Source organism: Lepus europaeus, chromosome 4 (assembly GCF_033115175.1).
Source record: "Lepus europaeus isolate LE1 chromosome 4, mLepTim1.pri, whole genome shotgun sequence".
Classification (NCBI taxonomy): Eukaryota; Metazoa; Chordata; class Mammalia; order Lagomorpha; family Leporidae; genus Lepus; species Lepus europaeus.
Window position 1 is genome coordinate 151301360 of NC_084830.1, and position 69063 is coordinate 151370422.

General features: G+C 44.8%; 1 protein-coding gene and 1 pseudogene across 2 annotated transcripts; one reads left to right on the forward strand and one right to left on the reverse strand.

Annotated features, from left to right (window-relative positions):
• Positions 1-5718: 5718 nt before the first annotated feature.
• LOC133758900 (U2 spliceosomal RNA) lies at positions 5719-5942 on the reverse strand (annotated as a pseudogene).
• A 31846-nt stretch (positions 5943-37788) lies between these two features.
• On the forward strand, positions 37789-59290 carry C4H5orf63 (chromosome 4 C5orf63 homolog). 2 transcript variants are annotated; one of them, XM_062189800.1, is made up of 5 exons: positions 37789-37815; positions 39479-39581; positions 53830-53950; positions 57824-57880; positions 58554-59288. In XM_062189800.1, the coding sequence occupies exons 3-5, from the start codon at positions 53837-53839 to the stop codon at positions 58728-58730; spliced, it is 348 nt and encodes a 115-aa protein (XP_062045784.1). In that variant the 5' UTR covers positions 37789-37815; positions 39479-39581; positions 53830-53836; the 3' UTR covers positions 58731-59288. The 2 variants fall into 2 exon arrangements, with proteins under 2 accessions (XP_062045784.1, XP_062045785.1); XM_062189801.1 differs by lacking the exon at positions 57824-57880 and having other exon boundaries at positions 58554-59290.
• The last annotated feature ends 9773 nt before the right edge of the window (positions 59291-69063 follow it).

The window sequence follows — 69063 nt, forward strand, 5'->3', positions numbered from 1 at the left end:
TGGCCCTGCAGGCACTGCAGGCAGAGGATTTACCCTGCACGCACTTCTTGAAAACCCCTTGTATTCATGGATTTCATTTTTTGAGCCAAAATTAATTTCTTTTAACTCTGCTTTCCATGGCCTTTTTGAAACGCTCTTGTGTATGGAGCAGTGTCCCTTGATCAGGATTTTCCTCGGTCACCAATCACACTGAACACTCAGGAATCCCTAACTTAATTCGCCTACAGATTTCTGGGTATGTGAAGTTGGACTCTTGGTGAATCTAAAAATAAATGACTAAATATTGGCTTTATTTTATTACTATGTGTTCCAGTGAAATCCAGCCTCTATTCTTGAGTTTTAACCCATCTCTCACTCTATCCTTTGCATCACAATGCACTGCTTGTGCACTTATTCCTTCAGTGGGCTTGGCAGATGGAGAGGGATGACAGTAGCTCACATCTGATGACGTGGTGCTCTTTTGAACACCATCCAGCTATCCTGGGAGTGAAAGCATTGCTATTGCAGTGATTTGTCTCCACTAGTTCTTTTCTTCAGCCCAACAGTCATTTTCACCTCCTTTGTCTGACATCATTCAATCCAATAGGACATGGAATTCTAGGGGAAATTTCACAATGGCTTGATATTTTTTCATTTCTTGTAAATTCAGTTTCTCTTAATAACTGTAAATGTTGTTTTTTTTTAAAAAAAAATCCTTAGGGCCAGTACTGTGGCATGGTAAGTTAAACCTCCATCTGTGGCTCTGGCATCCCATATGGGTACCAGTTCAAGTCCCAGTTGCTCCACTTCTGATCCAGCTCCCTGCTAATGGCCTGGGAAGACAGTAGAGGATGGCCCAAGTGCTTGGGCCCCTGCACCCACGTGGGAGACCCGAAAGAAGCTCCTGGCTCCTGGCTCCTGGCTTTGGATGGAACCAGCTCCAGCCATTGTGGCCATTGTGGGGAGTGAAACAGTGGATGGAAGACCCTTCTTTCTGTCTCTTCCTCTCTATGTCTGTAACTCTGCCTCTCAAATAAATAAATAAATCTTTAAAAAGAAAGAAAGAAATTTCTCTTAAAAATAGCACTACCCTAGAGGAATACTGCCTTTCAAAATGTCCTTCCCAGCAAACATATTATTTTCCACTTAGAGATAGAATTTTCATGTTTGTTTTCCTCTTCAGTGCACTACTTTCCAGAATTCCCTTTTCTCCTCCCCATAATTAGAGACAAAAACCACTGGAACTACATCATCAGAGAGGAAAAAAGCCAGAGGAGCACACGGCATGTTTTGTAGGAAAATATCCATAGTTTACATAATCAAATAAGAAGTTATATCTCACATTAAAAAAAAAAAACAGAAATAAAAATATTGGAAGGCTTGCTTCCTCAAAAGGCATTCATGGGGCCGGCCCTGTGGCACAGTGGGTAAAGCCACCGCCTGCAGTGCCGGCATCCCATATGGGCCTGGTTCATGTCCAGGCTGCTCCACTTCCAATCTAGCTCTCCGCTATGGCCTAGGAAAGCAGTAGAAGATGGCCCAAGTCCTTGGGCCCCTACTCCTGAGTGGGAGACCTGGAAGAAGCTCCTGGCTCCTGGCTTCGAATCAGCACAGCTCTGGCCATTGCAGCCATCTAGGGAATGAACCAGTGGATGGAAGACCTCTCTCTCTGCCTCTGCCTCCCTGTAATGCTGCCTTTCAAATAAATAAATTTTTTTTTAAAAAAAAGGCATTGTGTATTCAGCAGTCACTTAAAGAACAGCCACTCTATGCAGTATGTGGTCCCTGTGCAACATGAGATGATCCAGCACAAGCCCCACGCTGGAGGAACTTAGAGCAGAGGGAGGAGGGAGTAGGGCAGACCTTGCAAAGGTACGTGAAGTACAGAGTCGGGAGAGATTCTTGCCAAGCAGGAGCCTAAAGGACGGCAGAGGGAGGTGGCATCTGAATGGCTCTAGTTGGGGCCAGGAGAGGGATATAAAGGCTAAAGGAGAGAGGAAGGAATTCCCAGAGGAGGAGGTTGTATGAACATAGGATAGCATCAGATGGAAAATGAGTCAGGGCAGGCACCAAGGATTGATCACACAAGCTGCATGAAAGGGAATGGGAGAAGATAAAAAGGGGAAAGACAGGTAAGAGCCAGGAGGAAGAACAGGCAGAGAATCCCCTAGGGGATGTTTGGGCAGAAGAAAAGCAAGATGAAAGCATTGCTATACAGGATGGCGTGGAATGAGGCAATACTGGAAAAGGGAGGCCAGTTAGGGGACTTTTGCAATAATAGGATGGGCCTTGATGCAGTTGTAGGATGGAAGAGCAGTCGATTAGAGAGGGTGAGAACGATATCAAGTGTGTTTTGTAGGTAAAATGGATAGGATATGGAACTGGCTGACTGCAAAGTGCAGGGGAGGTAGGAGTCAGCATTAACCCTGAAAGAGTGAGACTGGCTGATTGGGGTGAGAAATGAGGATTACAGGAAGGAATATTTGGGGAGTGGGGGGTGGGGAAAGGCTGCAGAAGATGCCTGGTGACTGTGAAAAAAAAAATAGTCTTTTCAGAAAGAATTCAGAGCTGGAGGTACAGACAAGTATAGAAATGCACAGATGTGACAACCAAAGTCATGGCTTTGGATGAGATTTTCAATTGAGAAAGAGCCACAATTACTGTCCATACATCACAAAGTCAAGTAGTGTTTTGCTAATTATCCACTTAGTTTGATGAATGTAGACAGACAATATCAGATCATTACAACCTAGACACTTTGCACACTGAATGGCCCAGTTTTGCAGTCCACATCAATCAAACGAAACAAATCATTGTCACATCTGCGCTTAGCATTGTGTTGTGTCAATACAGCCAGTGGCTACCTGCACACATTGACGTGGAAAGCCTGATTCATGACCCTGAAGCACCAGGGCCAGATCTCTGTGTCTCCACGGATCTCAACTATCACGTGGGCACAGTACCTTACATCAGATTCTCCCTGTGCAGTTTCATAAATAGTATAGCCTTTCCTAGAGCCAAATACAAAGGGTAGGTTTATTTCTTTGTTATGGGTTCAGAAACCTAAGGATCAGAGAGGTTGCAAATTACCTTTAGTCTTTAGTTGTGTGGCTAATAGCAGGTGGAGGCAGAGCTATCAACTAAGGTTTCCAACTCTTTGTAAAGGGCAGACAAGTTTTGGTTTATTTTTCTGTCTTACTAAGCTACATTCTTTGACCTTTTTAAAAAGGGGGAGGAGTGTCATGCTCATTACTAATTAGCACAGTTGAATGCAGCAGCAGATTAGCTATACCCATGGTCCACTTATTTTCCCCAAATGCCATTTCTTTTGCTTTCTCTGTGTTTTTTCACTAGAATCAAATGGATACAATGCATGCACACTTGCACATACACACATGAACACACACACTTTCCTCATTAATCTCAAAATGGTAGGCCAACTTAGAAGGAAAGTCATATTTCAATTAACACTTACTGTCAAAACCCAGAGATGCTATGACTAAGCGTACTTTTCATGGTTCTTTGGCTGCAGACAACCAGTACCTGTGAGATAAATCTGAAATTTGATGCAACTTTCACATCCTTAAGAGTATAACTTCTAAACCAAGCATCATATTGAATTCTAGACTTCAATGTGAAGGCCAATGCATTGTAAAAGCACAGATCAATCCAAATGAGAACCAGGATATATTTTCCAGGTAGAATGGTGATAAGATCTAGTGAAAATCACTTTGCACCTTATTCTGTGATGACTAGGTTTACAGTTCTTTCTTCCAAGTCTGCTCCATCTGAAATACAAGGTTCATGATACCATTCTTAGACCAGATTCTAAAAATGAAATAGAGAAAATCCTGCTAATATACTTTCCCTCCAGCATATTCTGAAATTCCACCGACAGGGAAAAAGCAGTACCCATAGAACACTTCTCAACAGAAACAGGGAATCTTGGTAGGGCATGCACAAAGCCTCAGGTGCTTTTAGGAAGTAGATCATGAATAGCACATTTAAAACAAATGCTGTAGAAGTGAAATTGACACTTTGAGAAACAATGACTTTAAGAGCCCTCATCTTGACTGTCCAGAATCAGTTTTTTATTTTTATTTTTTTATTTTTTATTTCTTTTTATTTTCTTCATACTATATATTGAACTCTTTACTTAACATAGAGTTAATCATATGCATATGAAGTCAATTGAAAATAGATCTCAGTAAAAAATAAGAGGGGGAATACAAAAGGGAGGAGGAAGTTTATAACTGTAAATTTGTATAGTTCTGCATATAGTCCTACAGACTTACTTCTAAGGGTACAGTTTAAAAACTTGTCATGAGATTCCAAATCCCCATTAAGTTGGTGGTAAAAAATGCCATCTTAATCGTTAAAGTGACCATGTTAAGCATTAAAGTGAACAAATAGATAGAATTAAGTGTTAAAGAGATCATATAAATAGCATCAAGTGCCTGGTAATAATAATAGACAGAATTAAAAAGGAAGGAATGTCCAACATGGGAAGCAGTCCACACAGCAGACTCATAGAATGACAATTGCTTTAAGTAACACTCTGACCTCAGAATCAGTGCTTAAGGCATTTGGATGATGCTAAAAAGCCCATGAGAGCATTTTAGGCATGGAGAGCCAAGACACTAAGGCAAAAAATATCCTACACAAAGGATCTCTGTGAATGAGACCCCAGTGGAAAGAAGGGGCCATTGCAGAAGGGTGTACTTTTCTCTGAAGGGAAGAGAGAACTTCCACTTTGCTTATGGCCTTGTCTAAACACTGGCAGATTTTATGGTCACAAAAGGCTTCCATAGCCTTGGCAGTTCACGTCAAGAGCCTTGGGTGATCACTGACTTCATAATAAGAGTGTTAATTGTTAAATGAACAACAGAAGTCACTACGCACTTACTCCCCATGTAGGACCTCTGTCCTTAGTGAGTTGTACTATGGGAATTAACTACAAAATTTGTTCTCAAACAGTACTTTTTACATTGTGTGTGTGTGCAAACTGTTGAAATATTTACTTAGTATAGAGTTGATCTTCTGTATATAAAGTTAATTAAAAATGAATCTTAATGAAGGATGGGATGGGATGGGATGGGAGAAGGAGTAGGAGGTAGGATGGGAGTGGGGGTGGGAGGGTGGGTATGGGGGGAAGAACTACCATATTCCTAAAGCTGTACCTATGAAGCTTGCATTCATTAAATAAAAGCTTAAAAAAAAAAAACAAGAAAAAAAAAGTAGATCATGAACACGTCCTAAACCCCCCCACCCCCTTAACCACTGGTCTCCACTTACTGATGTCGGAATTGAAAGAGTTTCCTGAGAGGAAAAAAGATTTGCACCATCATGCTATTGGAATGCAGACATGACCACCATTCTGTTGAGTGGACAGTCCAAGTAGAAGTCAAATGGCAGAGAAAAGCAGTGGGGCTCCTGCAGGCACAGCTCAGCTAACATGTCATGTTGATAGAGGATATGGCTAATACATCATGTTGATAGACGCTGCAGTTAATATGTCATGTTGATAGATGTTGTAGTCCAAATGGCTTTATGTTCTCATGCAGAAATTTCAGAGTTGGTGGCCAGAACTGGCGAGACATCTTGGAATTTTCATTTATATGCAGTGTATAAAAATACCTGGATTCTGAGAACTTGAATAGAATTGTGCTATAGGACCCGTGCTTCCCCTATGTATGGTTTGGTGAGCAAGAGCTGCTCTTCATCTCAAGTCCGGTGATCAGGATTTCAACAGACTCGTGTTTAGTGAACACATGAGCTGGTGTCTAATACCCACTTAGAAATTAAAAGGAACTAATAAGTGTATATAAGAATATATGGCTACATAGGACAACCTATACTCTTGAGAGCTTGTCAAGGGAAAACATGAGTGAGTGTTACCTGTGAGTATAAGTGGGTCACATAAAGAATTACACTTGATCTTAGCCAAAAGGCTGAGAAGCAATAATAAGAATTAATATGTGTCATCTTCAATCCTGTCCAATGGGACTGCCTGAAGGAAAAAACAGGCTCTAGTGGGAAGAAACTTAGGATACTGGCAGATGTCTGGGGTGTTTGGCAGAAGACATAGTAGAGGTGCCTCTCCTGTGTCCATGGAGAGTCAAGTGAATGGCCCCCAGGGATGGTGTTCTCCAAAGAACCAACGATCTGATGAGAGCATCAGGTTTCCTTCTCAAGACAGAGCTTCACTGGGGGAGAGAAGCACTGCCAGGCCTCGTACCACAAACCCATCTTAAGACAGTTCCAGGCAAATGTGAACTTTCCTGATCCCACCTTTTTTTTTGACAGTGAGAGAGAGAGAGAGACAGAGAGAAAGGTCTTCCTTCTGTTGGTTCACCTCCCAAATGGCCGCTACGGCCGGAGCTACGCTGATCCTAAGCCTGGAGCCAGGTGCTTCTTCCTGGTCTCCCACACGGGTGCAGGGCCCAAGCACTTGGGCCATCCTCCACTGCCTTCCCGGACCACAGCAGAGAGCTGGATTGGAAAAGGAGCAGCCGGGTCTAGAACCCAGTGCCCATATGGGATGCCGGTGCCGCAGGCAGAGCATTAACCAAGTGAGCCACAGCGCTGGCCCCCTGTTCCCCTTCAAACTCTCCTTTTCCCTTGCCCCATTCCAACACTGCAGGAACTCAGAAACAGATTCCAGTAGGGGTGGAGTGGGAAACACTGACTCTGCACTGGGGTTTCCTGCTTGAGACAGAGCTTCACTGGGGGAGAGAAGACCTGACTCTCAATCAGGACAGGAATGTTGATACTAGAGGCTGGATCTGCTGAATAAATACTGTGTTTGGAAACCTATAATTTTTATCCACACATTGGGGGTGCAAAATAAAGTTGCTCTGTGATTGCACCCGCTGAGCCCCACTTGCCCACCACATCAGGGCCACACCTCTACCTCCCAACCATTCCTTTGCAGTAAGTGATTTACACGGGTCTGAAGTGCCTCTTTACAGGGGAAACAGCCAAGAAACACTGGGATTCAGACACATGCAGCTGTGTAGGGGTGAAAGTCAGTTTGCCAGGAGGTAGTTAGGTTGCCATCCGGATGTCAGCTGAAGTCACCTTGTCCTCTGAGGGTTCCTTAGAACTGGCTGGCATCCTTCCCATCAAATGGCTTATGGCGATCTAGTCTCCTCCTAAATATCTGCCCCAGTCCCCGAAGACCATGGCTCATCCTTTAGCCACTCTGTGTGCTCTGTATTCTCATGACTCTGATTTGGGACAGAGATTCTTTCCCCTGACGTACCCCCCACAAAAGCCTTGAACAAGACCTCAGTGCAGGCCATTACCTTTCAGCACAGGGCCACTGACTTAAAAAGGGAACACACACCTCCTGTCTTTGAACATCCACTGGCCATTCCCTAACTGGTGGTGGTCCTCCCAGTGTGTTTTAATCCCTTATTTTCCCTGCTTCTGTAACCAGGTATGAAACAACATAAGCAACATAACATAAACATACTTCACACTTTTTTCCAACTTTTCTTTAATAAATAAAAATTCTAAAGTACAACTTTTGGATTATAGCGGCTTTTCCCCCCATAACCTCCCTCCCACCTGCAACCATCCCATCTCCCACTCCATCTCCCATCCCATTCTTCATCAAGATTCATTTTCAATTATCTTTATATACAGAAGATCAACTCAGTATATACTAAGTAAAGATTTCAACAGACTGCACCCACACAGGCACACAAACTACAGAGTACTGTTTGAGTAGTAGCTTTACCGTTAATTCGCATAGTATAACACATTAAGGACAGAGATCCTACATGGGGAGTAGGTGCACAGTGACTCCTGTTGTTGACTTAACAATTGACACTCTTATTTATGATCAATAATCACCAGATTGTCATGAGCTGCCAAGGCTATGGAAGCCTCTTGAGTTTGCCAACTCTGATCTTATTTAGACAAGGCCATAGTCAAAGTGGAAGTTCTCTCCTCCCTTCAGAGAAAGGTACCTCCTTCTTTGATGGCCCATTCTTTCTGCTGGGATTTCACTCACAGAGATCTTTCATTTAGGTCATTTTTCTTGCCACAGTGTCTTGGCTTTCCATGCCTGCGAAACTCTCATGGGCTTTTTAGCCTAATCCAACTGCCTTAAGGGCTGATTCTGAGGCCAGAGTGCTGTTTAGAACATCTGCCATTCTATGAGTCTGCTGTGTATCCCACTTCCCATGTTGGATCGTTCTCTCCTTTTTAATTCTATCAGTTATTATTAGCAGACACTAGTCTTGTTTATGTGATCCCTTTGACACTTAATCCTATCATTATGATAAACTATTTTTTTTTTGACAGGCAGAGTGGACTGTGAGAGAGAGAGACAGAGAGAAAGGTCTTCCTTTTTGCCGTTGGTTCACCCTCCAATGGCCGCCGCGGTTGGCGCGCTGCAGCCGGCGCACCGTGCTGATCCGAAGCCAGGAGCCAGGTGCTTCTCCTGGTCTCCCATGGGGTACAGGGCCCAAGCACTTGGGCCATCCTCCACTGCACTCCCTGGCCACAGCAGAGAGCTGGCCTGGAAGAGGGGCAACCAGGACAGAATCCAGTGCCCCGACCGGGACTAGAACCCGGTGTGCTGGCGCCGCAAGGCGGAGGATTAGCCTAGTGAGCCGCAGCGCCGGCCTCATTATGATAAACTATTAACTTAAACTGATCACTTTGACTAGTAAGATGACATTGGTACATGCCACCTTGATGGGATTGAATTGGAATCCCCTGGCACATTTCTAGCTCTACCATTAAGGGTAAGTCCGAGAAACATACTTCACATTTAAGTAGCAGAGCTGAGACGATGACACTTTGGGGCTGAACTACTGGCTTCCCACTGATCCACATTCTAAGTTACAAATTGCCTTGTTCCTTATCTCAACTTCTTTTGCAGAGCAGGAGGACCAGGTCAGGCCAGATCTAATCACACTGTGTGGACCTCAAGGGCCACCAGGACAAAACAAGCCTTGGTACCTGATTCCAGGGACACGCAGCCTTCCATGATTTCACCATACCAGCACCCACTTTCTTGTAGCCCCTTTATAAGGCCCAAGACATCCTCACCCAGCAGAGCAGTAGTGTCTGCTATCCTCTCATCTGTCGACAGACTAAATGTGCTTTTCCTTTGCCCCCAAACCTTGTCGTTGTTATTTTCATTTGACACCAGTGACAGGGATGGAGCTTTTGGTAACACTTCCCTCCCTTTCCATCTCTGGTCTTTTCTGCACAAAACTCTTGTTTACTTTTTTATGGTGACTGGTTTAGCTACCACTGTTTAGAGCCTCCTCCTACATCACACTTCATCTGGAGGCCTCAGCTTTGCTAAATAAAAGGCTATTTACTCCAGAGAGAAATGAAGCTGCTTCCTCCCAGGCTCAAGCTGCAGATTTCACTTGTGGTTTCAATAGTAATTGCTTCATCTCCACCAGAAGACCCAGCAACATGGCCTGAATTTGGAGGGGAGAGGTAATTAGAATTCCAAGGTGGTGGCAGGTACCCAAACTCACCAGCACTACAGGAGACTGACAGTGCACGATTGTTTTGAACAGCAAGGGGTTCTCTGTGTTCACTGAAAAGATACCAAAAACCTGGAGCTCTTTGGGTTTTGGAACACTCTTGACTTCTCCTGCATCCCTCGTCCTCCACTGTGTCCTTGACAACATAAGCATGTGCACACACATCGACACACACACTCATGCCCAGAAGAGAGCGTTCTCTTCATTTGGCACCATCAGGTTCCCTGTCCTTGAGGCACAAAGTCATGCTCCTGGTTCATGGGGAGGGCAGTGGATTTCCAGCTTTCCCAGCCCTTCTGCACAAACAGCACAAGCAGTGGGAGAAGGCAGTACCATGGTGTCTCTAGGTATCATCAGGCCTGCCATGGTGGATTCCCGGCTCCGCCCCTTGCAGCCGAAAGCACTCTCCCAGCAACCCGTGGGGGGCTCAAGCAACCTTGCAAGAACTCTCCTTAGTGACTGCAAGAAAATTAAAAAATAACGCTGTTAAAGATCCTCATTCTCACAAAGCCAACAGCAAGGACCTTAGGCCTAGCTGCCATGGTTTTGCTCCACTTTTCTGGATAATAGCAGATGTGGGGATCTCCATCTGCATTAGCAGCTGCGGCACCAACTGCAGCACGTGGCGGGCTGGGACCAGCAACTCTGGGGAAGGGAAGGGAAAGAAAACTACAAATCTGGGCCCATCAGGCGGTGATGAGTACAAGTTGTGGACAGATGTGAGCACCCCTGGGAGGGGCTTTATAAAAGACTGGGCATGGCCGGCGCCATGGCTCAATAGGCTAATCCTCCACCTGCAGCACCGGCACCCCGGGTTCTAGTCCCAGGCGGGGTGCCAGATTCTTTCCCGGTTGCTCCTCTTCCAGTCCAGCTCTCTACTGTGGCCCGGGAAGGCAGTGGAGGATGGCCCAAGTGCTTGGGCCCTGCACCCGCATGGGAGACCAGGAGAAGCACCTGGCTCCTGGCTTCGGATCAGCGCGGTGCACCGGCTGCTGTGCGCAGGCCACAGTGGACATTGGGGAGTGAACCAACGGAAAAGGAAGACCTTTCTCTCTGTCTCTCTCTCTCACTGTCCACTCTGCCTGTCAAAAAAAATAATAATAATAAATTTAAAAGACTGGGCTAACGGAGTCAACAAACAGCCAGTCGAAGAGGGGTTTGCTCACTACCATGGACATCCGGGGTTTAATATGCTATGACTGCATTTGCAATCAGCTAAATCCTGAGACACTTGGATTACATGACTATAAACGGCTTTTGCCTTTAAGTCCCTGAAATTCACATTGAAACAAGGTTGGACTGCTGTAGACTTACTCAGTGACTTTAATAACTCATGCTACAGGCAATGTTTTCCAGAATGCTACTAGAGAAATTTCCATGCAAAGAAATACAAGAAGAACACGTAATAATAGCTGAAGACCAGCTGGACCTAAGATGCTCAGTGCTTTATCCAACTTATCTTGTTAAATCCCTGCTATTGCCCTCAGGAGTAGGCGTTATACAGCCCCATTTTTAGAGACGTGGAAAGAGGCTGAGATTTTACATAATTTAAGGTCAGACAATTAACTGCTGAACTTTGAAACTACTCACTGTAGATACAAATATATACACCAATCAGGACAACCACGTGATTCTGAAACATTTCTGATGGCCTTTCTGTTAAGCCAGGATTCCAAAAAGCAAAATCGGAGAGGAGGGTTCCTGGGGAAGTGATACGGAGTGAGGGAGGCAGAGAAGGCAGCAAGGTAAGGACCCATGGAGAGTGACTTCGCCTGTTTCCACAGGGGGGCCCTGGGTGTACGGCATACCTCAGAGCTGTCCAGCCAGAGGCACTCTTGCACCTGTTGGGCAGGGATTTTGCTCCAAGGAAACAAAGCCACAAGCACTCGGCACTGAAAGCAAAGGGCATCAAACCCAGTACCAAGGGACCTGCGGCTCTAGGCAGTGCCCAGCCACTACCCACTACACCCATTGAAAAGCTGGCTTGAACCCAGCTGCAAGCTTTAAGAGGCACACGAGTGAGAGCAGCATTTGTAGCGGCACTTGCAGAGTTTGGGCTCCGGGCCTGACTGGGTACATCCAGGAAGGACACAGGCTTAGGCCAGGTTTTTGGTTTGTTGAAACTGGTCTGTGATTTGGGAGCCCAGCATACGGAGTTTTCTAAGAGATGAATGAGTGTGTTGTCAAAGAGGCAGCTCGATACGGCACAGGGACTTCCGCCTTTTTCAACCCAAAGATGAGATGTGCTCCCCCAGACAACCGCCCTCTGCCAGCCTCTGTGACCTTGGGTGAACTCTGGTGAGCTTCAGGTTTCTAAGCAGGAAAAGAAAATTCTCTACCCTAGAGTTTGCTGGGATAAACCAAACATGAGGATGTCCACGAATGTGCTTTTCAACCGGTCAGTGTGATATAAATAGAAGTTATTCTTAGTGTTAGGCTGTGCTTGCCTCAAACGGAGACACTCATACTTCTGTTCCAGTGGTCTGCAGATGCATAGACAAGATCATCCATGCAAATTTCAGGAAATGGACTCTTGGCTCATTCCCCAAGAAGCCTGATGCTGCCTATGCTCTCACATCTCATTTAAGCCGTGGGCCAGCTGGGGAGTCTATGCATTTGTAAAGAGAGCAGCCTGGAGCTGCAGGAAATCCCAGCTCCCATGGATGCCAGGCAGCTCTGGAGGGGAAGCCCTGCCCTCTGGAGGGGCTTCCACCTCTCACTCTCAGCGTCCTGCAGCCCGGGCTCATCCCACACACCCTATGCAAAGTGCTTTGAACTCCCCAGCATCTCACGAGCATATGACATGATAAACACGTGAAGGCCAGCCAACCTAACAGAATAAACATTCCCACCACTGGGCGCAGCTGTAACACAGAGAAACAGTTCTAAGCATCTGGGAAAAGCTGGCTGCACGGTGTGGGGTGCAGATTTGGGCTCCTGGGGCAATAGTCTATTTGGGGTGAGATAAAGCTGTCATTGGTCATGGAAAGAACGTTCCTCTCAGAGCGAGTTTCAAGTGAAGGAGACAAAGGGCCTCAGTTGTCACAGGTATGTCTTCAATGATCTCATGTACAAGTGAATAGAGAAAGACAGACTGGGACCGTGACAACCTGAGTTTTCCTCCTGGCCTCCTTACTGGCTTTGTGACCCTGAACATTATTTGGATCTCAATGTTTGTGTCTGAGAAACGGAAATAGCAACCCCCCCACCAACAAACACACAATGAGGTTACTACAGAAATAATGTATAGTTCCTGCTGTGTAGCAGACATTGAACAAGTGTTTAAATAAAATTGGTAATAATAGCTAAAGGGACCGCACCAGTGCCTCTGCCTTAGTAAAATATTAGTTATTATTTTTATCAGGCTCTGCAGAGAGAATTTCAGTGGTTTGTACATCGTAAGCAGGCAGGAAATACTGGTCAAATGAATGCATGGACAGTTGTGGCCAACAAATTTCTTAGGCTACAGGAAAGAAAACATGACCCAACAGCTTTCCTAAAGAATCTCTCAAAACCTAAGCACCTTAGACCCGGACCCTACTTCTTGGCCTGGGTTACAGGTGCAAATATCATAGTTGCAGGTGCAGTAGAGGGGAGCGAAGCCACAGGGCAGCTGGTGACACACACACAGCCTTCCCAGGTGGACCCAAGGCCATCATTGTCAGCAGGGCTGTGACTCACCAAGTGCTTCGTTCTGGATCAGGGCAGAAAGTGTTGTCATCATGGGTTTGTCTCATACCTGGTTCCAAGGCTAATGTCAGAAAGGATTCCTGCTGTCATGGATATTTATGCTTATATCTGCGATGATGGCTGCTATGTGCAAAACCTGGGGCCACTGGATGTCTAAACACCTCTCCATACTAATGAGAAAAGTGCAGAAACACAGGATGCCACCATGCCACATGAAATAGCCACTCTTTCTTTACAGTCCTCAGCAGCAGCAACAGCAGCAGGCAATTCTTCCTTGGCAGATTTTGAAGGGTGCAAGAAGGTATATTTGTCTCTTCAGGCAGTTGATCTCTAAAAAGCCACTGTCTCCATGAGCCCAGTCAAAAAGAGGACAGAGGGGAGAATACGTGACAAGAACAACGGGGATCAGTGGGTGGGCATATGGTGCAGCACTCCACATCAGAGTCCCTGGATTTGAGTTCCAGCTCCACTTCCAAGTCAGCTTCCTACTAACACACACCCTGGGAAACAGCAGGTGATGGCTTGAGTACCTGGGGCCTTGCCATCCAATGCGGAGACCCAAACTGAGTCCCTATCTCCTGGGTTCAACAAAGACCCAGACCAGACCATTGCAGACATTTGGCATCCTATTTCTCTCTCTCTTTCTCTCTCTCTCTCTCTCTCTCTCTCTCTCTCTCCTTCCTCCCTTCCTCCCCCTGCCCCACTTTCCATCCTGTCAAATACAAAAGCAGAAGAATGGAGATGTTTGGAGAGAGGTGACTGGCGACTCTACAAAGAGGTCACACTGCATACCACATTCCGGGAAGCCCAGTTTCAAACAGACATCACCAGGAGGGTTGGTAAGGCTGAGGAACTGTGAGGAAGGGAGCTAACAGTTTCTGAAAACATTGATGACAACAAATAACCATCATACACTGAGGATGTATGTCAGGCTCTGTGCAAAGATTATCTCACTTAGCCACATAATAAGCCTTTAACAGGTCCTGTGCAAGTCTGCCAGGTTGCTGTAGCAAAATGCCACAAACTGAGAGGTTTAAACAATGGATTTATTTTCTCACAGTTGTGGCAACTTGAAGCCCAAGCCCAAGGTTGCAGCACAGTTGTTTTTCCCTGACCATAATGGAGGGGTCTGTCAGGGCTCTCTCCTTGGCTCCCAGAGGGTTGCCCTGTGTCTTCCTCTTCACATGGCCCTCCCTCTGTGCACAAACATCCCTGACTTCTCATGTGAGTGTCCAAATTTCCTTTTATGGGCTGGTGCTGTGGCTCACTAGGCTAATCCTCCGCCTGCAGCACCGGCACTCCAGGTACTAGTCCTGGTTGGGGTGCCGGATTCTGTCCCGGTTGCCCCTCTTCCAGGCCAGCTCTCTGCTGTGGCCCGGGAGTACAGTGGAGGATGGCCCAGGTCCTTGGGCCCTGCACCCGCATGGGAGACGAGGAGGAAGCACCTGGCTCCTGGCTTCGGATCAGTGCAGTGCGCCGGCCATAGCAGCCATTTGGGGGGTGAACCAACAGAAGGAAGACCGTTCTCTCTGTCTCTCTCTCACTGTCTAGCTCTGCCTGACAAAAATAAATAAATAAGTAAAACAAATTTCCTTTTATAAGGACACCAACATGAGTGGATGACAGCCCACTCTCACAGCCTCATTTTCACTTAATTCACCTTCTTAGAAGTCTGACTCCTAACTACAGGTTCACGCTGGAGTACTGGAGCTGGGCCTTCCAGACAGGAATATGGAGGTTGCTCAGCAGGTGCCCTGCTTCCCACGTCAGTGATGAGGGTTTTAAGGTTTGCATGTAGCACAAATAGTAAATGGTGAAGGCAGGATTTGACTCCAGGTCTGTCCCATACGACAGTCCATTGTATCCCCCACATGACTTTGCCTCTGAAAGCAGATGAGCAGTGCAGAGAAAAAAGGCTAACCATGACACAAACATCGGCATGTGCAGGCCACTGACATGTCTAGATCGTGTTGATAGGTGGTTTACTAAGAAGCCTGCTTTGAAAGGCATAATAGGGGCCGGTGGTGTGGCTCACTTGGTTAATCCTCCGTCTGCAGCACCGGCATCCCATAGGGGCACTGGGTTCTAATCCCAGCTGCTCCTCTTCCAGTCCAGCTCTCTGCTGTGGCCTGGGAAGGCAGTGGAGGATGGCCCAAGTCCTTGGGCCCCTGCACCCACATGGAAAACCAGGAGGAAGCACCTGGCTCCTGGCTTTGGATTGGCGCGGCGCCGGCCGTAGCAGCCATTTGGGGGTTGAACCAATGGAAGGAAGACCTTTCTCTCTGTCTCTCTCTCTCTCACTGTCTATGACTCTACCTGTCAAATAAATTTTTTAAAAAATGCATAATAAACACAAGTCCTGCGGTTATGGCTTAATTCACATTGTGTTCCTTTGCTACTATAGAAAATCTCTCTAAGCAACAGAAAACTCTGAAATCCGCCCCTGCACAGGCACATACCTGCCTTGGCTAGTTATTTAAGACATTGTTCAAAGCTTTGTTCCCAATTAACAGTGTGCACTGCCTGTGCCAAAACACGAGCACAGCACCTCTCCCAGTCTGTAATCCATCTGGTGTCTAGGCCTATGCGCCAGTGGCAGGTATGGCTGCCACCCACATAGTCACCTCTCCCGCGGCATGGTGTGGAAGGAGGGGTCTACAGCAGGTAATGAATCAATAACTCTCAGCCAACTCGCTGCACTCTGTTGACATGCATGGCCAGTTTTCTCTCGTGATTAATTGCACTTGCTTTTGCAGGAGGATTAATTCATTTTTCTGATTTTCTGCTATTAAAAAGCCAGTCTCAACAATCCCCCTAGCTCAGAAGGGACAGAGTCCAGTTTAATGTGGGTGATGAAAATTTTCAAAAACCATGAGTTAAAAGAGAGACTAGCTACAAATAGAAGGAGAGTTTTGCATGTATATACGTATATTGTATATACACATATGCATGCAAACAAGTGAGCATAAACATAAACCTCAAACAATTATGGTTTTTTTCTTATTAAGGTGACTACATGTTCCTTTTTTCATGGTTACCACCTATTTCAGAAATTCTACTAAATTAAAGTACAAATTAAATCAGATACTGCACATTTTAGATAATAATACAATGAAAAAAGGGGAGCACCCAATTGGAGACATACTCACAATTAGCCAGAGCTCTCTTTAAACAAAGAACGACTCCCTAGCTAATTAATGTTTGTCAAGCACTTTAAAATCATATAATTCAACATCCCAGACATCCCCACCTAAAGATAGGAAGACAAGGAGGTGGTGGGGGGAAGATGTGGCTTGGTATCATCTTGCTAAGTTATTCATCCCATTTTCCAAAGAGAGAGGAAAAAACCAGATGTGCACAAAGTAGCTGGAACTCAATTCCCCTAAAAGCTATTGTTCTGCCTCTTCCTCTCATTTTTCTTTATGAGTGAAGGGGGAATAACTCTTCTGAAAATCATTTCACCAGAGCAGTAACATCAATTCTTAATTATTAATATCACGATTTGTTATTCATTGAGCATCAAAAGTGCATTAGATGTTGTACCAAACACAAACAGGTCCAAGTCTTAAATCAAGGTGATTCACTTAGAAAGGCTGAGTTGCCAGCCCTTTTGTTTTTTTTGCTGGATAGGTCCTTGGGCAGTCAGCTAGATAATGCCAGGCTGCCCATCTTGGAGGGAAGTGTCTTCTTAGCACTCAGATTTTACCACACACTGCTAGGTAGGAGCAGAGCATTTACGTGAGAAAGCAGAGTCCAAGGTAAAAATGGAAACTGAAGAATGTCACAGGCTGTCATCTTGAAATCAGCTGGCCATGCTGCATCTATCTTAGCAAAACATTTGAGCAGGCGCCCACCACATACAAGTGACATACATACACCACGGTTCTGATACAGTAGGGTCACTATAAAGCATACGAAATGAGGAAAGGTTAAAAGATGACATGAAGATTAAATGTTTAAAAGAATTTTTTGTTTCATTGTATTTATGAATAGGAACAAAGAACTTCTGCTCTCCCTAAAAAGACGTCCCCAAGAACTTCTGCTCTCCCTAAAAAGACGTCCCCAAAAATAACATTTCTTTCTTTCTCTTTCTTCCTTTCTTTCTTTTTCTTTCTTCCTTCCTTGCTTCCTTTCCTTCTTTCTTTCTTTTTTTTTTTTTTTTTTTTTTGACAGATAGAGTTATAGACAGTGACAGAGAGAGACAGAGAGAAAGGTCCTCCCTCCACCGGTTCACTCCCCAAATGGCTGCTATGGCCAGCGCTGCGCCAATCCGAAGCCAGGAGCCAGGTACTTCCTCCTGTCCTCCCAAGCGGGTGCAGGGGCCCAATCACTCGAGCCATCCTCCACTGCACTCCCGGGCCACAGCAGAGAGCTGGACTGGAAAAGGAGCAGCCAGGACTAGAACCCAGTGCCCATATGGGATGCCAGTGCTGCAGGTGGAGGATTAACCAAATGAGCCACAGCGCCAGCCCCATAACATTTCTTTATTGAAAATTACTCAAGTGAGTGGGCTCCATCATCATGATTATTATTTTTGAAATCTGGCTTTAGTGCTTTGTGTTACAGTGATTTGGAAGTTCAGTGCAGTGCTAATGGCTGCCATTGCTGAAAAGGATACATCTTATAAATACATTCATCCTGGAGACACAATGCATGGTGGGCCAGGCTTAGTAACTCACAGAACTTACTTTGCTTTCATCCACCAATTGCATGAAAGTTTTTTCTTGAAATTTGCTCGTAAATTTCCTGCTCTATCACTTGTCCTTGCCAACAAATTGGAAGTGACTGTATTTTTATAAGTTTAATAAATGAATCCTTCAAAACATATGAAACTCTTCACGTGAAAATCATTTTTGAAATCCTATTACTATGTTTTCTAAGTTTGCCATGTTATCATTTGTAAAGGTTACACACACCATTTTGACAACAATAATAAATTAATTATGGAAACATTTTTAACTATTAGTTTCAAAATGTTTTTCTCAGCACCTTGTTTTAAAAAAATATTTATTTGTTTATTTGAAAGGCAGAGTTAGGGAAGAGAGGAGAGAAGAGTGACAGAAAGAGATCCTCTATCCACTGGCTCACTCTTCAAATGGCCACAATAGCCAGAGCTGAGCCAATCCACAGCCAGGAGCCAGGAGCTTCTTCCATATCTCCCCGGTGGATTGTGGCACCCAAGCACTTGGGCCATCCTCCACTGCCTTCTCAGGCACAGTAGCAGGGAGCTGGTTCTGAAATGGAAAAACCAGGATGCAACCCATTGCCCAACCCATTGCCTATATGGGATGCCGGCCTCACAGGTGGTGGCTTAACCCAACACGCCATTCCCCTGCACTTGTCTTTTTCAAAAAGCAAATGCTTTTTCAAAAGTATATTTCACCTTTGAGAAGTAAATTATTTAGTTAACGGAATAAAAGGCTTCACTTAAATCCCACTCTCATTTCTGAACTGAATGGTCTTGTGGAAGACATCTCAGGTTTCTATGCCAAAGTTTACTCATCTATAAAATGGAGTTACTGGTCCCTATCTTGTAAGCCTGTGTGATGAATCAAGGAATTAACTCATTTAGAACAGGCCACTGGCTGGCCCTTATATATAAAAAGAACCTGCTACGTGTGTTTATTTTTTCAAAAACTCTAGAAAGTCTACTAGATGACAGTTAACAACTTGTCATCACAGGAAGTCAGCATATTACACTCATGTCTGCTTTTTCAAAACTGCGTAATGTTTTGACTATATCTAATTTCACTCCAAGAGAACCAACAAACCTGTTTGCAACACAAAAGACTGTCATGGTTGTTCCCCATCTCATTCAAGATTCCACTCTTCACAATTCTGCTATTTAAGGTAGTATAGATGCTGACGTTGTGGCGTAAGGGGTAAAGCTGCCAACTGCTAATGCAGGCATCCTTTATGGGTGCCAGTTCAAGTCCCAGGTGTTCCACTTCTGATCCAGCTCCCTGATAGTGACCTGGGAAAAGCAGCAGAAGATGGCCCAAGTGCTTGGGCCCCTGCACCCACATAGTAGACCCAGATGAAGTTCCTGGCTCCTGGCTTCAACCTGGCCAAACCCCAGCCATTGCAGGGAGTGAACCAGCAGATGGCAGATTTCTTTCTCTCTGGCTTTTCCTTTGTCTCTGCAACTTTTTCAAATAAATAAATAGGTAATATAGTCCACAAATCTCTTCAGCAAGTCAGAAACACATGAAGCTTCTCTGCAGCTTTGGGGCCCTGCTCTTGGTGCAGTGTCCTGTGTGACATCTCAGATATGGCTTCTGCTGTAGACGTCAAACACTAGGATGCTTTTTTCTTTTTTTACTGTCATGTAGAATATAAATATAAATGACATTTCCTTTTTTCTTCTACCTCCTGCTATGGAGTCCAGTGCTCCAGATCTACCCAGTACTGCTCAGACTCCCTGGGGAAGCCCACTGCCTGTGGGTGATAACTCAGTGACTCCCCCATCTCCCACTATGGGCGGCTCCTTTGCATTGGCCTGGACAGGTGGCCGCTTTCCTGAAGATTTCTGATGACAAAGCGCACATTTACTTCCAATATAATCTGTCTCATTTTTGGACTCCAGAAATTGTCAGCAAATGTGCTCTTCTACTTCTTGGTAATTTCTCCCATTTGGTGTAAGAACGTGGCTTTCTAGTTGCAGAGAAAATGACCCACCACCATCTCCTCTCCTGTTTGCCCTCTCTCCTCCTTAGACTTTTAATCCATCACCATTTGACATGGCTTCTGGAACATTTCTCCATCCTGACTGCCCTCTCCAGGCCACTCTCCAACTCAGAAAGGTTTCCCAGTCTCCTGGGGGTCACTGGGCCAGGTCAGAGCACCATGGGTGTGTGGCCTCCCCTTCTCTGCCACAGGGGCATTGTTAATGTCAGAGGCTCATCGTCACAAGCTGAGGTTTACCTCTTCTCTCCACGTGGGTACACTGTGCAGACACCCCCCCCCACCGACATCCTTTTATAGTAAAGTTCTCCTTCATAATTGAGTTGAAGGATTTTGCAACTCTCATCTGCTCTGTGTCTGTGTGCATGTAACATACTAATTCACAGGGCAAAGCCCTAAAGAGAGAATAGTGCCTATTTCATGTCTCTAATGTAATCTTGTTTCTTACCATAAAAAATATGGCCTCGGGGGCAGGCATTTGGTGCCATGGTTAAGATACCACTTGGGACACCCACATCCTATATCAGAGAGCCTGGGTTCAAGGCTGGATCTACTCCTGATTCTGGTTTCCTGCTGATGCACAGCCTAGAAGGCAGCAGATAATGACTCAAGTGATTGGGACCCTATCACCCACCTGGCAGACCTGGATTGAGCTCCTGGCTCCTAGCTCTGGCCTAGCTCATCCCTGGCTATTGTGAACATTTGAACCATCAAGTGGAATAGACTTGTCTCTCTCTCCTCTCATTCTCTCTCTCTCTTTCTTTCTCTCTCTCTCTCTCTCTCTCTCACAAAGGGGAGGCAGGGGATGTGGGTATTTGCCTTTAGAAACAATAAAGATTTATTTAAAAAGAAATATAGTCTCAGGACAAACACTGAACCTAGAGTCACAGCATGTGGCACTGAGCAGAGCAGAGGTAGTCCCAGCCCTACTGTGTGACTTCTCTATACCTCTCAGCCCTCACCAATACAATGGGAATACCAGAGCCTACCTACCCTCTTGACCTCAGAAAGCTTTTCAAAGAAGCAAATGAGCACAAATTGTAAAAGTCTTTAAAAATTACTCTAAAAATACAATATATGTGAGGGTACTTCAAAAAGTTTGTGGAACAGGGCCAGTATTGTATCCCATATGGACAGCAGTTCATGTCCTAGCTACTCCACTTCTGAGCCAGCTCCCTGTAAATGGCCTGGGAAAGCAGCAGAAGATAGTCCAAATGCTTGGGCCCCTACCACTCTGTGGGAGACCCAGATGAAGCTCCCGACTCCTAGCTTCAACCAGAATCAGCTCTGATCCTTGTGGCCATTTAATGAGTGAGCTGTGGATGGATGGATGATCTGTCTCTCTGTCTTTCTCTCTAACTCTGACTTTCAAATAAACAAATCTTTAAAAGTAAAAAACTTCTTGCAAAAATGGTATATAAAGACAAGTTTGAGATCATGTATAGTTTTTTTCATAGTATACATTTCCCATGAACTTTTTGAAGACTCCTTGTATATTAGTTATTATTAATACTACAATACAACCTGTAGGCACCTCATAAATATTAACGGAGAAAAAAATCAGATAGATACACAATAGACAGAAAAGTGAATAATGACAAGGAGGAAGGACCAGAGGAGAGAGAAAATGTAACATCAATTCCAGCTCTTGGCATCTTAAGCTAGCGCCTGTCGCCGATGGCAACACAGAAAGAACAGCAATGCTGTTCATTTGAGGCAGAGTTTAAGGAACACAGGACTTAGTTTCTGGCATGGGATCATATCACCCATCATTGCTATGGCTCCATACAATTAATGAGGCATCTAGTAGCACCTGTTCAGATTTACCCAGGAAGAAATATCATGCATAAGAGGCAGGCGTTGAGAGGAGAGGATTCCATTCATCAATGCACATTGCTAGTCTGCCAGGGACAGCAGAATATTTAACTGCTGAGCAACAAATCCCATTTGACTGTTTAAGTAAGAGGTAATGATTAATATCAAGTTATAAGGATATACCTTCCTATGCTGCATTAGAGCAAACACACTAACAGCAGATGTATCATGTGAAAGAGCATCCTCAATAAGTTCTCCATTCTGCAGCCATCTGAGCATCCCAGGATTCTTGCCCCCATGCATTTACTCATCCATCCATTAACTCAAGGAAATGCCTTCTAAGTGAGTATTATGCGCCAGGCTCTATCCCAGGTGCAGGGGGACTAAAAGATGAACAACGCTGTAGTCTGAATCAGGAGAAATGAAAATACTCTATGAGGTGATCAAACACAGGCAGCTAGCTCAGAGTGCTTGAGCTCACAGATGATCTCTGACCAGTCAGAACTCAGTTGAAGACCACAGAAGCCACTCCAGCAAGTGTAAGTGAACTGGGATTTAAAACAGGGAGTTGCGGGGGCCAGTGCATGGTGCAGCAGGTTAAGCTGCCACCTGAAACCCAGCATCCATCCAATCCAGTTCTCTGATAATGTGCCTGGGAAATCAGTGGAAAATGGTCCAAGTACTTTGGCCCTGCCACCCATGTTGGAGACTCAGGTGGAGTTTCAGGCTTCTGGTTTTAGCCTGGCCCAGCCTGGCTGTTGCAACCATTTGGAGAATGAATCAGCAGGTGGAAGATACTTCTCTCTCTCTCTCTCTCTCTCTCTCTCTCTCTCTCTCTCTCTGATTCTTCTTCTCTCTCTGTAACTCTGCCTTTCAAATCAATAAATAAATATATTTTAAAAATAAATAAGGGAACAGCATTGTGGCATAGCAGGGAAAGATGGGCTGGCATCCCACATGGGGGACGCAGATGAAGCTCCTGGCTTTTGGCTTCGGCTTGACACAGTCCTGGCTGTTGCAGCCATTTGGAAAGTGAACCAGCAGAAGGAAGATCTTTCACTCTGTCTCCCCCTCTTTCTCTGTACCTCTGACTTTCAAATAAATAAACCTTTTAAATAAATAAAACAGGGAGCTAGGTGCTTTAAAAACGGTCAGGATGTGAAGTATCTATTAAACTGGGAGAAATGGATCCTAGGACAATTCTCCAGAACAGAATGCACCCCCAAAGAGCCTCCTTCTGCCACACTCAGGAATCTTGGGAATCATGGGGATGCCAGTGCAGCCAGTGGCTCCTGGAGTGTACCTCATAGGTAACTCTCCTTGGCACAGGTCACAACTGTTGGTTCCTGTGAGACCCTCAATCCAGGGAGGGAGATGAAAACTAACAGCCCGCCACTGCTGTCATCACAACTCTGGGGTGAACGCATCTGGTGAGCAGAGCATTAAATCATCCCGGAAACCCAGCTGCAAGGACCCCCTGCAGCACAGGAACACCAGGCTGAGAGTTTGTGCAACTGTGAGTGAGCCCATGTAGCTCACACAGCTCAGCAGAAAACGTGAAGCCATTTGGCAGAGAAGGGGGAGGGGTTCAAGGAGAGAGCACCAGCAGATGCATGAACTAATCTCATTGCAAGTGTGCCCCTGTTGAGCTACAAAGAGAACCGAGAACAATACCTGAAAGTCAAGATCTCTTTCGTCATCATTGTCACTGACCTTGGAACTCTGAAGTCAAATCCACTCAAGGGCAGCGTTCTCGTGGAGTAAAGGGAGACTCAGTACAGACAGCAAAGCAGCAATGCTCTTCCCAGCTCGGACGCTAACAATGTCCCTCGGGAGGTCATCTTCTGTCTCTGGCTTCATTTCTCCCATCGGTAAGGGAGAGAGTTTTTATGATTCTCTGCTAGCAGGAATTAATAAGAAATATCAAAACTCTAATCATCTTGGTGTGATGGTTGTGCACACACACAAGCTAAGTAGCCCATCTAATGGAGTGAAGGGAAAACTTCATGGTGCCTGCAGACCCAGCCAGCAACCAATAACTTCCTTTCGTATTTATTATACTATTGCAATCCTGTTAGGGTACTGTTAGAACCGTGGCGATGCAACAAATGCTCACTGATGTGAAATGGAAGTGTAACAATTAGGGAATTCAATTCTCCCTGGGCATGCAGGGCTCTTCCTGGCTTTCCTCTCATGGCGTGTGGCAGGAGCCTGGAATTGGGCAGAACATGTTGACTGGCAAGGGAAATAAACAAGCGAGCCAGGGCTCTGCATTGTTTGCAGGGCCTCATGCTCAGCCAAAGTGACGCTTGGCAAGCGAAGGAGTCTTAGGTTTCTCAGTTTTCATGAATATGTAATTCCCTGAGTCACAATAGATGCACTGCATACAGTTTGGAAAGCCCCATGTTGTTTCCTTGCTATAGTGGGCTCCTCTGCTCTGGTTAGAGACCAAGAGGCTCAGCAGCTGTTGAGGGTCAAGCTACCGCTGGGTTACCAAGTTACAGTGCAGAGACATGGAGACTGGGTGGGGTACAAAGCACCTGCAGCAGCACAGGCAGCATTAGATGCAATATTAGATGGCGAACTGACCTGGGACGTCTTTCTCCTTCCCCCATCATGACTCTTCCTCTAGACCTGCAGGAAAGAGGAGACCCAGCAAGGTACAAGAAGTAACACACACGTGAGCTTCAAAAACAGGGGAGGAGCAAAAAAAAAAAAAAAAATTAAAACAAATATGAACTCACTTCTCCATTATCTCCATGTTCTCACCCATCATTTAAACTCAGCCAGAGTGACTGATGGCCAGAGGGGAGGACAGTGTTAAACCAAGAAGCCACACACAGATAACCCCAGAATAGGAACCTGGTGGCAAAAGACTATGAGTGGGTATCTCCAGAGGGACCATCTCCAGCTCACCATGGAGGAAAGGAAGAGGAATTCTGGGTTTTGAGCTTTCCCCATAGCATGGAGCTAGGAGTGCATGTCTCTGTTGGGTCTCTCTTTCCTCATTTCCACACATGAACACACACATGCCCACACATGCTCAGGGAAGGAAGAGAGAGAAATTTCACAGAGATGACTCTGCCTTAACCAATGAATAATTACAAAATAAAAAATATGACCATACTATAATTGGATTGTCACCAGTAGAACATCAGGGCAATGCCAAAACTTCCTTATACTTATAATGGATTTTTTCTTATATTAAATTTCTTTTATTCCGCCAAGTGTAGACCAATTACTCCTTCTTGTCCCTTAGACTAATGAGAATAACTGATCCCCACTTTTTCTGGCATTCGTATCTCCCTTCAGTCTGTCTGCATTTTCCCAGAAAGTAGCTACTGGTCTTGACTTTAAAAAAAAAAAAAAAAAAAAACTTTTAAAATTTATTATAATTCTGAGAGATTTCCTCTGAATCTTGGCCAATTTGATTTGCTGTTACTAAAAAAGAAAAAAAACTAAACTGTTTAAAATGTAAGAACTTTTTATATCTGCAGTGCAGTGGGCACCAAGGGGCAGCTAGCTGGCTGGGTCCAGCTGAGGGTCTTTCTTTCCTCTGCTGTAATCTTTTGGATGTTGGTGGCCACTGAATGTTTACACAGAGGTTTGAGGAGATAATCTTGGGCTTGGGATCAAATGGTCAAAATGAGGAAGCCATAAAGTAGTGGCACCTCTTATATAATTTTTGCTGAATAACTATCTTTTCAGCTTTCTATTTATTTTCATTTTATTTGAAAAGCACAGAAAGAGAGACAGAGAGAGATCTTCTGTCTGCTGGTTCATCCCTGAAATGCCTGCAACAGCCAGAGCTGGACTAAGCCAAGACTGCAGGCCAGGAACTCAGTCTAGGTCTCCCACATGAGTAGCAGGGATCCAAGTACTTGAACCCTTACCTGCTTCCTCCCTGGCTGCACACTAGCAGGAAGCTGGATCAGAAGCAGAGGAGCCAGGACTAGAACCAGGCACTCAAATATGGGATGTGCCCCCCCCCCCATACACTCAGTGATTAAACATGGCACCAAATGCCTGCCCCTAAAGATCTTTGAAGGGCTGTTGTGAAGACTGATAAGAACAGAGCAGGAATTACCGGAGAGAATCATACACAGAACTAGTGAGCCAGGCAGATGGCGTACACCTTGGCTCAAGGGGAAGCTCAGAGGCAGTTCCTCCATCATTGCCTGGGCTGTCTGAGGACTAGGGGGACATAAGTCCCTTCCCTGTGGAGGACATGACCCCAGCTCCACCCATGCATGCGGAAGTCACACAGATATGACATGGTTCCAGGGAGAGATCAGCTGGCTTCCAAGGATGCTGATGAAGCTCACCACAGGATCTGTCCTCTCTCCACAGCCAGATAATACACAGTTCCTGGACAAAATGCAAAGGAGTGAATCAGTTGGCCCAATCATTCAGGGCTAAGGAAGACTTTTATCCAGCCATTCCGACCATGAGCCCATGCGGGACTCACGGTTCAGGAGAAGACCCTGTGGGTTTCTCGCCTGGAAATCCAGCTTGGCCTCATGTTGTGTTCCTGGTCTGCAGTGGATGGCTCTGCTTTTTCACTTCATTTTGCCTGGGAAAACCTCAGTGCTCATGAAGTACCTACAATGTGGGGTGAAAGTTTCCACAAGGCATTGAGTTTTCAGCACAAATAAAACCTTGGCCAGCTGCAAAGTTTCTCATTTTCCTTGAGTGGGTTACAGAAAAAAAAAATGCTTTAATAATTATTCTAACCATTTGCCAGTTACTTAGGTTTTAAGGAGGCTTTTATGTGCTTTAAGACCACATTTGTGTTAAGTACCAACGTAAATGGAGCACAGAAATGAACAGAAATGCCACGTGTAGGATTGTAGTTCACGGAGATGGTAGCTCTCCCTTGCTTCAGGCTATCTCACTCTCAGGACATTAAACTGTGATTAAGATTGTCTTCCCTTGCAGGCCTCAAGGACAGATTTGCTTTTGTACGACTCAGACTTGAGGGCTATTAGCAGGAATGCTGAACAGAAACATCTGGACTCTCTACTGGAAACCCTTCCCCTCGTGTTCAGAGCCAGGCGCCCACCTGAGTGAGAAGCATGGGAGAGTTTGATTGCCCCAGCCACTAATGCAGAGACAATATGCCAAGATTTGCTATTAAGTAAGGAGGGAGACAGATAAGAAATAACAATTCAACTCCTGAGAGCATTTTCCCACCATCAAAATCATGGTCTATTTGGAATTTTTATATTTAGAAAATGGTAGAGCCAGGGATGCAGACTGCACGATTTTTTGTCCTTTTTTTAAAAAAGTGACTCATAGGCCAGCGCCGCGGCTCAATAGGCTAATCCTCCGCCTAGCAGCGCTGGAACACTGGGTTCTAGTCCCGGTCGGGGCGCCGGATTCTGTCCCATAGCTCTCTGCTATGGCCCGGGAGTGCAGTGGAGGACGGCCCAAGTGCTTGGACCCTGCACCCATGGGAGACCAGGAGAAGCACCTGGCTCCTGGCTTCAGATCAGCGTGGTGTGCCCGTTGCAGTGCGCCAGCCGCGGCGGCCATTGGAGGGTGAACCAACGGCAAAGGAAGACCTTTCTCTCTCTCTCTCTGTCTCTCTCTCTCACTGTCCACTCTGCCTGTAAAAAAAAAAAAAAAAAAAAAAAAAAAGTGACTCATAAATGCTCCTAATATGGGTAAAATCGTAAAATCTTTCATTACACCCTAAAAAGATGGACAGCCCCAAGCAAAGGGGAAGATTTTTCATATCCATATGAGAAATTCTAGTCCCAGCCCAATAAGATGGAGTCAGGGTTGCCAAATCCCCACACTAGAAAGTATGAAAATACAAGCCTTCTTTGGATATCAGGGGCTGGGTGGGTAGAGTGTTGAATGTCACAAATTGCCTATCTACCTGCCCCCCAACTTGCTGACTTCCATTGCTCCTTGGAGGTTTCCTGTGATCACATCCTTCATGTCGGTGACCCTAACAGCAGACCCAAGTTCTTCTCGATGACTCACCCCCTCCCCCACCAAAGCTGAACCCACACAGATATCATGGAGCTTTCACTGCAAAGGCAGCAGTCTCCATCATGAGCACAGTGGGGAGATCTTATGCAAACTGCCCCTTCTCACATGCAAGGAAAGCACTTGAAAACCCTCCGTGGCCGGCGCCACGGCTCAATAGGCTAATCCTCCCCCTCACGGCGCCGGCACACCAGGTTCTAGTCCCAGTCGGGGCACCGGATTCTGTCCCAGTTGCCCCTCTTCCAGTCCAGCTCTCTGCTGTGGCCCGGGAGTGCAGTGGAGGATGGCCCAGGTCCTTGGGCCCTGCACCTGCATGGGAGACCAGGAGAAGCACCTGGCTCCTGGCTTCAAATCAGCGCAGTGTGCTGGCCGCAGCAGCCATTGGGGGGTGAACCAACGGAAAAGGAAGAATTTCTCTCTGTCTCTCTCTCTCTCACTGTCCGCTCTGCCTCTCAAAATATATATATATATGTGTGTGTGTGTGTGTGTGTGTGTGTATATATATATATAGAGAGAGAGAGAGAGAGAGAAAAGAAAACCCTCCGCAGTCCTCCCAGCCATCCTACCACCAGCAGTTTCTACCAGCTGCAGGCTCCCAGCCAACTAACCTCCCACACCTGTCCTGATGCTTCACACCCCTCCTTTTACAGCTGTTAGCAGTTGGCTTGTGTACCCTAAAAGATACATTCAAGTAGGCACCTCCAGGGACATCTGCATCTCAGCAGAGATAATGGAGTCTTTGCAGATAAGCATCTTCAGATGGAGGCACAAGGGCGAATGCTAATACAACATGGTGGGCACCTTCATAAGAAGAGGAGGAGATATGGAGAGACACAGGGGGAGGAGGCGTGTGACGACAGAGGCAGAGTGGACTGGACACAGCTGAAAACTGAGAAACACCAGCATCTCCAGCCGCCAGCACAAGCTGGGCTGCGGCAAAGACAAGTGGACCCCGAATCTCTCAGAAGGAGGAGGACTCCGCTCACATCTTGAATTCCCACTTCAAGCCTCCAACGCGGAACACAAATGGCTGTTACTCTGAGTCACCCAGTGTGTGGTAGTTTGCGGTAGCAGCCCCCTGGGGAAGCTAGTACTACAACACCCTCTTCCCTCTCTCCCTGCACTCTTATTTTCCCAGCAGAGATGGTCAGGTCTCTTTTATTACCTCGAAACTTATCCATCCATTTCCATCTTGGACCCAGGCTGCTGCTGACTGCATTTTCCTTAACAAAAATAGTTCCCTCCCTATGGGAAATGCTGGCGGCAGAGGTTAAGAAAATATTATTTTCTCCTCTACATGCAGTGTATCCAGATTTGAAACACACACACACACACACACACACACAGAGAGAGAGAGAGAGATCCAAGTGACCCAGTTTGATTTGAGGGGTCAAAATTGTACAAACTGACCGTTGCTCTTGATCAGATCAGCAGACTCTTGCTTTCCGTGCACTGGGGTAAAGACCCCCTCCTCTTGCCCCCACCATGCCTGTCCCAGCCTAGAGAGCTGGCAGGGAGTGGCACTGCCCTCCCTCTGTCCCAGCCTGCACTGTTCCTCCTCAGCTCCAGCCAATCTTCCTTCTTTCACTGTCTTTTTTTTTTTTTTTTTTTGAGATTTATTTATTTATTTGAAAGGCAGAGTTACAGAGAAGCAGAGGCAGAGAGAGAGGTCTTCCATCTGCTGGTTCACTCCCCAAATGGCCACACACACCCGGAGCTGAGCCGATCCAAAGCCAGGAGCCTATAACTTCTGGGTCTTCCACGTGGGCGCAGGGGCCCAAGCACTTGGGCCATATTCCACTACTTTCCCAGGCACATTAGCAGGGAGCTGGATTGGAAGTGGAGCAGCCAGGACTGGAACCAGCACCGTTATGGAACGCTGGCCCTGCAGGTGGTGGCTGTACCAGTTATGACACAATGCTGGCTCCTGCCTTCTTTCACTTCTTTGGTGTCAACGTGTGCTCTGTCCACCTTGGTCCCTGTTGCTCCTGCCCTCTGTCCAAACTTGCCCCAGTCACTCCTTTAGTTAGTTTCTTTCTCAGCTCAGCTGTCAAGTCCTCTGATGTCACAGGACTGGAGCATATCCCTAAAATATAGATCTTGATGGTGCCTCCTGTTATTTCTTAGCAATGTCTATTACAATAGAGTTGTCTTAATTGAGCTCCTCAGGGAATCACCTGATGTTTTCAAATCCCTCCAAGAGACCTACATGACAAACGGTGGCTTCTGCCTCCCGTGAACTCACCCCTTCTGCTCCACCAGCTGAGATCTACGCTCACTAAGAGTGGTTGTGTTGTTCCCAAACCTGTTAATGGCGGTTGTACTTGATTACTGTAATTATCTAGTTTAATTAAATCCCACATAAACTGCTCAAATATAAGCATAAAAAGAGTTGTATGAAAACTTTTGGAAAGACCTGAAAAGACTAGGTGGGAGAGGGGGATGGGTGGGGGGGAGGCGGAAATTACTCTTAAATTAGTTATCAATAGGATAAGTTTAAAAGATTGGGTGAAAAAATAAAAATCTAAATGAACTCAAATTACTTCACAAGTGTCCAAGTTGTCCCTCTATTTTAAAGTATTGGACACAGGAAATTGTAGACAATATGTATATCGTATCATTTTGAAAGGTTTTTACAAAAAAAAAAAAAAAAAGCCATAAAACTTCAGTTACAGGGCCAACCCTGTGGTGTAGCAGGTAAAACTTCCGCCTGCAGTGCCAGCAATCCGTATAGGTGCCAGTTCATGTCCTGGCTGCTCCACTTCCAATCCAGCTCTCTGCTATGGCCTGGGAAAGCAGTAGAAGATGGCCCAAGTCCTTGGGCTCCTGTACCCATGTGGGAGACCTGGAAGACACTCCTGGCTCCTGGCTTTGAAATGGTGCAGCTCCGGCCATTGAAGCCATCTGGGAAGTGAATCCATGGATGGAAGCTCTCTCGCTCTCTCTCTCTCTCTCTCTGCCTCTGCCTCTCTCTAACTCTGCTTTTCAAATAAATAAAAATAAATCTTTTTAAAAAAAACTTCAGTTACAGGATTGATTCTCAAAGAAAGAATCGTGACTTTATCAAATTTGGCAAATGGATATTCATTCATGTGTTTTAAGTAATAAATAAGACATTTAAATATACAAAGGTAGATGATTTACCCATTTTAACTGTACTTTTTGATTAATTAACACACTACTGGTCTTACTGTAAAGTAAATAATTATTTACTTTAGTGGTTCATTCTAGTTGTCTTTTTAATTGGAAGCTAACATTGTATAAATTTCTCATGTACAACATGTTTTAATATTTATATTCATTGTGAAACAGTGAAGTGTAGCTAATTAAAATTGTGTTTATTATTATTGTGAGAGCACTCAACATCTACTCTCTCTGCATTTTTTCAAGAATATGATACCCTATGGTCACTTGCACTACAGTTACCTGGTTAGACAATGAATCTCCTGATTTTGTTCCTCCTACCTAAGTGCAGCTTCGGACTCTCTGACCTCCCCCTCCCCCTCCTCCAGCCTAACCACGCCAGCCTCTGGTAATCACCATTCTACTCTCCACTTCTATGAGATCAGCCTTTTTAGCTTTCATACCTGAGTGAGATCATGCAGTGCTGTCCTTCTGTACTTGGGTTACTTTACTTAACGTGTCCTCCAGGTCAACTGTGCTGTGACAAACGACAGGATGACCTTCTCTATAACCGAACAGTATTCCACTGTGTACATACAACCCAATGGTCTTTACTCAGTCATCCACTGGTGCGCATCTCAGTTGATTACTAAGTATCCTGGCTATTATAAATAGTGCTACAATAAACCTGGGCGTGCAGGTATCTTTTTGATGTAATGATCTCATTTCCCCTGGTTGTATGCCCAGTAGAGGGATAAGTATCCATTGATCTGATCATTAACATCAATGCCCACCACTTGGCTATGAGTTCCCTCACGAGGGAACTTGTGCTTGTGTCAACACGGAGTTCCAGTACTCACTGTTGACACACAGTAGGTACCAGGAAGAAATATCTGCATAATGAATGGAAGATAATTTGCCTTTCCTCTGAGATGAACAAGCATAGCAGATGATTAGGAAAACAGTTAAGCACATTTCTCTGAATAAGATTCAAAACCACGGGGAAAAACTACCCTTCAGAATTCTTCTGAGCAGTGATATTCACTTCAACTTTCATAGAACGGGCCAGAGCTGTGGTGTAGGAGGTTAAGCCTCCACCAGCAGTGCTGGCAACCCACATGGGGGCCAGTTGGAGTCCAGGCTACACCAATTCCAATCCAGCTCCCTGCTAATGGGCCTAGGAAAGCACTGGAGAATGGCCCAAGTCCCTGGGGCCCCTGCACCTAGAACTCCTGGTTCCTGCCTTCAGCCTGGCCTAGCTCCAGCTATTGCAGCCATTTGGGGAGTGAACCAGTAGATGGAAGATCTCTCTCTCTCTCTCTCTCTCTCTGTAATTCTGCCCTTCAAATAAATAAATACATATTTTTTTAAAAAAAACTTTCATAGAAGACTGTTCTGTGTGCTGTGGACACAGCATCTCTTGACTGATCGGCTGAGCGGGCCCCCTGGTTGTATATGGATCTGGAGCCAGAAGTGCAGGACATGCTTTTTACTCTCCTCTGTTAGGACCTGGAAAAATCCATCCTCCTCCATGGTCCCACCTTTGTGAATATAACGGATGGGCTTAATCCAGAAAAATGAAAAACTTTTCCCATTCTGAGTCCATTTCCTGCCTGTCTAGGGAAAACAAAACTTTCCCTGAGGAAATAATATAAATGCACTTGAATACCCTTAGAAGGTTCAGGCACAAATTATTGCTCCATGTTTCCTTTCATTCACATTTAAGAAACGTGAATGGAGTCATGGAAAACATATAGATTTGAGTTAGGACACGTTTTCCAGTCCTGCGTCACTGTGTTCTCCCTTCCTGAGTTTCAATTTCCTTGTCAGTAAAATGAGACTGATAAAAACACATGCCCTCCCCACCTTACAGTGATTGCGAAAGGTCAAATACATGAAAGCCCTTGAGCTTCTACACAGGGTAACACAAATGTACAGCGAGCACTATGATCACGGTAAGGTCCCACCACGGGTCTCCTCAATGCCTTCAGTCCCCACCTTCCTTCTCTGAGCCCATCAGATGGTGGCACTTCATTTCCTTACACACAGACACTAGCAATCTTGTGTTATGACAAGTGAGAGGAGGTTGCAGGCCATTCACTTTGAAGGAGTTAACAATGGTCTTGTTCCAGTAAGTCTTTCGGGAAAATCCACAGGACACACAATGCCTATCTCACCCCACGGTGTTTTCAGGACAAAGAGGGAGGCGTGAGTCAAGTCCTCAGAGAAAAGTTTGATTTCCTCACCAGTAAAGGTTTAAACCTCAACAGCATTAGTATCTGTAAAATGCCATTTCTGTTGGTTACACCCAGTAAGTAAAACAATAGGAAATCCCACATCCATAGCTCCCTATACACATACACACACACACACACACATATATATATATGGTCTCTTTATAATATATGGGATCTCAAGCTGTACTAATTTATTCTACAATTACTTCTATTTTCCAGCATTTTCACTTGGCTCTTATACTACATAATTAATGGTGTTTACACAGAAAGGTTGTTTAACTAATGTAAACGACATAAGTGGATTACTGAGCAAGTCTTCAAACAAATAAACATTTTCCTCCTTCTAAAATGTTCTTCGCTCTCCTCTGAATGTCTGGCACGAGAGCAGAGTTTTGAAAATGTCAAAGAGGGTATAGAAATCAGGCTCCTGAGGGCCACTCTCCCCTGATGAGACAGGCTTGTAATTCTGTTTCCTGCAATGGCTGGCCTAGGGGCAGTCAACACTGACCCCACTGATCCAATCGCATCCCAGGCTCAGAAGCCTGTCTTTTCTTTGGGAGGTTGCCACTGTTTTTCTCCAGGACCTTAAACATAATACAGAATCCAGCCCTTACAGATCATTTCCTGCAGAGTTTGCAGTCCTGGGGTTGAGAGACTCATGAGATAAACAAATATCCCCATAATAAGAACTCAAGAAACACCAGGAAGAAAACCTACAAGGTTTCTGAACACTTGCACCATCACAATTATGTCACTCAACTGTGGCGAATACCAGGACTGTATCTCCCAGTCAAAGCCCCCATTGCATGTTCTTTGAGTGGCAGCTCAGAGCTGGGCTACTATGAAACACAGCCAGCATGGCAGTTACTCCTGCCAAGACACGTTATTTTTCTAAGGCATCTGAAGGGCCGGCATTGACATCAAAGGCTGTTTTTTTATTCTTACTCTCCGAGAGGAAAATCAAGGAGCCAGCAGTCAAGGTGCCTCCTGCAGCATTCATCCGCCCGTCCTGGGGATGCCTTAGGTGGGGAACCTTTCTCTGGGGCATTTCTGGAAGAACAGGATGTGTCCTCTAAAGCACCCCTTGAAGTTATCCCAGGAGTCACTGCCAAACTGGATCTGTGGACTTTAACTGGAGAGGCCTCATCCTCAGAGCTGACCACTGAGCTCACAGGGCATTGGGATCTAAGAGAACTCAGTCTATCTGAGTTCTGAAGGAACATTCTAGAATACAGAGATCCCTGTAACAGCCCTGTCCAGATTCCCAGGGAACAGCCCAAAGTTGGAGTCCAGAAGGTGATGTAGTCAAACGCCACTGAGAAGCATGTTTTGAGTGGGCAAAAATCATATAAGACCCAGTGCTCCTTTGAAGCATATTAAAAGGTGTGCCCATTCCACACATAATAATTTTACTATAAAGGAATTTTTTAGAATTTTGCTTTTGAAAGTATTGGCTAAAGTATCCAACTTACAATTCGCTGTGATTTCTTTTTTTTTTTTTTTTTTTTTGACAGGCAGAGTGGACAGTGAGAGAGAGAGACAGAAAGGTCTTCCTTTGGTTCACCCTCCAATGGCCACCGCAGCTGGCGCACTGCGGCCAGCGCACCACGCTGATCCAAAGGCAGGAGCCAGGTGCTTCTCCTGGTCTCCCTGCTGCACTCACGGGCCACAGCAAAGAGCTGGCCTGGAAGAGGGGCAACCGGGACAGAATCCGGCTCCCCGACCTGGACTAGAACCTGGTGTGCCGGTGCCACAGGCGGAGGATTAGCCTATTGAGCCGCGGTGCCGGCCACACTGTGATTTCTTGACACCCTATATATTCAGAAACTACCTTGGTGAGAGCATCTCAACTAAAAACTTGTGTTTTTGTTGTTGTTTTTCCAGAGTAAGGGAGAAGGGTTAGTGGGGGGGGCAGGGGGTAGAAATCTGACAGGCTGTCTCCCTGTGCATGAGAGAACAACAACCTGTACTAGGAAAACAGGTCTTATATAGCTTTGCAGTGGTAAAGAAGTGGGAGCAGCAAATTCCATTAGGATGGAGGTGGGGCTGATGCTTTGTGATTGGGCCATTTGGGTACCTGAATTCTAGTAAGCCAGGCTGGGCTTAGGAAGATGGTACCATTTTACTAACATTTCCCCCTTTTGTTTTTTATAAAGCAAGTGCTGTATGAGATTGCATTGGCTCCAAAAGTCCAGGCGGGGTGGAAAGACAATGATCTATCTTCTAGAGCTGCTTCCTGTCGACATGGGCCAATGAGTTACTCTCTGCTGGCATGGGGCAATGTTTAAAGTTGTGGTGTCCTGGGTGGGGAGCCGAGTATATCCCTGTAGTAGTAGCATTTGGTTGACCACCTGGTTGGTGAAGGCTTTGGTTTGTTCCATTATCACCACTTGTAAACACTGCTAGTGAGATGATTTGACTTTGGAGACCTCACTTGGCATCAGCTGGGGTCTCAATGGACCTAGTAACCTCCTCTTGTAGCTGTTGGACTTGTTTTGGAGTCAGTTGGTCGAGTTAACATTGTGGCCCAAAGCTGTTCCTGAAATCACTACTGAGGAGAGGGAGGCTGTGAAGCCGATCCTAATGAAGACTGGGAGAAGGGCTGCTTGTCTCTTGTGGGTACGGGGGTTTGCCTGTAGAAAAAATTCTAAACAATCATACATTAAATGAGGGGAGAGGACCATCAATCCATATGGCTGGGAGTGGAGCAAACCAGTTTTAAATGTAACAAAGTTGTTATGAGCATTAGGCCTAGCCATTAATGAAGTCAACAGTGTTCCATTTTCTGACCACTGAGGAAATGCTTATTAATTTTCTTCTTTTATTTTGAAAACATTTTTCCTGGTCAGACTATAGACATTTTTCCCAGGTGAAAATCCTATGCCTAGCACTGTGAGACCTGGACATAGAGGCTAAACTGATCCTGTGAGCTCCGGGCACTCAGACTGGTGCCCACACAACGACTAGGCATTGACCACAGTGAATTCTCAGGGGTTTCCAGCTATTTCACGAGACTCCCACTCCGAACTGAAATAATAATTTGGAGGTTCCAATTCTTGTGCCACTACTCAAGAACCCAAGAGATTCTTACTAATTAAACTCATGTTCTGGAAATTTGGTCCCTGAGAGAAATTCACCCCTACCCAAAGCTAAAAAGCATTCATTGTCATGGATGCCTTTGGTAAAGCTATTCTTTTTCCTTCATCGTGTGAAATCAGGTTTCATAAATTCAATTTATTTTAAGAAGTTTCATTTTTCTTCAAGAAATGAGATTTGGAAGCTGATCTGGAATTTACATTTCTATGGAGCTTTTTCATCTCTTCACAAAACTTAAGTTATGCAGGCTCCACCAAGGTGTGTATAACCAGATCCAAGATTACTTCCTTAAAGATAATCTATCTGCAATTGTTAGGTGGAGTGCACTTTACTGAATGATTTTTTTTTTCTTCAGAAAGATCAAGTCTTATCAGAGTGCATCAACTCAAAAATAACCATAGGAAGTCTGTCGGCAGTCACAAAATCCCCTCTAAGCTATCAGCAAACGCTGAAGTGATAAAGTATGAACTTGAAAATTCTACTTTCTAAATGTGTCCTCTAGCAGTATCACATAATCAGCGGGGTTTGTTTAAAGGATTCATTCCTGACCTTGGTTTGCTTTACCGCTTTCTTTAAAATCACTGAATACACATTGACTGCATAGTGGTAAGCTCATGGATACCAGCATGAGAGCCTGAGAATTCAACTCTGCCATCTCCTAGCTGTGAGAACATGGGCAAGTTATCAAGCCTCCATTACTCCGTCTGCAAGATGGCAGTAATAATATTTAATGGGATTTCCTTCAGGAGTAAACAAGTTAATGAGTGTAAAGCTTTGGGTGACCAGTCCATGAATGTCAGCTTTGAGTACTGCTACCATCATGTTGCTCCATCAGTTCCTCACTATGACCCGACAACCATTCCAGCAGTACACCTAGAGCCTGGACTACTCAGTGGCCGCCTGACCTCCCCACTTGGCTGCTCCTGCCTGTCCTAAACTGTTGTGTCTCCTTCGCAAAGCTGACAGACCCTTTCAGAAGGAAAAACAATCACTTCGATTCCATTCCTCCATGGAACAGAGGAAAGACTAAACCCGAAATACCTGCAGCTGGCCTCAGAGAGTCACTGCGGCCTGGCTGTGTCTCCCTGCCTGTGTGCCACCCCTTTCTCCATTCCCTCCGTGCCCGGGGCCACACCAGTCCCCTGCAGCGGTATGCACCCTTCCTTCGGCCTGCAGGACTCTCCCTGGGCCTCCACTCCCAACCCCAAAGCTGTCTGCGATCAGATCACACTCCTGGCCTTTCACGGCCCCCGAGGCCTCCCCAGCAAAGGACCATGTTCTACGGCCTGACAGCGATTTTTCAAAAAGCAAACAAGCAACCCAACCAGTGTGGGGAAGGTACTGCCGCCAGCTTTGCTCCCCACAACCTAGTACAGCCCGGACCCAGACGAGCAGGGCAATAAATATCAAACGACGAATGCAGGCATGCGGGAGCGGGAGATGGCGGGACCGCACGCACAGCCCCCTGTTGGCTCCCAGCCCTTCCGGCTCCTTAAGTGGCTCTCAGCGGGACCCCTTTTCCCTGGCCAGTTTGTTTTTCTACAGTTTGGCTCCGGTTCTGGGAACGCACCACAGAAAGGACACCAGCGGCCCGGCGGCGGGCGCGGGCGGAAGCGCGGACCGGGGCGGAAGTGCGCGCGGGGCGGAAGCGGCGACGCGGGCGGCGCGGGCCTCAGGTGGGTGCGGGCGGCGGGCGCGGGTGTGCGGGCGCGGGAGGAGCGGCCGCCCTGCGCCGTGCCGCGCGCTGCCCGGTTCCACTGTCTTTGGAGGCCATTTCATTAAATCGGGAGCCATGACTCCTGGAGGCGCCGGCGGGAGGCTAGGAGCGAGGGAGCGCTCCGGGAAGTGAATCCGTGGGCGGACACGGAGAGCGGACAGCAGCTCAGCTTCGTGCATCCTCGGGTCATTCGCGGCCGCCCGGTCCCGGGTGTCGTTGGAATTCTGGGAGGGGGCAGCGATGTTAAATACGCGTTGCTGCGCGGCCGCGTCGCCCTTCGGGGGGAGGAGGGTGCCGGGTTAGCACGGCTGGCTGCACCTGCTCGCCGCCTTCCTGCGCGGAACCAGCCCCGCGGACCCCGACCTGGGAGACAATAGATCAGACTGTACCCTTAGCAGATACTCGGCCTTGCCAGCCACCTTACACAAACACCAGCTCCTCCAGTTTTTACTAAGTCCGATGGGAGAGAAGCCCCACTCGGCTGTCACTAATGTGAACAGACACGTGACTGTTTCTATGGCCGTCTCCAACAAGGAGGGTGTTTTTTTCTTTTTTTTTTGGGGGGGGGGGCGATGCTGCTGATCTTTACCTTTGTTCTTCAATAGGATGGTGGTTATATGGTCCTTTATATTTTAGAGCCTTTTAACAACAACAGAAAAGTCACAGTATGGCCTCGCCTGACCCAGAGATTCTCAGCTCCTGGCAGAACAGGGATAGTGTCTAGGATCTGTCATGTCCCAGCTCTTTCTAACACATTTCCGAGCATAATAAGCAGGGCTTTGTAGCCTTGGTTAAGCAGCCACTGGGACACTGAGCGCGTTGAGGGTGGTGGCTGGGAGAGGAAACCGCCTTCTCGTTTAATAATATTCTGAGGGACGGTTTTTACGGTGCTGATGAAGCTCTCTCCACCACTGTCTGGGGCTACAGACATTGAGGTGCGTTGTGGGTAAATGACAGGGAGAGATGAGCAACGCTTGGAAAAGGAGGTGTGCCCTGGAGACACTGAGTGATGATGGCAACGCTGCGACAAGGCAGAACTAATCATGGTTCTGTGTGAAAGGTGGTAGCTCATAATCTGGATCCTGCTTTGCTGAGCAATGCAACGCCCTGGACCTAGAAAGGCCCTGTTGTGAAAATTCAGATGGGTAGGGCTGGTGCTACAGACAGGCAGAGTCCCTGGCTTTTCCTTCCTGGTTACTGGAGTCAGAGGTGGCCCCTACCACGGAAGGACAACTTTGTTTGCTTTAATCTTGGACCAGAGGAATATGAGGCAGTGTGGTTTAGGTAGAAGGACCCTAGGCAGGTAAGTAATAGAAATGAGGATTTTCCAGCTGGCAGGTTTACTGGACTGTGTTTCTGTGTTGTTCCAGATGCCTGGCTCTATCATACTCTTAAGTACCCAGAGGCACTGCAGAGCAGTGTCTTCAAAATAAGTTATTTCCTGTATTATTCAAGTTTTTCATAACTTATATATATTGTAAGCGGGCTGATGCCTTCAGTTTCTCTAATGTTAAGGCCCCAGGTTTCAAATGTAGCAAGAACTTGAGGTGATCTGATAAAAGTAGTAAGTTTTTTTTGTGTTCTTTATTTCAAATCTAATATTTTCCACTGCTTTATTCAAGGAGTGTACATCAGAGGAAGCCAAAAGCCAGCTGGAATAGTTCCTGAATGTGCTTTTAATCTTGTTTACAATTACTCTGAAGGAGAAAAAACCATCTGGATCAGGTATGTGTAGCTACACAGGTAGCAGGGACTAGGTGAGCTTCCTCAATTAGTATCACACAGCAAGTTCTGGGAACAAAATCATTTGAAGAAGAATATGCAAAATGAAAAGCTGTGGCTAAGTATAGCATAAATACAATTCACACCCCTAAATCCCCATCTCAGTACAGGCACAGGGAACAGGAGACGTGAAAACATTACTCTCTTTTTCACTCTAGTTCTTACCTAAGTTAAAGTTTCCAGAGAGGAGACAAAACTGAAAGAATATATTTTTAGAAAGTATCCATCACCCTGGATTTCAGAACATTTCACCTGTAACATCTAGTCCGAGCCACTTTACCACTACAACCTTCCTCACTGGTATTATCTTACTCCTTTATCAGTCTTTCTCCTACCCAAGGTATGAGTTCCTTAAAGGTAGGGGTGATATCTTTGTTACGTTTGTATTTCTAGTCCCTGGCCCAGTGTTTGTCAAAATGGGCTCAGACACTACATGCTATAGATGTCAACAGGCAGTGTCCTCGAAAGGAGGCTAGAGCTATACAGAGCATAAAAACATCACTGGGAGTGCAACAGGTAGAGAAAAGAATGTAGAATATTAACTTCTTTTAGGGGTTACTAGGTACATTGGAAGTAGTGCTTTAGTAAACAGACTGGAGATGGAATCCAAAGATGGTCACCAAACTGGCTTCCAAAAGAACTAGGCCTGTTCTGTAGCCGGGCCTTTGTTGTGCTGAATGAAATAAACAAGCTGGAAGACTCCACCAGCCTTGACTCTACACTCCCTCTAGGCCTCCCCTGTTGCACTCCTCACCAAAATACCTATTTAGCAAATATTTGAAGAGTGCTCTCTTGAAGGTGTGCCAAATTGTTATCTTAGTTAAGGCCATGTCTTGGTTTGGTCCTGCCTTGGGGATACAAGACCTATGTACAGTGAGTCGTTTAAGTCTGGGTTACCCACATAAAATGGAAGGAAATCCGTCCTTGTATTTTCTGCTTCACTGACAACACTGCAGAGGAGCCTGAAGTTGACAGTGTTTTATGTTGTCACAGGGTAGTCATGTGGGATGTGTTGCTTCCTCCTATTGCCAGTGGGATTGCAGCAGAAATCAGAATGTTGCAACTGGAAGCAAATGAACTTCCTCTTATTGTTCTAGAAAGTTTTCATATTAATTATGAAATAATGGGGAAATTTCTGGTTTAGTCAGGCGGGAAGGACGTGACATTGAATTTTTTTTTTTTTAAACTCTTTGCTTCGTAAAACACCTAGTCCTCCCAGTCAGCCAAGAGAAAGGATTTTGTTATTTCATAGGAACTCAGTCAACTGAGGCAACTGAAGGTATAAGCCTGGGAAACAGAGATCTAAACTGAGCTGTTTCTCCAGGTTCAAAACTGAAATTATGTGAATCTCTTTATAGCTACAGATCAGAACCTTCTGTATTAAAGAATCCTGCCTTCCAAAACTGAGCCTTTCCTCATTTTATTTCCACCTTTAACTTAAGCCTTAAACAAATCATGATGTCTTATTTTGTATACTCCAGGATTCCTATGCAGATTTTTTAGATTTTTTTTTTTTTTTGGAAGAAAGGAAATTGAAATTAGAGATCTCTTCTGTTTCTAAAATTCTGTGTTGATCATATAAAAATAACCGTTGTTCAAGTTGAAACTATAGAGAAATGAACACAAAATGCAGTATGAAAGATGGTTAAGTGTTAGCTTCCTTGTCCATAGAGCATGGGGATTCTCCAGTCAACTCCTGGTTCTAGAATATTAAAATACTCAATTAGTGACAGCTGTTAAAGAACAGAGTAGGGCTCAGAAGACTGTAGAAATGTCCCATAACAGGATTTTCAGGACATGACTTCAAGAGTAGGAAGTTACCAATGTTCAGTCTGAATACCATGCTTCTACAGGCCCAAGTCTCATGGGTGTCACAAGTCTAGGAAATGCTGGGTTTAGCAACTCAAATATTCAAAGCTACATTGGCTCCAAAATGACTAGAAATGAACGAATGAAACGTCTTTTATCTCTTGGTGGTCACGAGAGTAACTTCACCTCGTTGGCAAAAGGAATCAAGAATGAGTGGAATATTAGCGACAGATGAAAGACACTCCCTTGGTGGATGGGTTTTGAATTGCAGACAGTTGCTTTTTGGAAGTGGAACTGTGTGCTTTTTAAATAGCAAGGAAGCTGACATTACTAGCTGTGTACAGTAAGATGAAGATGTTTTAATGAAATTGGCTTCTTTCTGGGTCAGCAGTAAGTATCAGAGATATCTTCAAAGGGAATAGGTCATGCTGGTTAAGAAGGATAATGTGGGAAGGAGCCTGCATAATTCCTTCTGCACTTTGTCCTCATTCCTTGAACCAGAATGATTTTGCCCTCATCCTACTGCTATCTTTAGGGAATGAAGGAAATTTCAAATTGGTTTTTAAACTCTATTAAGCCCTCATGTATGATATAACCCAACCACATTATGCAGGTTTTCTTGGCTCTCAGGAACAGCTTTGCAGCCATTATGTCATAATTGAACTGAACATCGTTGTACACTCTGAATGTGGAATATGCTGCTCTGGCTCCAGGCCACGTGCTGAGTCAGTATTTTTGGGGGCTTGAGGATGGAGGGGAGGAGAGGGGTGTGATCTGTGCAGACCCCATTGTGTTTGCAGCAGTCACCCTGGAACTCCTCTGGACACCCAGGTACCTGAGCTGCTGTGTTGTGGAAGTCCAAGACTGTTCTAGATGATTCTCATCATTTTATTTTTCTCAGCCAAATGTTTTCCTGGAAACCCTTCCCTGGCATTGTCATGGGCACCATCCCCATTACTGAGTTGACTGCTCTGACGAAGTGATCTGGAAGGAGTGACTTGAGCTCTTGCTTATGCCAAAGCTTTCTTTCCCCTTCCGCTGCACAAGTGTCAGCTTGCCTTGGCTGAACAGAGGGCAGCACTCTGGATGTGCAGGGGGATGCCACAGAGCGGAGTGCCTGTCGTTAAAATTGATCCAGTAGTAAGAAAGCAAAGTGTGTTATGCTTCCCTTGAGGGGAGCTTTTCCATCTCAGGTGTTTAAATAGTTGCGAGTTGAATACCCCATCACGCTCTGGGTCCTCCCCAAGACCAACTCCATCCTTTCTGACACTGAGGCTTTCCAGTTATGATGGGGGCCTAACGGAAGAGGGTCTTTTCACCTCTACCTGGATCACAATGTGCATTTTGTCCTCCTTGAAGGACAAGTGTTTTAAGTTCCTACAGGTAAAAACCCCCTGAGATTATTTGGTAAGGTCCTATGCGGCCATAGGCTGTCTCCAGAGTATCTCCTAAGCGTGTGATTTCCTCTTCTCAGAGCAGGAAGATGTTTGGGGACCAAAGTCTGTGGGCCGGCCCCTGTGAAATGAGAAGACAGGACAGTGGTGGCACTGCCATTTGACAGTTGAGAAAACTGAGGCTTCAGAGGATGAGGGTTTTCTTGGCATCTCTGACCTAGTTAGTGGCAGTTGCCTTTCTCTGTAGGGTTTTTATTCTTTTTTGCTTCAATTGAAAATGCCCTCAGGGAATGCAAACCTGCTGAATTCCAGTTGAAACTCGCCATGAAAAGTAATTTTAAAGCTCTGAATGAAGAATCCTGCCATTTGTGCTGTTTCCCTGTCTGATGAGTTAGTGGAAGCTGTGTTCATTTGAATTTAGTTTAACCTCTCTAGACAATCTACTCAAACTGTGTCTTTAAAGGTTATCAATAAAATCCAACTTTACTGTCATGTAGGCAGCTTCTGTGCTGACACACATGGATTGAGGATATCACTGGTACAATAATAGTACTGAATTTTCCCTTTTTTTTTTTTTTTAAGATTTATTTATTTGAAAGGCAGAGATACAAGGAGAAAAGAGAGAGAGGGATCTTCCATGCACTGGTTCACTCCCCAAAGGGCCTTAAAGGCCAGGGCTGGGCCAGTCTTCTACATGGTTGCAGAAGCTCAAGGACTTGAGCCATCTTTCACTGCTTTCCCAGGCATATTAGCAGGGAGCTCAATCTGAAGTGGAGCAGCCAGGAGTTGAACCGGCACCCATATGGGATGCTGGCACTCTTGGCTGAGGCTTAACCTTCTATGCCAGAGCGCCAGCCCTGAATTTTCTCCTTGTTAAAAACTAAAGGCAGGTATTTGAAGTGAGCAGCTGGATGGGAACTGGCCTTTGTTTAACATCTATGGAGGGGAAATCTGGATTCCTCAAAAACTAATTTCAATGGCTTGTTTTATAATTCTGTGAAGGCTGAGTAAATTAAGCCAATACCTGGTGCCAAAGTATTTGCAAATCAGTCTTACCTAGACTCGGTGACATCCTTAGTAGCAGATAAATATGTTGGATTTTATTTAGTGATACCATGGCCTAGAAATTGCTACTTCAGTAATGTGCAGAATCTGAAGTTTTTAGCTGTTTTTAAAATTAAAAGTTTTAATTTTAAAATTAAAAGAGACAGCTTCCAAGTGCTGGTTTACTCCCTAAATGGTCAGAACAGGGCTGACTCAGGCCAAAGCCAGGCATCCAGAACTCAATGCAAGTCCCCTACATGGGTAGTAGGAACAAGCACTGTCACCTGGGAGCATGTTAGCAAGAAGCTGGAATGGGACAGAGAGGAAGGATTCAAACCCAGGCACTCCCATGTAGGGTGCAGGTGTCCCAGGTGGCATCTTAACCACTTTGCCAAACTCTCGCCCCTCAGCTATTTCTGTTTGAATTACTCTTCAGTTTTGCAGTCCCTGTTTCTAAGACTGCTATTAATAGAAATCTTAGTCTTCCATTTGAAGCCAGCACAAAGCATATTTCAGTTAATAGAATCATTGTTTTTGTTAACAATGCCTTCCTTGTTAGTATTATTTTGTAATCAATAGTTAAGCCTCACTCCTCTGTTCCGCTTTCTTATACACATATTTTCACATTGGTTGTCTGCTTTTGTGATACCAACCAACTCTTCTCCCCCAACCATCTTCTGTCTGCATCTTCATCAGAAACATCTCTTTATAGTTATTTATGTTAAGTTATATGAGGGCCAGTTAGGTTCACTTAAGGGTGAGTTCTCCTTTGGAGGAGGTGACACCAGATTTAACACTGACACTAGACACATCTCTTCTGATTTACAGTGGTCATTTGACTGCCCCTACTCTAGCCAAGCCCTCATGGCTCCATGTGTCAGTGGACCACTCCCTCATTCTGGACACACTTTCTCCTGTGGCTTCTGCAATGACACTTCCCTGGTTTTCTCCCACCTGCCCAACTGCTGTTGCTGCTTGTTTTGCAGGTTCTTCTCTACCCAACTTATATAGCCTCAGAGGTCTGTCCTGGGCCCTTTTCCTTTCCTATGCTTTTTAGATGACCACATCAAGTTCCATCACTGTACACAGAACCCTTCAACCAGAGGACACTGGGGTTCTAGCTGCAGCCCTGCCACTGTCTGCTTGAGTTCCTGAGCTCTTGGTCCCATTTACCCCACTCATCTTTTTCTGCCTCAGTGTTCCTCAGATAGTAAATGGCACGGCAAAGGCCCTGGACTGGCACTAGGTCGTCCCTGCCACCAGCTATTCTTTAGTTCCTCATGTCTGATTCACTAATAAATGCTGTTGGCTGTGTTTCCACTTCCTGTCACACCAGCATTCTTTCTCACCCCAACTACTGCAGTTGCTCTCTGCCTCCACTCTTGCTCCCAACAATCTGTTCTTCACATTACAGCTGAAGTGTTTTTTTTTTTCAAAATGTATATGAGCTCATGGCACTCCCCTCCTCCGAAATTAGTTTCTTGCAGAATAAAATCTCAATCCTGTAGCAGTGTCTACAAGGCCTGTGGGATCTGGTTGCTACAGGCCATATATTGGCCCCATCATGTATTCTGCCCCTTCTGCTTGTGGCATGCTGTGTCAGCCACACTGCCCTTTATGTTTCTTCCAGCAAGCCAAGTTTTGTCCTCACCTCAGGGCCTTTGCATTCATTGTTTCCTCTCCCTGAAGTGCTCCTCCTTTAGCTCTTTGCACCTCCTCATTTTTCAGTCTCAGCTGAAATGACACCTGCTCAGGGCATGTTATCTAAAAACCTGCCTTAGTGACCACTGCTTCACCCTGTTCTACCCCTTCCCTCACCTTCTGATGTGTTCTGCAGTTGATCTTTTCACAAGAGTGTGGAGCCCATGGGGACATGTGCCCTGTGTTCCTGTTCACCACTGCACCCAGCATCAGTAGCAGTCTCTGATACAAGAAGAGCCTACAGTCATTGCCACTTGAATGAGTGAATGACTCTCCCACACCTAGATGGCCAGACTGCTGCTTCCGTTCGCCTTCACTGTGCAGTCCATTCTGCAGGCTGCTGCCAGATTAGTTTTCCTAAACATTGATTTTATCACAACACTCTTTGGGTTTCCAAGACACACTCAAGGCAGGCCGGCTCCGTGGCTTAACAGGCTAATCCTCCGCCTTGCGGCGCCGGCACACCAGGTTCTAGTCCCGGTTTGGGTGCCGGATTCTATCCTGGTTGCCCCTCTTCCAGGCCAGCTCTCTGCTATGGCCCGGGAAGGCAGTGGAGGATGGCCCAAGTCCTTGGGCCCTGCACCCGCATGGGAGACCAGGAGAAGCACCTGGCTCCTGGCTTCGGATTAGTGCGATGCACTGGCCGCAGCGGCCATTGGAGGGTGAACCAACGGCAAAAAGGAAGACCTTTCTTTCTGTCTCTCTCTCACTATCCACTCTGCCTGTCAAAAAAAAAAAAAAAAAAAAAAAAAAAAAAAAAAAAAAAAGACACACTCAAGGAACGCATCAGTGAACCACCATTATAGAACCTCCAGGTCTCGTCCTGGTCCCCCTCCCAAACTTACTTTCCATTTCCCTTGGACAGAAATCTCTACCCCATTTGGATTTCCCCCCATCAAACAGCCATGGCATTCCGCCCTCAGCACCTTTGTGTCTAACCCTGAATTTGGAATGCTTTCCCTTTTCCCCACATGTCTAGATCCTAAATGATTCAGGATCTTTCTCTTAGGAAATGACCTCCAATCTCAACCCACAGCACTGTTGTTTACTGTGCTTTTGAAACATTTGCCAGCACTGTGGCATAGTGGTCTAACACAGTGGGTGCCAGTTCTAGTCCCAGTTGCTCCTCTTCCAGTCTAGTTCCCTGCTATGACCTGGGAAAGTAGTAGAAGATGGCCCAAGTGCTTGGGCCCCGGCACCCATGTGGAAGACCCAGAGGAGGCTCCTGGCTCCTGGCTTCAGATCGGCTCAGGTCTGGCTGTTGAGGCCATTTGGGGAGTGAACCAGCAGATGGAAGACCTTTCTCTCTGTATCTTCCACTCTCTGTTAACTCTACCTCTCAAATAAATTTTAAAAATCTTTTTAAAAAAACATTTGTAGTCATCTTTTATATACAGTCTTCAATAACTTCATGGGAAATGCACATTTTCTTTTAACTCCATTATCACACAAACTTCTACCCTGGTATGCTTCTGTTGTAGTCACTCCTGTATTTCTAATTTAGTTGTGCATTTATATGTAATTTCTCCTGACTCAGTCTTATAGTTCTTCATTGGTTGGGATCATTTCCTACTCTTTTTTTTTTTTTTTTAAGATTTTATTTATTTGAGAGGTAGAGTTACAGACAGAGAGAGGGAGAGAGAGAGAGAAAGGTGCTTCAACGGACAGAGCTTTGCCAAACTGAAGCCAGGAGCTTCTTCCTGGTCTCCCATGCCGGTGCAAGGGCCCAAGCACTTGGGCCATTTTCCAGTGCTTTTCCAAGCCATAGCAGAGAGCTGGATTGGAAGAGGAGCAGCCAGCACTAGAACCAGCACTTATATGGGATGTTGGCACCACAGAGATTAACCTACTGCACATTGTGCCATCCCTTTTTTTTTTTTCTAAAATTTTTTTTTTAATTTTATTTTTATTTATTTGAAAGGTAGAGTTACAGACAGAGAGGGAGAAACAGAAAAAAAGGTCTTCTACCTGCTGATTCAGTCCCCAGATGGCTGCAACGGTCAGAGCTGAGGTGATCTGAAGCCAGGAACCAGGAGCTTCCTCCAGGTCTCCCACTCAGGTGCAGGGGCCCAAGAACTTGGGCCATCTTCTACTGCTTTCCCAGGCCAAAAGCAGAGAGCTGGATCAGAAGCGGAGCAGCCAGGACACAAACCAGTGCCTATATGGGATGCTGGCAGCACAGGCAGAGGCTTAGCCTACTATGCCTCAGCACTGTTACTCATTTTTAACCCTTCCTTCCCTACTGTGGAACAAACAAGTGATTGATAGCATTAGTTTACTAATGACTGTGAAGCCCGATGTCACTTTTATTGTCTCAGTTAAGGATTTAACATCCTTCTATGAAACCCTCTAAGCTGTTTTTCCGTGTTATTTTTTTCTCACATATGGAGCTGATCATTCCACACAAGAACTTTGTTTGGAGAGAAAGAAACAGGCCTGGGGCCAGCACTGTGGTGTAGTGGGTAAAGCCACCACCGCCTCTAGTGCCAGCATCCCATGTGGGCGCCGGTTCGAGTCCCAGCTGTTCTACTTCCAATCCAGCTCTCTGCTATGACCTGGGAAAGCAGTGGAAGATGGCCCAAATCCTTGGGCCCCTGCACCTGCGTGGGAGACCTGGAAGAAGCTCCTGGCTCCTGGCTTCGGATTGGCGCAGCTGTGGCCATTGTGGCCAATTGGAGAGTGAACCAGTGGATGGAGGACTCCTCTTTCTCTCTGCCTCTCCTTCTCTGTCTGTGTAACTCTTTCAAATAAATAAATAAATTTTTAAAAAAAGAAAGAAATAGGCCCAACACCAAGCAATATGAAGAAAAAAATGTAATGGCTTAATTTTATTGAGGATTTGAATGAGGTCAAGGGGATGTGCCTGTCCTGAGATGAGTGGTGGACAGGTAAATGCTACATTCTTTCAGTGAAATCATAATCGTGCTGGACAGGCAAGGCTCACACATCAGACAGCTGAAGAACTTTTTCACAGAGCAGTGTGCTGAATGCAAATTAACGTAGCATCCATTGTGTCCCAATAATGGAATAGAGACATCCAGATACTTGGGAATCCCACAGTCATGGTAATAATTGGAAGGGAAATGAAAGGGGGGTTTTGTCCTTAGGTACTCACATGACCTGTCAGTCCTTTCTAGACTGTGCTTCTGTGCTGGTCTCTCTGGTCCTCTGTGTGGTGAACTTGTGTGCACCCAAATCTGGAAGAAGAACTGCAGGGAGGGAGTGTGGTTTGAGGGACTGCACCTCACCACCCCTCGCTGGGGCATGTTGTAGACCTATTCAGGGTGCATTGTGTGAGGTGCAAACAGTGAGCAGGCAGACTGCATACTCAGAAGGAAGCTGAGATGTGCCGCACACGGTGGGTCCGTGGCTGGGTGCTCAGCTCTGCAGCTCTGTTGTAACATGACCAGTGGGCCAAGGTGCCAGAAAAACACCCGAGATCCCACCCCCGCCAGTGGAGTAGGGCCCCACTCCCTGTTTCTGCTCTGTAGCCTCATCCCAGCCCTGCTTAGCCTCTTGGAGCTCACACCTTAGAGTACCTGCTCAGTTGCCAGGGAGGGGTTTGTCCCTGAAAATACCTCTCCATGTCACTCTTGGCTCCTCAGGGGTCACTGCCTCCCCTGCCCTTGCACCCCAGCTCTCAGGCTCGGCTCCCACTTGTTTATGACACACAGCTGACCTACCCAAAGCACCTGCACCGAGAGGCACTGGGGAGGTGTCATGTTTCCTCCTTTTGTGGATGAGGAAGAGCAAGTGAGCCCAGGTGAATTCCCTAAGAGCAAGCTGGCTATCACATAAACTTTCAGTAACCTAAAATAATGGATTTTCTTCCCCAAAGATGGGGGAGGGGAGAGACAGTACACTTAGATGGTAATGAATATGAGATGGAGCACACAGCTTCTCCCTCCGTACTGGTGACTGAAGGGAAGCCCTGAGCCTCTCTGTGTGGAACATGGGTTTAGTAGTAGTGTTTGTTTGATGTCAGCTCAGCATTAAGTTTACCTTGGACTCTGCTGAAGAAGCTTCAGCCATAACCGAGGTGCCACCTGGGCTTACATAGACTTGGACTGTGCACATGAACCAGCACTGCAGCTTGCTGATCTGGGACCATGTGAGCCTGCAGCCTTGTGTGCTAGAGGATTCTTTGTGTGAATAAAAATCCTGGCCAGCGAAGGTCAGTTTCTGTGCTCCAGCAGGAACGATGTTGTTTACCTACCAATCAGACATACATGGAGTTTGCAGCATTGGGAGCCCTGCATAAGTGATGTGCACCCATAGGCTGGGCAGCTCTTCATGCAAAAAATGAATAATCCTTAATAAAGGCTCAAATGACCCTGGCTTGCTTTTGTACTATAATCAGTCGCTGTAATGGTATGCCCTTTAGTGCTGTGCAGGGAAATGCTATAAAGTTAAGTTATCTTCCTTATCATGTTGCAGGGAGGCCTGGATTGGTCCAATCAGTCCTCCCCCGTGCTATATTTGATTCTGCCATAAAGACCACTGAAGTCGGCCTTCGTGTGGCTGAAAGGCCAGCAGCCCCTTTCTATTTCAGGGTGATGTGTGCTTCTGAGCAGCCCTGGACTTGAAGCAGCAGGAGTCACCATCGTTATTGTTAGGCTGTGGAATTTGTTTTAAGCACATTCTAAATCCAGTCTTGTGCCTTTTGCTTTTTTTTTTTTTAAGTCTACGACAAAGGTGACCCAGTTGTGCTACCTTGGTATTATGAACACAGCTCTTTTTGCTCATATCAGAGGCATACAGCAAAATTCAGAGGATAAAATTGTGTCTGTATGTATGTAATAATAATGACACGTATTTCATGACTAAACTCAATGACACAATCAAAAAAGTGTTGTCCTCTCAGTCATCAGCTTACAGGCAGAGACCACCTTTCAGAGTATTTTTTATAGTGCTAAGATTGTTCAAGAATAATCGAACTAATGAAAATGTCACATTGACAGAGTAGCCTATATTAAAATTTTACTTCCAGAAGGCATGATTCGGAGAATGTGACATTGACAGCAATGGCATTAGGTTTACAGAGTTAGTAAAATGCTGCACGAAGAATATTATAGAGTTCCTATTGGAGTATATTATTTATCATTTTATATTTTCTTTTCTGGAATTAGTAGACCCCAAGAATTAAGGAATTTTAGCCATCATATCTGCCTAGAAGAGAGTCAGGGAACTTTTTCTTTCTGTTAGACTGTAATAGAATTTTATAGTACAATGCTTCCAAAGAAATAAGTTAATTTAACAACATGATAAAATGTGTGTACCTTAGGGCATTTGAAAAATGTGCAGGTAGTAATACATTTCTCGGTAAAAACTGTGCCATGTTTAAGTGATGAAAAACATGTTGAAAGATAGGAATGGAGCATAACAGTGGAAGAGAGAACTAGTTGTAAACTGAACAGTTGTAGCCTCACTGAAGACTTTCCTCAGCTCTCTGGTTGGTTGAACAAATATTCCAGCAAATCTGGAATGAATAGCAACTCTGTTTACTATAACAGGTTTTATTTGTCTTGGGTACAACCAAGACCACATGCTGTGTTTTGTCATATTGGAAATCCTAAAGCAGATTTCCATTGTGAATGTGAATTTTTTTTTTAAAGCCTTAACACTCCAGTCTCAAGTCAGCGAGGTAAAAGCAGTAAGTTTTCCTTTCCTTTCCAGCCAGACATCAATAAATCTTCAGTCCCCACCCCCACCAACAGCATGTCGCTGCAGTTCTCTGTCCTGGTTGTAGTCTCAGGTCATGGCCGTAGATGGCCCCATACTTCTCATGTCCAAGGTTGGTACTTCTGCCTTTTAAAAAAGCTAATTTGTACTTCCTTTCTCCTCCATATACAGTATAGCTGTTTTAGCTCTACATCCTAGGAGAGTGTGCTGCTGTAGGTATGGACCCCTCCCAAACCCAGTGATCCAGAAATTTCTTCGTAGGGTAAACACTGCTATCATTCTAGTTTCCCCTCATTGTTTGTAGCCTGGGTGGACAAAACCGCATTTAGAACCTGTGTCCCTCACCTCATCCATGTACTAAAGCTGTTGATTCTGCTGAATTTACTGAAAATGCATATACTGGGGCTTAACACTTAGCTCAGAGTAGCACCAAATACTATGACATTGTGCAGATCTGCTTTCTACCTTGGACTAACTCTGGATAACAGATCCTTGCGAAATCCTTATCACCTTCCTTCTGAATGCATTATCGGGATCAGTTAGCAGAGCGATCCAGGTAGAAGTGAAAGAATAAGGGCTTAAGAGTGAAGGGAAGGTCACTGTGTTTGTGAATCTGTGTCCGGTCTTTTTGTCTTGTGGTCTTTACTCTAGATTGATAATGGGTTGATAGTTTTCTCTAAAGTCACATTCTGTTTGAAATGAGTTTAAGGGCAATCTTAGACCCAGGAGCCTGGTTACCAATGAAGATTAGTAGTTAATTAATGCAGTCATGCTCTGTGGAGCAGAAACAAGGGAGATTTGGGCTGGTAGTGAAGAGTCAGAACCAGCTGTACTGCCCCAGCACCAATTCTTGTGAACATATCTAAGAAACACTAACCTTTAGTTATGATATGACAGAACCAAATAGTGACTGCTCTACAAACCAAGTGTCTGAGCAGGATTAGAAGATAAAGAGGGTGAGAAAGGCTCATTCCAGCTCTTTTACCTTCAAACAAATATTTGACCATCCTTTATGTGCCAAGTTAATTGTGGGCACTTGGAGATACAAGGGTAGAAAAATACCTACTCTTCTAGAAGTTACATTGTGGTAGAGGGGACATACATAAGTTTATATAATAAAAGGGCAAGAGGCAACTATTGTAAGGCAAGAGGAGGGAGAATGATGGACTGGCCAGTATTGCTAACGATAGTCGCTGAGAAGGTGATATGGAACCAGCCCAAATAAGGAGAAGCTGCTTAGAAGCTCTTACTGCTTCTAAGAGGAAAAGCAAGTGCAAAGATGTTAATGAACAAATTATCTTTTGGTATTCAAAGAATAAAGTTGTACAACTCCAACTTGTCAACATAAAGGAGAGGAAAGTGATAAACCAAAGAGGGAGGGGGGGCAAAGTTAAAATATGATCCCAGGAATGAGGTCATCTAGGGGATATTGATAAATGGTAAAGCCAAGAGTGCACATGTGTTTTGAAAATGAAGTGATAATATTTGTAGTTTTAAGGACAAAGCTAGATGCTTGGTAAAATAACCAGGAATAATAGGATGTCTTGTGGCAGACGTGGCAGCAGGATGAAGGAGCTTCAAACCCCAGTCTCTGACATGCTCCTATGAAGCAGCTCTTACTGGAATCTCTCCAGTGGAAACACTAGTACATTTGTATATGAAGCTTTTGAAAGTTAAAGTGGCACACACACATGGCCATCTCCTTTTAAAATACTTTTTAAGGAGTTGAGCAGATAGTGCTTTTTCTGACATGCTAACGCAGCCTGATTCCCCTTGTAGTTCCTCTGAATGCAGCTTCGTGGGGTGGGCATTGTGGGCAACTTAAGCTACAAATTGTGATGCCAGCATCCCATATCAGAGCACCAGTTCAAATACTGACTTCTGCACTTCTGATCCAACTCCCTGTGATGCACCTGGGAAGGCAGCAGATGAGAGCCCAAGAACTTGGACCCTAGCCTGCTGTTATAGTCATTTCACTCTCTGTTTCTCTCTCCCTGTCTTTCTCTCTCACTCCATCTTTCAAATAAGTAAAATAAATACTTAAACAAATAAATAAATGCAGCTTTGTGTTTCCCCATCTGTTGTAGATGTAGCCTCAGCCTTCAGCTAGGGACTGTACTGCTCATTTATTGTTTCCTCAACAGTGGCAGTGGCTGGGAATCACTGAATGTATGCCAGTAAGATAAGCTGTCCTTGTGAATAAAAGCCATCTTGGGACACTGCCACATTTGAGGGGATCAGAATCTGCAAGTGAAATTGCATTTTGCATTCAATTTTAAAAAACCCATGCAGTTTACCTCCAGAAACCAAGTGATCAGGCGCACTGCTAATCCATAATTATGGACTGTCTTTCCATTCAAAGTTCTGTTGTATTTGGAATACAGTGACTGTTGAGGCATCATGGAGATTTGCCAAACACCTGGGCCTCTCTGCCACTCCTCTTCTCCAGGAAACGATGCCGAAGCCCTCAAATCCCCTGCCTAAGCATGTAACTTAGTGCCTGTCTTGTGGGAACAAAATCTACGGCATGTGAGTTGATTGGTTTATTTTTCTTTTGGTAGACTTAAGATGCTCTGGTTTCGAGGAAATACCATGCAGCTTGCCAGAACCTCCTTCGTAACCTTCTGGAGAAATCTCTGTGCTTCTAAGACAACTCTGCCAGTGCTGACTTTATTCACAAAGGTATAGGAGGAAAAAAAAATCACTACTTTACAAATGTAAAGTGTTAGAATTGTTGTGTGAATTAAGGAATACAGAAAAAGTAGGAAGCAAAGACACGGGAATAAACCTTCTGGATACCTGCTCCTCAGTTTTTCTATCAGCACAACCAGTAATTCTGTCTCCAACCCAGATACCTCGTTGTCTCACAGTAATCAAAGGGTAAATTAATGTGTTTAATGGTCGTCAGACCCCTGCTTTTAAAAAGACCATGGATTATAATATGATGTTTGAGAACATATGGTTTAAAATTCAATTCCATCTGTAAGAATTTATTTTCTACAAAGTAGCCATAGACAATGAATTAGAAGCTGAAGTATTACTCTAAGAGAAAATAGGTTCCTTTGAGCCTCTTATCCCAACATTTTCATAACCAGTTAAATACATAACCTTATTTTTATGTATGTTTCTGTTTAATTTACATTATCGGTCATTAACATTGAATTCATGGCCAACAGCACTATAACTCATGCCTGAACGAAGCTTTAAAATGTGCATCCTCTTTTTTTTTTTTTAAGAGTTTTTAATTTTTATTTACTTGAAAGGCAGAGTAACACAGAGAAGAAAGACTTTCCATCCTCTGGTTCATTCTCCAATTGCCTATACTAACTAGCCAGTGGTGGGCCAGGCTGAAAGCAAAGCCCAGAACTCCATCTGGGACTCCCGTGTGGGTGCAGGGTCCCAAGTACTTTGGCAATCACCTCTGCCTCCCAAGGTGCGCATTATTAGGAAGCTGGATCCAATGCAAAGGTGGAACTCAATCCCAGGCCCCTTGATATGGGATATGGGCGTCCCAAGCAGCAGCTTCACCTGCTGCACCACAGTGCCCCCATCCAAGTGTTCTTATGCTTAGGAACACTGGATAGCATACTATGCCCAGCAAAAACACCAAAACACAAAAATGGAGGCAACATGGTACTGTACAGACCCTGAAGAGGGCACTAACTAAGGCTTTGAGTGGGAGAGCTGAAACAAGAAGGCAGAGCACTACCTTGTTCGACTTCAGCTTGGAGAATGATTCAGGCAACACCAACTGTTCACCGTTCTCTATACATGTACCTATCCACAAATGACCACAAAAATGCTTCAGGTATTGATTTGGGGGTTACAGATAAGTGTTTGCAAGTAGGTAAATTCACAGATACAGAATACAAATAATGAGGGTTGCTTGTAATTGTTTTCTTATCCCTAACACTAATTTTAAGCCATAAAGCTAGTTTACCATTTTTAAGAACTTTTTCTCCCTGAAATTTATAATATGAACATTATTGATGTCTTTTTGCTAATTAATATCACTTCCTGTGATTTATAATAAAAAAAGAAATAAAGTGGAAAGTAATAGAAATAATTTGTGAATAACATTACAGTTCAAAAGTTTTTAATCTTTTTAATACATCTTTAAATTTTGGGCATTTTAGCAATTTAAAAATATCTGACAACTAGTATCAAATTTTAAGTAGTTTTAAAAATTAATTTGTTGATAATATTTAACCTAAACTACCTTCATATCCATAAATGTATATTGTACTATTAGAAATTATTGAACCAAAAATATTTCATTGTGCAAGAGGCTATCATGAGAAAGGCATATGGAAATTAACTACAAAAAGAAAACAGTCCCTGAAGGCTAGTGGTACTTACTCGGCATAGCTACTCCGATTTTCAAGTTGGGCAGCAGCAGAGATAGCCAAAGACATTTGTCAAAAAAAAAAAAAAAAAACACCAACCTTCCTCTTGATTCAAGCTATTAAACACATATAAAGATATCACTCCCACCTTCAGGAATTCATAGTCCAGTGACAAAGACTTAAAGTACAGTATCAAGTCTCGGGAGATTAGAAATGATGAGAAGCACTTCCCAGAGGGACTGTGTGAGCTGACTGGTTTCAGGAGTAGGCTGACTCAGGAGCCAAGCACGTTCCCAGTCTCTTCAGCTTCACCTCCTCAGGGCTAAATCCCTCTCGCTCTGGCTATTCTGATGAATGACTGAAGCAGTCCCAAGCCCCACTCTCACCTCTCAAATGTCTACAGAAACAAAGCAAAAGTCTCCATGGGCTCTGACTGGCCCATCCCTGAGCCAGGCCCTTCCAGTAGCTGCTGTGAAGCAGAATCGCACCATCCTCACCACAAGATAGGGCAGTGAGCAGCAGACAGCCCACCCAGCTAGCGTCCACTACAAGTCAGGAACAGAGTAAATAATAAGTGCTGAGGGAAATCCTAGAAAAGGATGTTGGAATGGTCCATTCTACTGGATATCATCTTTTTTTTTCCTTATCCTTTTTAAAATTCAGGGGTTTGCATTGTGGCACAATGGGTTAAGCCACCACCTGTGACACCAACATCCCATAGAAGTGCCAGTTCAAGTCCTAGCAGCTCCACTTCTGATCCAGGTCCCTGCTAATGTGCCAGCGAAAGAAGCAGAAAGTGGCCCAAGTACTTGTTCCTTGTTACTCATGTAGGAGACCCAAATGGAGTTCCAGGCTCCTGACTTTAGCTTGACCCAGCTCCAGCTGTTGCAGCCATTTGAGGAGTGAACCAGCAGACAGAACAATCTCTCTTTCCCTCCCTCTGTAACTCTGCCTTTCAAATAAGTAAACAAATCTTTAGAAAAGAAAATTGATGAGCCCTTCCTCATAAAAACACATGCACATAGTTGCATGTATAATTTACATAAACTTCCACAGACCCCAGTTTTAAAACAGCAAAACACCTTATCTAGGCTCTTCTAAAATGTTTAATACGAAAGCAAAACTCTGGTACATTTGCTATTTCTGCATGTTCTTATTTTGCTCTTAACATCCTATGTGGACTTTTTGAAACTTTCTTAGACAGTTTCAGCACAAGTGTCTTAAAACATCACAACTCTCCATAACCTATTTATTATGAATGCTGATAAAAAAGGATGGGCCTAATTCTTTGTCCTAGGAAATTAGAGCCAGAAAGACCCAGGTCTTTATTTTTTTTTTTTTTAACACAAGCTTTGAGTTAAGCTGCAGGAGGTACCTGTTTTTTATATAATAGCTCATCTGTTTTCTGATATGTTAAAATGTAGTTTTACATAAGCATCAGTAATGTTGAGCATTAGATAAGCATCTATTTTGAGCTCATGCAAGAGAACCTATAGCTGAGAAGCTTTAAAGCCTGTCAATCACCCATGGTATTCTCAGTACCCTTCTCCATGGGGTGGCTTAAGATTTCAAGTGACAATGGACCCTACACCTTCCTGCTCTTCAAGTGAAGAGTTAGTCCAGGAAACCTGTCGCTGACATGGGTGATAAGAAAATAAGCAAAACATGACTGATTGGTAGAATCATCACCTGAAGTGAATAGCAGCTTTCTGCCTTTTTAAAGACTGGGCCGTCGCTGTCTAACTCTACCCGACTGGGTTTGTTCCTGGGCACTGATTAGGAAAAGCAAGGCAGACAAGGTTCAGGGCCTGCCAATCAGGACAAACTTCAAGCCACTCTGGTGCTGTCAGCCAGGTGAACTGTGTGAGGCCACAGAGGTGCTCCTGACCTACACAGGATCAAGCCCTTAGATAGGGCAGAAAATTGACAAATACTTTACACCTAAATTTATTATACACGCACTCATATATAGGTATATTTGTGAAAAGTCAAAATGAAATAACCTAAAAATGCAGAGAGCCCATCAGGCATGAAATACTGGCTATTTATAAGATTCTATGATTATGTTTTGCTTTGGAAATAAATCAGTATAATTAACCGGGTAGAAAACTGTCCTTTAAAATAAATATAATCTACTTCTTATGGATTTTTTTGTTGGGCCAAATACCATTCTTTGGGTCTAATGGCTTTATTTTTTTTTTTCCTGTAGAATCCATGTCCCCTTTGTGAGGAAGCCAAGGAAGTGCTCGAGCCTTTTAAGCACAGGGTAATAGAATACAGTGTGTCTTTCATGTATATGGGGTAGCTGGTGCATGTGGAATAAAGTATCTTCCTGGATCCTTTCTTTAAGAATAGAGATTAAATGATTTTTCATTTACATTTTCTTTCTATTCTTCAGAGAGAGAGTTTAGTGCTGATTTCCATAAAACTCATTACCTCTAAGTGTTTTCCTCTAAGCAATACTGGTTTTCTAACTCTGACTTAATGTGAGTCAGTGTTAACTAGCAGGTGTGGTGTCCGTGCTTTCTTTAAACTTTTGTCCCCATTCCTTTTATCTCATTTTCTCATTTTCATGGAAGTGTTTTCATGTGGGAAACCAGCACACCTTTGCCATTCTTGTGATCCAGACACTTCACCCCTAATTTGCAGGCAGCTTCCCAGTTGGTACACATTTGGCTTCACCAGAGACCAAGCAGGGCACCGATGCTAAGTGTAATGAATGGGTGTGATGGAAAAGGAGCAAGATTAGAAGTAGGGAATACAATAAAACTGGTAAATTTCTAGAAATGAGGGACATGAGATCACTGTGGACCTCAAAGAAAAAAATAGCGACAACCACAACAAAATGCTATCAGCTTTGGAAATTGGGGATCGGTTTATCATGCTGTTGTTCATTGCTCTGTGTTCTCTAAAATGCAAAACGTTGGCCTGTGTTTCAGTTTATTTTACAGGAGGTGGACATCACACTACCAGAAAACTCTGCTTGGTATGACAGGTATAGATTGGACATTCCTGTCTTTCATCTGAATGGCCAGTTTCTGATGATGCATCGAGTAAACACCTCAAAACTTGAAAAACAGCTCCTGAAACTTGAGCAGCAAGAAGCTAGCAAGTGACTAATGCCCTCGTGCTTTGCCACCCTCTCTGGTCATAAGGCTGCTTCTAGTGGAAATGACCACAGCCACACACTCCTGCTGTCATTTTCACAAAGCCCAAAGGATGTTCTGAACTCACTGGTGCCAAATACATGTTGACATTCGTCTTCTCATGGATGGACGTGCCCATGTGGGAACTGTTTGCTTACTGGCATTTTCTAGAAAAAAAGGAGTGTGTTGGCAGGGAGGGAGTGATGGAGAAGGAAATGTCTGTTTGTCTTGTTTGTTTTTCCCTCTTATATGAACATGGAAGCACTTTCCATGCACTGCACAGTGCCATTTGTACGAAGGAGGCTCTGTGTCCCTGCTGCTGCCCTGGAGGGCTTAACTTTTTAGTGAAAGAATAGATGCTCTTCTATGCAGTAGATCAAGTGAAATGTGAATTGTTAATAACCGTGCACAGTCAATAAAGGGATGTTTTAGAGAATACATCTGCCTGAAGCCTATTTCACTGGGATTTAATAATACCTGTTTAAAATTAGAATTCATTTATGTTGGGTAGAAGAGAATAATTATCTTAGCCAAAGAGGCTTCATTTGAAAAAGGCAAAAGAAAAGATTTAACCCCTCAAAATATATAAAAGATTTTCTGCATGCTTTCCATGTAGTCAGTATATTGATTTGTACTATTAGAGGACTGCCTTTGATAGTTACTCAGTTACCATCCAGTGAGTAATTCATTTAAGAGAGTAGTTTTATCAAGTTTTAATATCTTGGAGAAAATCACATCTGGTGCTAACTGGACAGACAGATCATCTAAAGACAGAATATTTGTCATCACTCTATATAGAATATTAAAAATGTAGTTGTGCACCCTTGTTTATATTTAGTTAGGTTCACCCAATACAGGAGTGGCTTCACTTAAAAACAGAAGTGTCTTTTCCTCTCAAAATCGTGTCATTGCAGGTCCATCTATAATGAAATTCTTTGATAAACTATTTGAATGAATTTGAATATTTTGAGTTGCTAGATTTTAATTTGATTGGTATGATTTAATCTAGAAATTATGAAATGTTAAAGCTAACCAACCTTTGGGATCATCTAGTGTTAACCCCCTTGTTTAATGTATAAGGAGGAATCTGAAATTCAGAGGATATCATGGACTTAGGCCAAGGTCACACAGCCATTCAGCTAGAGGGCAGGTCCTGCCCACAGCCACTTACCACAGGGTTACTCACATACAGCCTCCCCAGCCCCTCTGGATCCAGCACAAGTTTGCAAGCCCTTCAAATAATGAACAAATAAAAATCTTACAACTGAATAACAGTATATATAATCTACAAATTTCTGAAACACACCTCATTTGATATAAATAATCATTGAGCCTTGGGGAAGGCAGAATTCTAGCATGAACCCTGTACTTTGGGTATGAGTGGAAGCATCAGTACTGTGATTATGTCACGTTCTCAGACAATAAGGAGATAACCCTGGATGGGCCTGTTCTCATGCGGAGAGAACTTTGGAAACCGAGTTCCCCTCTCTCTTGTCTATATCTGCCTTTCAAATAAAATGAAATATAAATAAATAATAGTAGCAGAGGTCTGTCTGACTAGTTGCAAAATGTGCTCCAGCCAACTGGGGAGAAAGCAAATAACCTACTCGTGTACTGCCAAGTGGGGCCACATGGCCAGAAGCTGTGGTTGGCCTTGAGGAACTAAGCTAATTCTTAGCCAACAGATAACAGGAAAATGGGGACATCAGTTCCGCAGCTTTAAGGCAATGAATTCTGCCAATAATCAGCAAGCTTAGAAGAGGGCCCTGAGCCCCAGATGAAAATGTGAGCCCTGGCCAACATCTTGATTTCAACTCAGGGAGACTCTGAACTCTACTGCACACCTAGTCTTTGGATCTACAGAAACTGTAAGACGATAAAGGTATGTTGTTTAGAGCTGCTAAATTTATGGCAAAACTGATAAATACCTTACCAACAAGAGAAAACTAATACAAGTTTTCATGATATCAGAACACAGTGGCAGGTGGTGAGGGTATAAAAACGAGGAAGACATAATCCTTGCCTTGGAGACTCTGAGTATCTCAGGAGGAGCAGGGAGAAGCAAGTTAATAAAGCACAACCACATGGTGCAGAAAGGACTGGAACTGAGACATGCAGAGCAGCCCATCAGTCAGACAGGGAACACAGCGGGAGGGCTTCACAGAGAATTAGACCTAAGCTAGGTCTTGAAGATCAAATAGAAGCGATGGAGTGGAGACAGGAATGAAGAGGGCAGGCTACCCAGAGGGAAGAGCATCAGTCAACTCAGTGTGAGCGTGTGGAATGACAGGGCATAGCCAGGAGATGGCAAGTGGCTTTGTAAGGTGGAAGTGAAGGGGAGAGAGGAAGGAGAGCAACTGGCGAGATGAGCTGTGCTCCACACGGCTGGCTGATGGGCCTTCCCCCGGCAGTGGCTTCTCTTGCTTCCTGCGTTCACCCAGAGTCAGCTCTCCTAGCTCCTGGTTCCCTAGAGGCCTCTGGCCTACCTCTGCTAGTCCTCCAGGACACTTATCCCTCAATACAACCAGAGGCCACCATAGACAATTCCTGCCTCATTTGTCTGTGTGGCTCCTGGGTCTGAGGACTGCTGATCTTTCTCCTGGGTCATCAGCTGGAAAAGTTCCAAGAGTTGCTTTTAGTGCCTTCTCAGGCAAGACAGAGAGATACCATTGGTTCCTTTCAAAACACAGGGCTCACCAGAAAGCCTGAAGATTCGTTTGGGGCACTTCTTTCCTTAGTAAAACCAAGTGGTTACAGTGTACGGGAAGTGCTGAGACTAAGGATGAACTCAACATTTTATCCAAATAACACATTTCTGACATTAGAATTTCAAACAAAAATCCCATGACACTCTTACAGGATGTTCAAGTGAAAGTATGCTAAGGCACCAAGAAACAATAGGCCCATATTCCAAGGAAATAATAGATCATATTGAGGGGGCAGGGTTGGGGGAGTGGTGTTGGAGAATGGGGACAGAGAATATTTGGAGGATTTTTATAAGAATATACCTTTGCTAAGTTCCCACCAAAGTGAAAGGTCAGGAGTTGCGTCATATCAAGAAAGGGGACACAGTGGCACTCATGGGGAAGCCAGATGTATGTCCCTGCATCCCTAGGAAGAACACAGAGGTCTAATCTGGGAGCTTGTGTTAGAGATGGGTTAGCAAGTGTCTTTGCTGCAGTGTGTCAAGGGGAAGATGGTCAAGTGTGTGTACAAGTGTGCATGTGTATCCCCATGGACCAGATGGGAGCTGAGTGTGAGCGAGGGCTGGTATGAGGCACTATAGGTACAGGTAGGCCTGGTGTGGGCAGTGGCAGAGAGGCAAGAACACTGGGTTCTTAGGGGCCGAGGGGGCTGCTCAGTGGACAGTGCATTTGCCTGAATCCAAACATCAGGTGAGACATTGCCAACAATCTCCTAAGACCCCACCACAGTCTCTGTGAAATGCCATCTGCTGCAAAACCACAGGCCAGCTAACAAGTCCCCATTCAAAGAAGAATGTTCAAGGAGTGGGCATTTGGCACAGCAGTTAAGACACCACTTGGATGCCACATCAGAGTACCGAGGTTCAAGTCCCCATTCCAGTCCCAATTCCAGCATTCCTGCTAATGCACACCCTGAGAGCCAGGGAATGATGGCTGAAGTGGGGTTCCTGCCACCCACGTGGGAGACCCAAATTAATTTCCAGGCTTCTAGCTTCAGCCTGGCCCAGCCTCAGTTTGGGGAGTGAACCTTTGGAGAGAAACTCTATCTGTTCCTCTCTCTACCTTTCAAATAAAATAAAAGTACCTAAAAATTTTAAAAATAATTATAAAATTAATAATAAAATAATACATAATTTTAAAATAATAAATTTTAAAATTTAAAAATAATAATGCCAACACCTCCCCCCTACCTTTTACTTCTCCCCTTTCCTTCCTAGCTGCAGATGGACCAGAGCTGAGAGGACCAAGGACAGAAAGATGCTCCCCTTCGCTTGGCTTCCCATCACCACATGGCTTCTCAGTAGGGAACAAACCAGTAAGACTTCACTTTGAACCAAGTCTTAAGGTTTGGTTTGGACAAGTGATTCTAAGCACTGAACAAGTTAAAGGGACCATGGGACATTGTTGACTGAGAATGCACAAGACAATCCTGACACTGTCAGGTATTTTTATCCTAAATGGTATGAGAAACTCCTACAATGAATTCATCTTATAGGATGTATTTATTTATGTCTCCCATTAATAGAGATGCTTTCTGAATGTGTCCCAGAGAGTACATTTTATTATTCAATAAATTTAATTTTAAATTTATTTATTTTTACTTTATTTGAAAGGCAGAGACATCTTCCATCTGCTCGTTTACTCCCCAAATGCCCTAGCGGCCAGGTGTGGGCCAGGCAGAAGCTAGGAGCCCAGAATTCAATCTGGTCTCCCATGTGGGAACAGGAAGTCAAATACTTGGGCCATTGCATGCTGCCTCCTGGGGTACACATTAAAGGAAGCTGGAATCAGAAGTGGAGACAATACTTGAACCCAAGCACTAAGACATGAGATATGGGCATACCTAGCCACATCTTAACTGCTATGCCAAATGCCTACCTCCATAGAGTATAATTATATGTGGCTGATGTTGCTTTTTACCCATGGATCTTTGATAAATTTACCTATTAATTCTTATTTAAGAAAATAATTTGGTCATGTAATTAAGAATCCCAGAGATCTCCAGCCATCCCTCTTTTCCCAACAGCTGGCAAAAATGAAAGGCAAGTATGTAGAAAGGTGCCATCCAAAAGGTGGTTTAATTTTACCACTGTTGACAAGTACCAGAAAATGTTACATCACTTATTACAGTGGTTTTCATGAGATATTTGTAGCAGCAATTACTCTCCCTTTCTGAAATTATGTTTGCAGGGGTCAGTTTATGCTAATACAAAGGCTGTGTTTGACACTGGAAGATCACGCACCCCAAAGGGAAAAGAAACACAACCTTTCATTTCTTTTTCTTACGCGAATGCTTTAAGGAGTGGGATAGACACTGTGCGTGGAGCTTCCTATTGCTGTGCTTAAAACAATGACAGAGGCTTCTTTCTTCTAGAAGTACCATCATAACATTATCAGGAAGTACTGGAACACATAATTCATAGCCAGTTTATTGCAGGAGACAGGGGTTTGCTCACACTAGAATTTTTGCTTTTGCTTTGGTTTTGTTGTTGTTGTTTGTTTTTAAGTGATGCAGTAATATCATGGACATTTGACAATAAGAATCACAATACACCCAGGCTTCAGGAAATACAATTACAGAACTACCAGAAACTGGGACAGCACCCTTCTCTGACTACCTAGACTTCTTCCTTACTCTGTTTTCTCATGGTTCACTATAATCTGCTCACCTCGCTCATGCCTGTTATTCCCACTCAGCTTTCTGTCCAGCAGTATGGAGGCCTGAGCTCTCGGTTTCCCTGTTCTCATACTGTAACAGAGGAATTTTACTCAGCTTGTATTTTACAACCAGTCATCCAATTCATAAATTAGCTGACCAAATCTATAGAAAGAACTACCACTTTCAGGATAGTTGCCAATCCCCGGCCCCATGGCCTATTGAGCCAAGATCATGTGGTAACGTAAGTTATAGTCACTACACTTTCAGTAGAGAATGGGAGCAGGGCAGGCAGTGACCAGCCACTCTGATACACTCAGAAATACCAAGAGTAGACCACGCCAACATTCAGGAGAAGTCAAGAAGAACAATTGTGTTAGTTGGTTTATATCCTATGCCATGGGAGTAACGATGGCCTGAACCAGGGCAGTGGGGGTTAGAGAGAAACAGCTATCAGAAGAAACTTAAGGGTGAGGTTGACAGAACTTCATGGCTGACTGCATTGAGAAGGTGATAGTAGAGCAGGAAGAGAACGCATGGGGTCTTGAGTGGCTCCCTGTCTTCAACTCTTGGATAAACCCTGGTACGTGTAGCCTGAGACAGAGACTGAAAAGGAAGGGTAAGTTGGTCATGGGTTGTGCTTGGTAGATGGCAAATAAGCAGTACCATGAGTTTGCCATGCTTATGTGACATCCAGGTAAAGATTAAAGTTGGGTAACAACTTTGTAACAAAGAAAATCTATAACAAAGATTTGCTATAAAAGAGAATCAGATGCAGATGTGACTACAGAAGAAGAAGCAGAAGGTGTGATAATGGAAGAAAGAGGTTGGAGTGTCACTAGTAAGGGTGTCCCAAGGATGGGAATGTAAGTAGCCACCAGACTCTAGAAAAGACAAGAGAAGAAGGATCCTTCTCTAGAGCCTTAGAGGGAACCAGCCCTGCGGACACCTTGATTTTGGTCTGGTGAAACTGATCTCTGATTCTGACTTACAGAACTACATGAGATTAAATTTGTGTTGTTTGAAGCTACCAAGTTTGGGGTCATTTGTTACCACAGCAACAGAAAACTAATACAAATGTGGACTTCACCTTACTCAGAGCTTTTTGGTGGATAAACAGAGGAAGTGGTAGACTGAAAGGACAATGGGTGGCAGGTTCAGAAAAGAAAGCAGAGTATCCATCTCTCAGGACATTTTCATGCATGTATCATTTGACCCTCTAGGAAAAAGCATCCAGAGAAGAGCTGAAGATCTAATGGAACAGAGGAGGGGGTTCAGCACCCATAAAAGGCAGGCAGGATCAGGGCAATGCCAGAACAAAAGCAACCATAACCTCCAGCCTACCTGGAAAGAGATAAGCAACTGGGCAGCAAAGTTCAAGGGCCTCAAGGATGACTGCAACACTGGAGTGTAAACCATGGCAACCTATCCTAGTCCATGAAACACACTCAACACAGGACCCTTGTTCACAACAGAGGCCAGGATACCTTGCTGATGTGACCCAAAATTCTGTACGTGGCACTGATCTTTTGTCTCTCCATTGACACAGAAGTCCATGTGGACCATGGAGGCAGAGGCAAGAGAGAATGACCACATTTGTAAGCTTTCAGTTTAGGCACTGATGTTTTGCATTTTACATCCCATCTCCGCTTCAAAAGAGATGATAATCAGAGCTCTATTTCTGAATTCTAGAGCCTAGAATGGCATAAATCTAAAAAAAAAAAAAAAAAGGAGGCCAGCACCGAGGCTCACTTGGTTAATCCTCCACCTGCGCTGCCAGAATCCCATATGGGCACTGGTTCTAGTCCTGGTTGCTCCTCTTCCAGTCCAGCTCTCTGCTGTGGCCCAGGAGGGCAGTGGAGGATGGCCCAAGTGCTTGGGCTCCTGCACCCGCATGGGAGGCCAGGAGGAAGCACCTGGCTTTGGATGAGTGCAGCGCCGGCCATGGCGGCCATTTGGGAGATGAACCAACAGAAGGAAGACCTTTCTCTGTCTCTCCCTCTCTCACTGTCTGACTCTGTCAAATAAATAAATAAGTGAACAGTGGCACATAGGAGTAGAGCCATCCAACAGGTCAGACAGTAAGAAGACCAGCCATAGGTTCATACTGAGAGGCAAAGATGCACTTCCTTATGCTGAACTGTTACCTTTGAACTATCCTTGAAGAAAAACTTTGGCCCCTGGAAACAGGGTAGGCCAAATATCAACTGAGATTTTTCTGAATGATTCAGGAACATCAAGAAGTAGACATAGCACAGGTTAAAGGCAAGTTACTCACAAGGCACCGACACTACCTGACTCCCCTCAGAAGCCCCAGTGGCCTTACTGCAGCACAGCACTGCACAAAAGACCTCTGCCGCAATTCTCTGTCCTCAAAACAAGATCAACTCATGGCATGGCCACCAAAGCAGGAGAGAGAGAAATAAACATCAGAACACAGTTCCCTCACAAAAGGGCTAAAAGGGGCATAAGTAGCCACCTGCAACACTGGTATCCCATGAGTGCTATTGCTAATGTGTCTGGGAAATCAGAGGAAGATGGCCCAAGTGTTTGGGCCCCTGCTACCCACATGGAAGACCAGGATGGAGTTCCTGGCTCCTAGCTTCAGCCCCAGCTGTTGCAGGCATTTGGGGACTGAACCAGTGGATAGATCTTTCTATCTCTTCCTCCCTTCTTCCCTCCCTCCCTCTCTCTCTATAGCTCTGCTTCTCAAATACATAGTTTGTTTAATGGCTAAAAATTGCATAATTCCATTAGGGTAATTGTCAGTGGGAAACTCCTCCATCTAGGACAGCTTATCCCTTAGCCAGATAAGGGAGGCACTGCTGTGGGTCCCTTGTTATGAATTTAATGCAAAGAAGAGAGAATAGGCTTCAATTCAAAATCTGGGTACCAAAGAGGCGTTAGAAGTTGGGAAAGGACTGCTGGAAGAGATGAGTTATAGGATTTCACTCCAACTCACCCTATGTTTTCTCTGTACAGTTATTCCAGAAATAAGGCCAGTCCCACTCTTTTAAGGTCAAATGAGATTAAGACATTCAGACACCACAGACTGTGAGATTTATTCCCATTGTGACTGCTGACTTCTCGTATCAGCCTTTTGTTCTGCATGACATCTCTCGCCTCGCAAACTAGCAAGATTCCTGATTTTGGCAAGGATCCTGCTCTATGAAGCATTTCCCAGATAGGATTTTTAGCAATGTCAGAAGTCAGTCAGTAATTTTGGATGAGGTTAAGGGGGCAAAGGAGGCAGTGAGTTCTCACCTAGCAGCATAAAACAACCCACTGGCAGGTGCAAGCCAACATATCCAGCATGGGATATGATATGGGAGGATCGTCTTTCAACTGTCCTTACCTTACCAAATAATTTTAACCAATAAAACTTAATTTAGGTTTTTCCCACTTTAGTTTTATTCACACAAACTGCTGTGTTCTATTTGTATGTGTGTGACCACATGGAAAATATAATATTGTGTTTCTTGATCTGTTTCATAAACCTGTACACAAAGTGAGACCAAAGGCTGCTTTTCAGAGAGATAAAGAAGCTGGCTGTCATTCTATCTAAATTGTCCAGAGGAAGAAGGCAGAGCAGAATAGATGCTTACAAACACTTAGGAATGCGCACCACTTTGCTACTGGCCCACCATCTATAATTATGTGCAATTCCCTACATAGGCTTTTTAGTTATGCTGAACAGTGAGGGTAAAAAAACTAAATGATGGAGAGCAAAGGAGAGAGGGAAATACTTGAAGTCGACCTAAGTTCATCAAAGTGGAGTCATTGCGGCCAGCGCTGTGGCATAGCAGGTTAAAGCCCTGGCCTACAGCTCCAGCATCAAGTCCCAGCTGCTCCACTTCCAATCCAGCTCTCTGTTATGGCCTGGGAAAGCAGTAGAAGATGACTCAAGTCCTTGAGCCCCTGCACCTGTGTGGGCCCTGCTCCTGGCTCCTCGCTTGGGATCAGCTCAGCTCTGGCCATTGTGGCCAGTTGGGGAGTGAACCAGTGGATGGAAGACCACTCTCTCTCTCTGGCTTTATATCTCTCTGTAACTCTTTCAAATACATAAAATAAATGTTTAAAAAAATGGAGTCATTACCTCACGTAAGGAGGAAATTAAAGGTTTGATAGTTCTACCAGTGTGCTGTTGACAAATCTTGTTTTTTTGGTTTTTTTTTTAAGCTCTGGATTTGCAATCCTTATAAGTCTTCATTAATATTTTTAAGTCAGGAATGGTTCTTTCTACTCACAAAACATGATCACTTTTCATTGCTTTTTTAAAAAATTCTAACTGGTTTTACATATCTGGAAAAGACATATCTGCAAAGCTTGGATATAAATCTTGCTTTTCATCCCTGCCAACTCTGTACCATGGACCTTTTCTATCACTGACAGCACCATCAGGAAAGTGGACGTGCCTTGCTTGGTTACAAGTATGTTGTGGTTTTCAGCAGGAACAAGGATGTGGTTACAGAGACCAAGATTAAGACATGTTCAGTGTACCCTGTCAGATTCCCTTTGCTTTGGTCCTGGAGGCATCCTCTGGAGTTTCAGTTTGGCACTGGGGATGCTCATTTGAGGCCAACATCCCCCAACTCATGTGTCCCAGAGAGGTGTAAGAGGAGGTTCTGGGCTGGTGCCACGGCTCAATAGGCTAATCCTCCGCCTGAGGCACCAGCACACTGGGTTCTAATCCTAGTCAGGGCACCAGATTCTGTCCTGATCGCCTCTCTTCCTGTCCAGCTCTCTGCTGTGGCCCGAGTGTGCAGTGGGGGATGGCCCAAGTGCTTGGGCCCTGCACCCCATGGGAGACCAGGAGAAGCACCTGGCTCCTGCCTTCGGATCAGCGCTGTGCACTGGCCGCAGCGGCCATTGGGGGGTGAACCAACGGAAAAGGAAGACCTTTCTCTCTGTCTCTCTCTCTCTCTCACTGTCCACTCTGCCT

What these genes read in the sequence shown, in the direction of transcription:
- C4H5orf63 (XM_062189800.1), top strand. Translation starts at nt 53,837, where the DNA reads ATGCTCTGGTTTCGAGGAAATACCATGCAGCTTGCCAGAACCTCCTTC. An exon ending in TGCTGACTTTATTCACAAAG is followed by an intron (nt 53,951 to 57,823) that starts GTATAGGAGGAA and finishes TTTTTCCTGTAG; the next exon opens with AATCCATGTCCCCTTTGTGA. An exon ending in TCGAGCCTTTTAAGCACAGG is followed by an intron (nt 57,881 to 58,553) that starts GTAATAGAATAC and finishes CCTGTGTTTCAG; the next exon opens with TTTATTTTACAGGAGGTGGA.